This window comes from Theropithecus gelada, chromosome 9, assembly GCF_003255815.1.
Source record: "Theropithecus gelada isolate Dixy chromosome 9, Tgel_1.0, whole genome shotgun sequence".
NCBI classification, from domain to species: domain Eukaryota; kingdom Metazoa; phylum Chordata; class Mammalia; order Primates; family Cercopithecidae; genus Theropithecus; species Theropithecus gelada.
Window position 1 is genome coordinate 44,505,266 of NC_037677.1, and position 71,490 is coordinate 44,576,755.

Sequence of the window (71,490 nt, forward strand, 5' to 3'; positions counted from 1 at the left end):
GAAAATACATGCCACGAACTGGGAGAAAATATTGGCCAAACATATCTCAGGTAGAGAGATATGTTTGTATACAAAATAAAGAATTTTCAAAACTCAAAAAAAAAAAAAAAGAAAAAAAAGGTGCATGTGTATTTAAAGCGGTTACATCCTCTTGCTAAATTGATCCCTTTATCGTACTGGTGTCTCAGTATGTCTCAAGCTCCCCCAGTCCACTGTCTCTGGGTCTGATTGAGTACCAGGCCTCACCTAAAAGTTGCAGTCCTTATGGCATAGACTGCCTTTCAAGTTTACTTGGAAACACAGAGTAGTGTAGCCCTCAGTAGTGAGGTTTGCAGGGACTCATGTTTGGACTGCTGAAGTAGGCAATTCCCCTCTGGGTAGGGCTGGCTTAAATGCTCCCTCTGTGGGTGGATGTCAGCTGTGTTTGGTCTGGTTTTCCTTTCTGTTCTAACAGAATAGCCCGAAGTTCAGTGCCTCACAATTGTTATGTTCTTCCTCCCCCAGGGCCCAGAGAGGCTCTCTGTGCCAAGCCACTGCCAGGGGTGGAGGAGGAGTGGTGTTGGCAATTCAGGACTGTTTTTTCTGTCTCTTCAGTGTCTATCTCAGCGATACGAAGTTAAAACCAGGTACTATGAGTGCTCACCTGATTTTTGGTCCTTAGAAAGGTGTTTTTTCTGTGTAGATAGTTGTTAAATTGGTGTCCTTGCAGGGGTGATGATCAGTGAGCTTTCTATTCTGCTATCTTGTTCTGTCCTTCCATCTCTGCTATTGATTTCTAATTTAATTTTCTTTTGGTCAGAGAACATGCTTTGTATTGTTTGAACCCTTTAAAATTTATTGAGATTTGCTTTATGCCCCAGAATATGGCCTATCTTGGTAAATATTCTATGTGCACTTGAAAAGAATACTTTTATGATGTTGGTTGAAGTGCTATATAAATGTCAATAAGATCAAGTTGGTTAATGGTGTTTTTCAAGTCTTCTATATCATTACTGATTTTCTGTCTACTTGTATCAATTATTAAGAGACTGATGTTGAAATCTTTGTGATAGAGTTGGGATCTGTGTTCCCACCAAATCTTATGTCGAATTGTAATCTCCAGTGTCACAGGTGAGGCCTGGTGGGAGGTGATTGGATCATGGGGCAGTTTCTCATGAATAGTTTACCACTATCCTCTTGATGCTGTTCTTGGGATAGTGAGTGAATTCTCATGACAACTGATTGTTTAAAGGTGTGTAGTGCCTACCCCCAACCTTTCTATTGCTCCTTCTCCTGCCATGTGAGACATCTGTTCCCCTTTGCCTTGTACTATGACTAGAAGCTTCCTGAGGCCTCTCCAGAAGCAGAAGCTGCTATGCTTCCTGTACAGCCTACAGAACCATGAGTCAATTGAAGCTCTTTTTTCAAAAAATAAATTACCCAGTCTCAGGTATATCTTTTTTTTTTCTGTTTTTTTGAGACGGAGTCTCACTTTGTCATCCAGGTTGGAGCGCAGTGGCATGATCTTGGTGCACTGCAACCTCTGCCTCCTGGGTTCAAGCGATTCTTGTGCCTCAGCCTCCTGAGTAGCTGGGATTACAGGCACATGCCACCACACCCAGCCAATGTTTGCATTTTTTTTTTTTTAAGTAGAAATGGAGTTTGGCCATGTTGCCCAGGCTGGTCTTGAACTCCTGGCCTCAAGTTATCTGACTGCCTCGGCCTCTCAAAGTGTTGGGATTACAGGTATGAGCCACTGTGCCCAGCCTTCAGGTATTTCTTTATAGCAGTGCAAGAATGGACTAATACACTTTGACTACAATTTTTTAAATTTATCCTTGTCAGTTTATAAGTTTTTGCCTCATGTATTTTGAACCTTTGTTTTTACTTAGGACCACTATAACTATATTATCACCTTCACTCTTTGTAATATTTGTTTCTCTGAAGCCTGTTTGTTCAATTCTGATGTAGGCAAGTTAGTTTTATTTTTATTAGTGTTAGCACAATATGTCTTTTTCTATGCTTTTACTTTTAAAACTGTTTGTGACTTTACATTGAATTTGAATGAATGTCTATTGACAGGTTATAATTGGGTTTTTCTTTTTCAATCCAATCTGACCATCTCTGTCTCTCATTTATATTTAATATCGTTATCTATTTTGGATTTAAATCTACCATCTTGATATTTGTCTCATATCCTCTTTGTTTCTTTTTTCTGTCTTTCCCTATCTTCTTTTGGAAACATTATTTTCTATAATTTCATTTCACTTCACTGTTGGTTTAATCTCATGTTTTTTTTTTTTTTTTTTTTTTTTTGTAGTTGCTATAGAATTTACAATTTAATCCTTAATTTAAAATAATCTTATAAAACCTTACAACAATATTTTTGTCTACCTCCTTTTATTCCTTGTGCTATTGTTGACGTATATTTTGCTTCTGTTTACATAAATCCACATGCATTGACATTATTTTTGCTTTAAACAATTATCTTTATCTCTAGTGTATATTCAGATTCTCAGCTTGCCATCAGATATCATTTTCCTTCTGCCTAAATAACTTACTTTTATATTTCTTGAGGTACATATATTCCAGAGATAAGTTGTCCTAGAATTTTTTGTCTGATTTTATTTAATCTTTATTTTTGGATGACATTTTTGCTGGCCAAACAATTATTCATTGACAGAGTATTTCTTTTAATACTTTAAAGATGTTGCCACACTGTCTTCTTACTTGCATAGATTCTGGTGATAGGTCTGCTGTGATTCTTATCTTTGATCTTTTGAATGTACTATGTCTTCTTTTCCTAGAGCCGCTTTAAAATTTTTCTCTTAATCACTGGTTAGCATGATTGTCTTCAGATTTATTCTGCATAGCATTTGTTGAACTTCTTGGATTTCTGGGTATATATTTATTACCAAATTTGTGTTATACCATTCTTACATCACTATAAAGAAATACCTAAGACTAGGTAATTTATAAAGAAAAGAAGTTTATTTGGCTCACAGTCCTGCATGCTGTAAAGGAAGAATGGCACCAGTGTCTGCAGGGCTTCTGGGGGAGGCCTAAGGAAGCTTACAATTATGGTGGAAAGCAAAAGGTAAGCAGGCACATCACATGGCGAGAGCAGGAGCAAGAACGAGTAGGGAAGGAAAGGTGTTACAAACTTAAATGACCAGATCTCATGAGTACTCACTCACTCACTCTACTGTGAGGATGGCACGAAGCCATGAGGGATCCGGCCCATGATCCAATCACCTCCCAGCAGGCCTCACTTCCAACACTGGGGATTACAATATAACATGAGATTTGGAGGGGACATCCAAACTATATCACCAAATCTGGAAAAAATCAACCATTATTTCTTGAATTTTTTTCCTTATCTCTTTCTTCCTCACTTTGATTCCAATTAAGTGTCTATTAAACCCATTGATATTGTCCCACAAGCCATTAATACTATTAACTTTTTAAAAGTCCTTTTCTATGTGTCTCATTTTATATAGTTTCTCTTGCTACATCTTCTAGTTCACTGGCATTTTCTTCTAATTGTCTAATCTGCTGTTAACTTGATCCAGTATATTCTTCATTTCAGATATTGTAATATTTATCTCCAGAAGTTACATTTGGATTATTTTTTATATCTTACATTTGTCTCCTTATCATGCTCATGTTTTCCTCTACATTCTGGGATGTATAGAACATGTTTATTATAGCTGTTTGAATGCCCTTCTCTGGTTGCTCATTATTTCTTTCATTTAGGGTATGTTTCTATTGAGTGAATTCTTTTACCTGATTATGAGTTGTATTTTTCTGCTTTTTGCATGCCTGGTAATACTTGATTGGCTACTGAAAATTGCTGGATTTTGTTGTATTCTTCTAAATGGAGTCATATTTTGTATGGTGAACAACTAAGTTACTCGAAATTAGTTGGGTCCTTTAGAACTTATTTTGATAAATATTCTATAATCTGTCCAGAAGGATAGCCACGACTCACATGCGTCTTGTGAACACTTTCTGTTTAGCTAGTACAACTGAGTAACTAAACTTTGAATTTCATTTAATTTAAAACAGCCATATTTGGCTAGTGGCTACGCTGTAGGATGCTGTAGATTTCAGGTTTGCTTTCAAGCTTTCTAAAAGGTAGAGCCAGTGAGCCTTTATTCTAAGACTTATTTAGCTTTACTCCAAAGTGACACCCTTCTGAAGATTCTAGCCAATGATCTGTGTCTTGTGAGGTATTTCCATTCTGATGCGTGGGACGTGAACTCTTCCCAGCTTTGTATGAGCTCTGGGGATTATTTTGTGTATGCATTACTGGTAGTTCATTTCCTAGCAGTTTCTTCTCACATATATGTGTACCATTACTCAGCCCAAGACTTTAGGAGACCCCTCTGCTCATTTCCAAAGCTTTCCTTTGGTGACGCTTCCTTCTCCCCAGTATTCTGCCCTGCAGATTCTGGCTTTTTGGGTCTCTTAAAACTCTGATCTCTGTGGCTACAAAGACAAACCACTAGGCTCTTCTTGGGTTTCCCCTCCCTGCATTGCAGCCTGAAAATTTCCTTCAGGTAGTAAGGTGGTAAAATCCTAGAGCTCACCCTGTGCTTGTGCCCTGTCTTCAGGATTCCAGTCCTATGCTGCCTATTGCCCAAAATCTAAAAATTGTTTAGTTTTTTCATGCAGAAGAAAGGGAAGACAGAAGATACATGCCTTCATGATATATACTTCAGTTAGTTATGGTGGTTAATTTTAGTGACTGGTAAATTCAGCTAAGAGCTTATTCATAGAGTATGATAAAATTATTCATATTCCTTTTGATATAAAATTTCCATTAAAAGTTGAAAAGGCTTTTGGTGTAAATCAGAGTGACCCATTTTGATGGGTCTACTGATGATGATACCTTGAAAGGACACATCTCACCTGGGTTGCTGGAGTCCCTGTCTAAGTGGCAGAGAGGAACGACTCACACCTAGTAAATCCTCTCTACAGCCATCAACATAGGGCTTAGCTTTGCTTAGAGAAACCCTTACCCTTAGCTTCTTAGTCCATTTTGTGCTGCTGTAACAAAATACCACAGACTAGATAATTTGTAAACAATAGAGTTTATTTGGCTCATAATTCTGGAGGCTAGGAAGTTCAAGATCAAGGGGCTGCATCTGGTGAGGGCCTTCTTGCAGCATCATAGCATGGCAGAAAGCATCACCTGGCTCAGGGGGCATGTGTGTGAGAAAGGAAAGGGGGTCACACTCATCCTTTCATCAGGAACCCACTCCTGAGGTAACAATATTAATCCATTCATGAGGGTGGAGCCCTCATGACCTAATCACTTCCTGAAGGTTCCACCTTTCAACATAGTCACATTGGGTATTAAGTTGCCAACACGTGGACTTTGGGGACCATAATCAAACCATAGCCTTTAGCATCTTCTGCCAACAGCCTGAGAAAACTGAGACTAGATTCTAATATGATGTGGGCATTTTTGGGAGGGAATTTCTTCCTACCTTCTTTGCTTCTGGTGGCTTCTGCCCCACCCCTGACCCTTGCAGAGTGTGAGAGGCAAAGTTCTTTCCTAGGGCTGGGTGGGCCATCCCCGTCAGCAAAGATAATATGCTGTAGGAACACAGAGTGGTCTGAGTTCCTTCAACAAATTCATTTAGCTGGGTCAGCTGGTTTAAAGTTTTTGGAGCCTCAAGAATGCTCAAAGGAAGCTGTTGGAATTTTCTCGGACATTAAAAACTCTTAGCGGCTAATTTGACTTCCTAAAAGCCACCCGATTTGACCTTTAAAGCCACCTGTTTCAAAAACTCATAGAAAAATTGATGGAGATATGAACATGTAAAGCATCCTTTGGATGATCTAGAAGTTTTGAAAGCTCCTCTGTGCTTCATAATGTTTAAATTCTACCCACAGATTTAAACATGGATGTGTGTATGTTTTGGGTAGTGATGCTATTTGCCTTTTGGAGCCATTTTTTCCTGTGATAATATTTATTTCTCCATCTATGAAACTAAAATTAGACAGATTCATTGGATTGAGGGGAAATGAGGAGAGAAATAAAATAACTATCTTAATTTACCCTCCTAGTCCTGAAGAATAGCACCCCTGTTCTTTCTTAGGTGACTTAAAAGTTAAAAGCACATCTGTACTAACTTGGCCTTCCCACTTGGTAAACAAACACAATGAAGACTGTAGTCTGCAGCTGAATTATCCCTGTGGTAATAAACACAGAATTCAGGCATATCCACCACTTTCACTTAATACAATTTGCCTAATGTCCTCGTCATTACAAAACCAAATAATACTTCAGTTCTAATTTGAGCTTTGGATGTTGTTGTGAGTGCTGGGCAAGCCTTTTGGCCTCCTTTTGTTGGCAGGCATGAGATTTCTCATCAAAGAACATTAGTTAGATGTAAGTACTTACGTACGTAAGTGTTACATTGCAGGACCCCTGTTCTTGGATACCTGAGATCCCATCTGTGGGGTTCAGTCTAGCCACCACATGGGGGCTGGGGGGAAAGCACTCACCGTGACTTGGAACTGGAGCTCAACTACATGGTGTCCAACAGCTAGTTGGGAAAAGTGAAGAAACACGGTCAACATGGCATTGGTTGCTCTTCCAAAAAATTTGTTTTACTGGTTTCAACCCAACAATTTAAAATAAGAAAATAAGAACTCAACATAAGAGTTAAAAGATGTTTACTAGTTGCCTGCCTTGTACCTGGCACTGCGTTAGCCTCTGGGGATACAACATGATGTGGATAGGCAAGATTTCTCCCTCCAAAACTGACCATTGCCTGGGTTAGGAAGACAAACAGTTAAATAGGCAATGACAATATGTCCAATGATGGGAGGAGTACACAGTGCTGGTGGACTAAGAAAGTGAGGTGTGTGATTAGGAGTTAGAGCATCAGGGACAGCCTCCTAGAGGGACATAGTATCTAATTAGGGTATTTGAAGGTACATAATAGATATACAAGAGAAGGTTATCTGTTTTGGGTCTCTAGAAATTAGAAAAGACTGCAAGGTTAAACTCTGGAGGAATTAGACAAGAGAAGGTTATAAGGTTGGGATCTGTAAGAATTAGGCAGGAGAGGGCTGTAAGATTAGGATCTGTAGAAATAAGACATTAAAGACTGTAAGGTTAGGATGTGCAGAAATTTCACAAAAGGAAGCTGTAGGGTTAGGATCCACAGGAGGTAGAAAAGAGAGGGCTATAAAGTTAGGATCCTTAGGAAGTAAATAGGAGAAAGTGTAAGATTAGGATCCATAGAATTTAGGCAAAAGAACGCTGTAGATTAGAATCCACAGGGAACAGACAAGAGAAGGCTGTGCGTTAGAACCTACAAGAAGTGAACAAGAGAAGGCTGTAGGTCAGGACCCACAGGAAGTAGTCAAGAGAAGGCTGTAGGTAGGTCAGGACCCACAGGAAGAGGTCAAGAGAAGGCTGTATGTAGGTCAGGACCCAAGGGAAGTAGTCAAGAGAAGGCTGTATGTAGGTCAGGACCCATAGGAAGTAGTCAAGAGAATGCTGTAGGTGAGGACCCACAGGAAGTAGTCAAGAGAAGGTTGTAGGTCAGGACTTACAGGAAATGGACAAGAGAAGGCTGCAGGTCAGGACCCACAGGAAGTAGACAAGAGAAGGCTGTAGGTCAGGACCCACAGGGAAGAGTGTGAGGTTTCAGGGATTGTGTGAGGGTAGAGAGGGAAAGGAGACTGGGAGAAAGAGAGGGCTCTGGTTATCTGTTGCTGTGTTATAAAGCACTCCAAAACCTAGTGGCTTAAAATAACAACAATCTTCATTGCCTTTCACAGCTTTGCGAGTCAGGAACCTGGTCTCTGTCAGCCCATGGATGGAGCTGAAACAGTGTGGATGAGCATGCCAAACTGGCTGGCCACCTCTCCTTCTGATATGGTTTGAATATGTGTCCCCACCCAAATCTCATATTGAATTGTAATCCTCAGTGGTGGAGGTGGGGCCTAGTGGGAAGTGTTTGGGTCATGGGGGCAGATCCCTCATGGCTTGGTGTTGTCTTCATGATAGTGAGGTCTTGTGAGATCTTGCCACTTAAATGTGTGTGGCATCTCCCCCTCCACTCTCTCTCTTGCTTCTGCCTTTGCCATGTGATGTGCCTGCCCATGCCTTGCTTTCTGCCATGATTGGAAGCTTCCTGAGATCCCCCACCCCGCTGCCCAGAAGTAGATATACTATGCTTCCTGTACAGCCTGCAGAACTGTGAGCCAATTAAACCTCTTTTCTTTATAAATGACCCAGTCCCAGGTATTTCTTTATAGCAATGATCACACCTGTAATCCCAGCATTTTGGGAGGGTGAAGAGGGCGGATCACTTGAGATCAGGAGTTAGAGACCAGCTTGGCCAACATGGTGAAACCCTGTCTCTACTAAAGATACAAAACTTAGCTGGTCATGGTGGCTCCTGCCTGTAGTCCCAGCTACTTGGGAGGCTCAGGCAGGAGAATCACTTGAACCCAGGAGGTGGAGGTTGCAATAAGCCGAGATTGTGCCACTGCACTCCAGTCTGGGCAACAGAGTGAGACTCCTTCTCAAACAAACAAACAAACAAACAAACAAACAAACAAACAAAACAAACCCCAAAGCAAACACACACACACACAAAACCTGCCTAGTACACCCTCTCGTATATGTGGTCCCAGGGCACCTCCAGACCATCTTTCCATACGGGCTGATAAGGCTTTCCTTATGGTGGAGTGACCTAGGATATACAGACTGTCTCTGTGGCCACTGGGACTTCAGGAGTGTGTATCCCAGAAGACCAGCGGAAGTGGCATGGTGTTTTCCCACCTTTGAGGGAGGGGGTCAAAGTTTCTCACCTTCTGAGGCAGGGGGGTTTTAACACAGCCACAGAAGAAAGGGCATGCGGAAAGGGCTAGAAATAGTCTGTTTGGTCATTTTGGAGAAGCTCAGGGAAGCTGAGGTGTAAAGAAGCTCTAGGGACAGGCAGGTGATGAGGCTGAAGAAGATGGGACTCCAATGCATGATGACTTTGCACGCTGTGCCCTGGAGCCCGGCTCTATCCTGAGGTGAGCAGGAACATTTTGGTACTTCCTGGATCAGGAAGGTGCATTAATCAGGACCTCAGGCTACCCTGTGGGAGCAGTTGGGAGGGAGGTCATAATAGAAGTGGGAACAGTGAAGAGATGCCAGTCCTGTGAGGGATGATGGTGGGTGCAGATGGATGATGGACTGATAAATACCTGGAGGCATAATTGACAGGTTTGGGGCCTGACTGAATTGGGGGCAAGAGATTGGGAACAGGGGGTATGGCAACCAGGACTATGGCTTGGACCACCAGGCAGTGTACAATTTCTCTACACCCTTGCCAACACTTGCTATTTTCCATTTTCTTTTTGATAGTAGTCATACATTGGATGTGAGGTGGTATCTTATTGTGGTTTTGATTTGCATTTCCCTAATGACTAGTGATGTGGAGCATTGGTCAAAAGGTTTCAATCAAGAGGTATCCACCTTTTGGGAAACTAGCACATTGGACAGTGGAGATGTGGTAACTGTGTGTGGGTCAGAACAGATTGGAGAGCCACTGAGATCACCTTGCCCTGTGCGTAGAGACATAGTAACTCTGTGTGAGTCAGGACAGATGGGGAGACCCACTATCACCTTGCCCTGTGCATGGAGACGTAGTAATTGTGTGTGAGTCAGGACAGATGGGGGGCAGGGGCACTGAGATTACTTTGCCCTGTGCAGGGGTCACTCCTCACACAAATACATGAGGACTACAAGTGCAAGAAAGCAGTAACGAAGTCTCCACTTCTGTCAGCACTGGCTGGCAGTCTCTGCTAGCAGCCAACCATTCGATTAACTATTGACTTGGCCTGCTGACTCTTTCAGGCTACATCAGTGAGGAGGAATGGGCTGGGAAAGCACAGGAATGCTGAAGGAGACCAACCACATATATGACCTTTCTAAATGGGAAAGAGGACCACACGAGCCAAAGGTTTCCATATTCAGAGGAAAATAGAGGAATGATCATGAATGACAGGAAGGCATGTGCTGACAATGTTCTCATGAAGGGGCCTAAAGGAGGGCTCTAAAGCTCAGGAAGGATGGACACAAGGGATGGGAGTTGGGGCTGGGACCCAGGAGCAGGACTGATGCCAGGCAAGGACCCAGGGAAACGGCATCCATGTGACAGTGCCTGGAGCAAGCTGAGGCTCGAGAAAAATTCTGAGACAGTGAGAAGACTTAAAAACTAAACCACAGTTTGGCAAATGATGAGCACAAGAAGGTTAACTCTCTGCTTGGAGATAGTGGTCAGTGGAGCACTTTCACCCTCGGACATCTACTTGCGTTGGTCAGAGCCCCAGGCTTCACCCAGTTGAAGGTGTTACCCTCAAGTGTCGCACCTTGACATGCTGAATACTTTGAACTGAAGAAGCAGCCCCAGAACCGAGGTCCCTCTGACCTTCTCTCGACTCTGTCCCTTGCCTCTTTGCTTTTCCCGAAGGGTAAGGAGGAGCTTTCTTGACTAAGGGAAGTTCCTTCAGAAGGAATGCAATTGTCTTGGACCCCTCTCCCTAGCCTGTCAAACAGAGATGAACTTACAGGAAAGAAGGCTTGGAAAGAAGACTGGAGTGGATACTACATCCAGGACCCAGGGGAACTTTGCTCTAGGGTGTTGTCTGTTTTGGGACCATTTATCTTCTCTAAAAAATCATTTACTCTTCTTCAGAATTGCAAGTCCCAACTCCTTCTCCTCTACGAAGAGGGTATTTAAGTTTCAACCATCTGGTTCTTCTTAGAGTTTCATACTTTGTGCAACTCCCCTGTGCTTGCATGTTAATAAATTTGTAGGCCTTTTCTCTGGTTAATCTGTCTATTGTCAGTTTATATCAGCAGATTCAATTATGGAACCTACAGAGGGAAAGTTTGAGTTTTCCTTCAAAGGGAAGTCTTTATTTCTAACAATGCTCCTCCTCCCTTCTGTGGAAGAGTAGCCCCCGATAGAGCTTTGGGGCACACCTGGAGGAGGAGAGAAAGTTGTGGCAGCAGGAAGCAGACAGGCCAGGTGGCTCTGGGCAGGGCTGGAGGCTGCACTGGGTTGCCCTCGAGGGCTGTCATGCCTTTCCCCATTCACTATTTCCACATGGAGAAAGTAGTGCCTCTGAGTTCTTCTTGCCCCAGGTCCTTCCTCCACATAACCTTCCACAGGAGGGTGTCCCCTGGGCAGAACTCTGGGCCTGGCAGTGCCTGGCCAGTATGTGGGGTCCAGGTGTGGAACTGTGCTCTGGAGTGCCATTTGTGAGACTGGGTGAACCAGAACCTCTCAGGAACTTGCACCTCTACAGTGACTCTTTCCCACACTTGGAGAATCTGATGAGGTGAACTGGAAATAGGGCTGGGATAATAACAAGTGTTAATAAGTGCACAGATGATTCTGAGGCCCAGGTAGGCTGGAGCATTCTGCTGGGAGCCAGCAGCTGAGGGAGGAGCCCACTCTTCCACCTGGTGGAAGGGGAAGAGCCCACTGCTCAGGTGGCTCTGTGAAGTGACACTGAGGAAACCTAAACAAGACTCTGGTGGTGACAGCTCGGGGATGTGGCTCCGAGTTTGCTCACTCACTTTGGACTTCACATCTGAATGATTTGGAAGACCTGTACAGACAGGCGTATCCAACTTCATGGTGTATCTGGGCCAAAATGTTTCCTACACACACAGAGTTCAGGTTTTGCCACAGAGCTCCCCTTTTGTATGCAAATGTTTTACATCGTGTGCCTATGGCCACTTCCCGTTGAGATCTTGCATCCTTGCTACTGGCATACTGGAGCCCCAAAAGTAGCCTGGGGTCCCAAAAGATAGTTAGGTCCCTTCTGATATCTGAATCCATCCTTGTCTTAGGAAAGGGGTCATCAGCTTCCATTGTACATTTCCATTGGTAGGGAGCTCAGCTATCCCTAGTGGTTGACGTAATATCAAGACGATGCTAGTGGCTGGATGTGGTGGCTCATGCTTGTAATCCCAGTACTTAGGGCAGCCAATGTGGGTGGATCGCTTGAGTCAGGAGTTCAAGACCAGCTTGGCAATATGGCAAAACCTCATCACTTCTAAAAATACAAAAATTAGCCAGGTGCGGTAGTGCGCACCTGTAATCTCAACTACTCAGGAAGCTGAGGCAGGATAATTGCTTGAATCCAGGAGGTGGAGGTTGCAGTGAGCTGAAATCATGCCACTGTACTCCAGCCTGGGCAACAGAGCGAGACTCTGTCTAAAAAAAAAAAAAAAAAGATGATGCTCGTCCTCAGAGATGCCTTCTTCACATTGAGTGTCAATCAGCTCCCTGCAACTCCCCCACCTAGATGTGCTACTCTCTTTCTTTGCACAAGACATCTGCTGTGGAGACATGAAGACATCCAATGCACCTCCCTAAAATTTATCCAGGCTAAGCAGTGGCTGACAGCATGTAGAATTCAATGCACAAATGGATCAACCACCCAGGGAAGCTTGTGAAGATGGAGATAGGGATTCTGGACTTCTCACAAGCCCCTGGTGATGCGGAGGCTGCTGCTCCAGGGACCACACTTACTGGCTGAGCATTGAAAAGTCCACTTAGAAGTAAGAGGGGCCCAAGTCCCTGGTGTGGCCCCTCACTTAGTGGCTCTGTGACCGTGGGCAGTTAAATCCCATCCTGGCACCTTTGTTTCCTTTACAGTAAAATGTGGCTAATGAGGGCATCTCTCATGGGTTTGCTGGGAGGACCGAGTCCAGGCTCAAGCTCCCCACTCATGGGCCAGTGCATGGTACATGCTTGACGATGTGAGCCCTTGGTCATGTTTAGCTGAATAGCCTGGGACCTTCAACTGTTCCCTGGAGGTGCTCCACCTCCATGTCCTCTCCCCAGGAGACATTTAGAGGGGTCATACTCATAGAAAAGGGCCAGGGCACTACACAGAAGATGCAGACAACATCGGTAATTTTCACAAACAACATGTTCTCATAAATCTCACCACTGTCCTACTAAACACAATGGCAGAAATAGTGGTTTTGCTGGGCAACCCCTGTGAGTGAAATATCAATTCAGAAGCTGAAGGACATATCAACCAAGGTCTATCCTGTGAGGCCACACTGGTTCAGCTTTTGTGCTGATTAGAAATGCTGATGAATAATTAGCTAAATTAATACACTTTGACATGGCAAGACAAATCTATTAGTATTTAATCAATGTCATCTTTGATAGATTAAAGCTGGGGATATTCTGAATTTTTTCATAAATTAATGGACAGCTTTGTGTTTCTTGGCTTGGCTCAGGTGCCAACTCCTGGAGCCAGAGCAAGTTAGGTGTTCCTCAGAGCAATCTATTAAATTACTTAACATGTGGGATTGTAATTGTCTTTCTTCTCTGTTAGATTTTAACTCCTTGAATGCAGAGACCAGATCTTATTGTCATGGTACCATCAGCACCCATCAAAGTGCCTGGCACAGCGCAAATGTTTGTAAAAAGGAGGGAGGAAAGAAGAAAGGAAGAGAGAGAAGGGGAGAGGGAGGGAAACAAAGAAGGGAGAAAGAGAAGGAGGGAGTGAGGAAGGAAGGAGGCATACATGACCTCCCTCAGAAGCAAATGGAAAGAGGAAAACATCACTGGCTAGTGAGTTGGGCTTCACTGGATGGAGACTCTCTGCTTGTGTTCTCTGGAGGCATTATCCGCTTCAGGAACACAGGCCCATTGCTGTAAGGGAGTGAGGTGTCCTTCTAGCTGACTTGCTGGGAGCAAGTCTTTATGTGTTCAGTTCTACCCACAGTCTTGCCAATATCGGTTCTAAGGAAGAAGATTGCTTCCCCAAAATGAGTTCCCCAAAGTAATATTTTCTCCTGTGGGGACATAGTTACTATAAGTGTGGTTCTTATTGAATGGAGGGACTCTTCCTTTGTTAGATAATTCTTTTCCTCGGGTCCTGAGAATTGCAAAATGAGTTATTCCTTCTCATGTTTTAGTGAGATGAAAACAAAGTGGAGAGGATGCTTGAGGTGATTTGGAGCCAGGGTCAAAATGCAACTTTGTTCTTGTCTCTTGCACCCAGTGAGTGACTCATGTGAACCAGATTTTGGGATAGTGGTCTGCCTGCACTCCTGGCTGGTTGCCTGGCTGACAACAGGTGTGGCCAAATTGAATGGCATTGGCTGGGGGGAAAGGAGGGGGCATTGTGTGGTATTTTCACAATGAAAATCAGGTGTGGCTGCACTTGTTGGGAAAACAAAAAGATATAAAATCTCGAATCCAAATCATGACCTGAACTGTGCTCAAAGCCCCTGTATTTGTGTGAGTCTGGGACTTGGTTTACTGAATGCCTCCTCATCCTTCCAGTGTGGAAACGGTGCCTTTGCCAACAGGACAAGGACGATGTATCTTGCATGGTCCCCTGCGCCCTGGGCAGCACAGTCCTGGCAGCTGCTGAGGTTTCTAAACAAAGAGGGAAGCACGTTTTGCCCCTGTGTTTCCAGTAGAACAAGCATTAAGAGGCTTCTGTAGAAGCCATGGTGTGGAAACCTATCAGGACCCTGGGTGCTGGTTTTGCTTCCTAGCCGGCTGCCTGCCAGAGGGCACCTGCTCTTAATATCGAGCAAGGACCCCTCCCCAACCATGGAAATACACGAAAATCTTGGCTTCTTTCAAGGGAAATTCCAGGCACCTAGCTAGCCCTGAGAAGCAAAAGAGCAACTTGATAAGCAGGAAGGTAATAGTAACCTAAAACAACAGCGAAGGAAGCCAGAGTCCTGGAGTGTTTGGTTCCCTCTGGAAATTAAAGAGAACATCTGAACTCGTGACTCTGAGATGTTTTTCAGAAACCTAGACCCCCACCAAACGGATCCACTAGCACAGAGACCTCAGAGAAGAGGGAGCTGAGGACTGAACTCTGAGAACGGCTCTTTGTTCTAAATTTCTTCCTGGGGGACCTGGGGGAAGTCCCACCCAGAAGCTAGAGCTAACATTCCTTTCTGCTAACCCAAATTTTAAAACAAAGCTTCTCTTCCTTAACCAATTGCAATTCAGAAAATGTTTGATTCCACCCTATGACCCATAAGTCCCTGGTTCAAGATATCCTGCCTTTTTACGCCAAACCAAGGTGTACCCTCCATGCGTTGATTTACAATTTCATCTACTTCGGCTTTCCTGAAAATTTCCCTTGCCATTAAAAAATTCATGCTTGCAAGCCACGGGGGAGGTCAGGTTTTAAGCGTGAGCTACCTGATTCTCCTTGCTTGGTGCCCTGCAAATAAACACCTGCCTTTCTCCCACTGCAAACCTCAGTGTGGATTTTGGCTTTACTGTGCTGGGCCAGTGGACCTGTTTCGTTAGGTAAAACTCAAACTCTTGAGTGAATCCCGACACTTCCCTCCAAATCCCCAAAGGTCAGGAACCGACAGTGGGTGAGGGGGTGAACACACTTTCTTTTTAAGTGGAGGGCACAGGTACTGGTCACTAAATTGGGGCAGTCAGGACCTACTGGAGGGCCTGGCCCTGCAAAGGCATGGACAGGTGTTGGAGGGACAAGGTGGGACACCAGACTGTGGTAGACAGGGAGGTGGCTCTGTCAGTCCTGACCCCCACTGCCCACAGAAGGAAGACAGGAGTCCAGGGACACAACCGTATCTGCAAACTTGTTTCACTTTTTAAAAAGTGGGCCTTTTCTTGATCAGAAAATAGCTTTCAGAGGCAAGTTTCTCCCTGTGAAGGAAACCCATTCTATGCAAATGATCATTTCTGCAAAATTGCCCTGCGCTGGTCCTTAGCCAGTTTGCCTGAGGTGACCCGAAATGGCTGCTGAGTCTGAGCTGGGGGCCTCAGGGGTTTGCTCATCAAGGAGCCTACAAGTGAGTGTGTGGGTGCAGGTGCAGAGGGACCCTTGGGACCAGGTGGTGCCCTTGCCACACCCACCTGGTTGGTAGGGCCAGGGAAGAGCAGGGCAGGCCAGGAGAGGGAGGAAGGAAGGGATGGAGAAGGGCTGGAGTAGAGTGCACCTGGGAACTGGCATGGAGGGGACTGGGCCAAGCAAGCAGCGCCCCTCCATCAGAAGAGAGACAGGGAGCCCTTCGGGTGAGGTTGTCTTGGGATCCCTACTGCCTTCTGGATTTTACGGATCTAAAAAGGCCATGTGTTGACGATCGTGTGTGTGTGTGTGTGTGTTTGTGTGTATGTGTGTGTGTGTGCATGTGTCTGCATATGTGTGTGTGTGTGTGTTGCTTGTTTTGGGAGAGGGGGAAGTAAGCTTCTTTGGGTTCATCTGGGGGTGGGGCTCAGCCTGCTGTCACTCAAGAAATGCCTTCTGTGGCAAAGTCCTCTAGGTCGTCGGTGGAGATGATGCCCAGGCCTGGAGCTTCTGCACCCTCCTCTTCTGGGCTCTGGGGAGGCCCATGGGGGCGCTGGCCTGCAGAGTGCGGGGTGCAGTCACCATGAGGCCCTGAGGCCAGCTGTAGTCCAGACTCGTGGACACTCTGGGGCCTGGCACGGGCCGTGGAGGCACGAGGGCCTTGCCTGAGGAAGGTGGGTGCGGAGAGCTGAGAGGAGCAGCGCAGTGGCATCAAGGCCGTCACAGGCACTGGCTGGAAGCCGGGGTACAGCACATAGGGAGCGGCCAGGGCATCTGGTGGGGTCGGCTCTGGGGAGGCCCCCTCGGAGGACGGGATGGAGACCTTGACATATTTGCCCGTCTCTGGGTCATAGAAGGTCTTGATTTTCACCTGGAGTGGCAAGTCGAAGACAAAGTACTCCCCGGACTGCGGATCCTGGAGGACCTTCTGGGTGGCGGGGTAGGCAGACAGGGGTGTGAGGGACTGGGGGCCTCCGGGCTGCCTCCCGACAGGCTCCGAGAAGCCGGACACGGAGTGGCGGTGCACGGGAGGGGGCAGGGAACGGACCACAGGGAAACTGTGTCGGAGCCTCTCTCTGGGGCACAGTGGCCTTTGCTGTGTCTGCTCCAAGTCCTCTGGGCAGGGTTTTCCCTCTTGTGACTCGCCGTGCTTCTCCTGAGCCTGGTCGGTCTTCCTCCTCTTACTTGCCAGCTTCTTCGCCCGCCGCAGGGCTTTCTCTGTTTTGGGTGGGACTGCAGGTGGCTTGCTTGCTGCCCTCTCTAGCTGTGCAGGAAGCTCAAGTCTCCCAGGGGTGCCTGCTGGGCTGGTAGCCACATCCAGCAATGAACCTCTTGGAGAGAGGGTTCGGAGGTCTTCTGCCGACAGCTCAAGTAGGGGGTCGGAGCCACCCTCCCACACGAGGGCGTGGGTCAGGTCCTCCCTCCTGGTGACCCTGGCAGGACTGGAGCTGGCCCAGGGGCTGGCTTGAGGAGGCTCCTCGGGCAGCAGCTCTTGTCCTCCAGGGGCCTGGGAAGCCTCCTCCCACATGCTGCTGGCAGCAGGGGAGCAGGCACTGCTCTCCCCCGGGGAGCTGGGGTTAGGGGAATTTGCCATTTCACCAGGGACCAGTCTTCTGCCAGGGGGCCCTGCTCTGGGTGTGGACAAAAAGTGACTCTTGAAACCTAGTGTCTGCTCTTCCCAACAGGTTTCAGGCTGCCATGGGGGTGACTGGTCTTCTATGTCGCCCTCGGGTAAAGTGATGGTGGGAATGTGCCGTGGGGCCGCTGGCTTCCCTGAGTCTGCAGAGCTGCTCTTGCAATTGCTTGCCATGAGGCCATGTGCAGCATCTGGTGGTGGCTTCACCCTGTCCCCCTCTCCCACCAGAGGCATAGATGGGAAATTCCCCTTTGGGGCTGGCTGAGAGGCCTCGATCCTGGCCATGCTGGACCCTTGCCTGGGGTCCTCCATGACCTCGTTGGCCATGCACTTCCCACGTGTGCTCAGCGTGTTAGTGGGTGTCGACGTACCAAGAATGTCCTGGTTTTTGGGGGCACAGAAACCAGGATCCTCACCCCATTCTGGCCTTGGCAATTCCTCCTCTTTGTGGCCACTGCTGAGGGAGTCCTCCGAGGACATGGTCCTCAGGAGAGGCAGCATGATAGGTTTAATTACAGGGGTGGCTCTGAGGGTGTTGTCTTTAATGGTAAACAGTATGTGCCTGTTTGAAGCAGAAGATGGTGAGGGAGTAAGGTCTTTGGCCTGTGAAAAGGTCGTACTCTTATTTTCCCCAATCCGAGAGCCTCTGAAATTAGCTTCCTCTGCCGATGCCTTCCTGGTTCTTCCTCCAGGCACACTTTCCCCTTCTCTTTGCAATGCTTCCGCCTGGCTGCCGTCTTCCAGGCGTGCGTGCCCATTGCTTAAGGCGCAGTACTGCGGCTCATCCTTCTCCACCACGTTCTCCTTCTCATCCTTCTGACTGTCACCTGCACTCACATCCTTCCTCCTGTCTTCCCGCTGGTTCTCAGTAAACCACGTCTTCTGCTGATCATCAAATGAGGCAAAGGATTGATCTGAAGAGCTGGTGCTGAATTTGGCCTTACCCTTGAGGCTTGGCATAAAATCGGATTGGCTGTCACTGTAAAACACATCTTCCTCCTCAGGAGAGAGGGGCCCTGGGGATAATTTCTGGTTCAAGTGTGTGTTCTGAAGTCCTGCCTCCCTCTCAGGTTCTGTCTCTTGGGACACAGATCTGGAGAGCCCATTCTCTAGCTGGTGAGTCTTCGTTTTCTCTGTAGCCCTTCCAGGCTCAGGATCCCTACTGCAAAGCCTGAGGGAGAGGTGTTTCCTGGGGCGGTGTTCCCTGGAGTCTGGACACCAGCCGGATCTGGCAGGACCCATCTCCAACTCACCTTCCACCTCGTCATTCTCATAACTGCTCTTCTCAGCAACCTCCCCGTTAACATAGAAGGGAACTTTGGTGATAGTCGAAGCTGCGCTAAGAGTTAGATAGCTGTCTGCAGAGGGCTCACTAGGGTCAGCTGTAGGGACCTTCTGGGGATTGATGTGTGATGCAGTGGGGTCATCAGCGGGTCTCTCCTTAGAAAGCTCATTTGGAGGGCTTTCCTCAAGCCCATTGGGTAGGATGACACCGTTGCTCACAGGTTCTTGCTTTCCATCAACCTTACCTCTAGTTTTCTCATCAAGCCCTTTCAAGAGAGGTGAGGAGCTGTATGTGCTCTTAACACGCTTCCGCACGTCCTTGAGGTTAAACAGCAGGCTAGGGGCTTTGGACTTGTAGCTGTCTCGAGACTGACATTCACTGGGCTCCTTCTCTTGGTATCCGTTTAGCTGTCCCGGGGGTGATGGGGTTTGCTCTGCCGGCTGGCTCTCTGCTGAATCCAGGGTGTGCTTGCTGGGTATGATGGGGGTCAGGAGCTTACTGATGTTAAAGGGGGGATCATAATGTTCATTGGGTTCCACAGGCAGGTCAAGAGCATCATTTTCTGGAAACTGTCCCTGGGGGTTGTGTTTTGTATACAAAGGTGGGCCTCTCCTTTTGGTCTGTGTCTTTTCTTCCGAGGTATCTTGTAGACTTTCTTTCCCTTTTTTGCCAGTCTTTGGCTTCCTCCATGGGGGCTGGGCTGGCTTCTCTTGAGAATCAGGCTGTGAGCTGGGAGCTTTTCCTTCCACAGCAAATACCTGGGATCCTGGATCCCTGCACCCCCAGGGTACGGATGTGGACAGAGCCCCTGCTGTGAGTCTGTTCTCTTCCTGACTGCGGCAGGCCTGAACCTGGCAGGGAGAGACTGTGCACTCAGGAGGACGGGGTTCACTTAGCAAGGTCATGTCCCCATAGTGCTTGGGAGCTTTGCTTTCTGGGACAGTTCCAGCCACGTCCTTTCTCTCCAGCAGCTTTGGTTGGTGGGCATTCCATGACTCAAAAGCACTATTTTCACTGTGCAGAAAGGTGCCTTTGCCTCTCCCAGGCTCACCCGTGGCTGGCTTGTGGTGTGGAGAGGGGAATTTTGACTCAGATGAGGTGGCCGTGTCGTCGGCTGCCGGGAGGAAGCTGCTGGAGCTGTGACAGGCCATTTCTGGGTTCTTGGAGGACTCCTGTTCTCCGTGCTTCCTGCCTGGCTGGTGGCTGTTCTGATGGGTGTTGGAAACTTCAGCGGGCACCCTCCTGACTGTCAGAAATGCAGAATCAAAGCAGAAGTTGACACTGCTTTCTGGAAGAGGAGCGAATTTGGGGGGATTTTTCAGAGCCGGAGGCTTGCTGGTAGTGGGCCTGCTCTCACAACGTTGGCTCTCGGTCCTGTCGAAAGATTTAATTAGTGTTGATACTTTGGAGACCGGCTTGTTGCTGCTCCTTAGGCCGGAAACTGGCACCTCCAGTCTCCTCTGGACTGGCGTTGGTGGGGGGCTGGTTTTGGGGTACTTTTCCTCTCCCTGAACGTACTTGGGTAGCTGTCGGAAGGTGGCTGCCCAGCCTGAATGTTCCGTGCCCTGTGATGGTAACTGGCTCCAAATACCACTTTTCCTCTGGGTGTGGCTCACTGTTCTCTGGTGAAAAGTCCCAAACACCTGTCGGGTGATATCTGGGGACACGGCCAGATAGGAGTCATGGAAGGATGTATCCTCTGAGATGCACAAGCTCCGGAATGCCCGGTCTGTGAGGCTGCTCACTTCCCTGTCTGCATCATCCAACACGCTGCCGATGCTGGAGGAGTCACTGAACCCGTCTGTGCACTTCTTGTTTCCCTGCATCATCTGTCGGCTCCAAGAAAGCTGTCCTCGTCAGCCGGCAGGTGTCTCTGGTGATGATTCTGGCAAGTTTAGGTGTTTCCCTCTTCCCACAAAACTGGAGCTTCTCATTCACAGATGCAGTTGCAAAGTGGGGAATTTTTGTTTTTTTCTCTGCAAAAGAAAAAGATGCAGGGTGTGAACAGGGTATACAGCTCTACGCAAGAATATGTGCTGGTCCAGGTGGAAAATGGTGCCTGTGAGGGTTAATTTTATGTGTCAACTTGGCTAGCTTGCTATACATCTAGACTGTAGACCAGTCTAGCTGTTTCTGTGAAGGTATTTTTAAGATGTGATTAACACTAAAATCAGTAGACTTTAAGTAAAGCAGTTTATCTTCTATAAGGCAGGTGGTCCTCATTTAATTAGTTGAAGGCTCTAAGAGTAAAAAGGCTGAGTTCACAAGCAACACAGACAAAAATAGACAAGTGGGATTACATCAAGTCAAAAGCTTCTGCAGAGCAAGGGAAACAATTACAAAAATGAAAAGGTATTCTACGGAATGGAAGAAAATGTTTTCAAACTGCATATCTGATAAAGGCTCCAGGAGATTGGGAGTAGCATCCCGGCATAGGCTCAAAGCCACTGGGCTGTCAGTAATGTTTGTCTTTCATCCTGGAAGCCAGGCTTCATTGGGGTCTGTTGTTTCCATGTCTTGACATTCCAAGTTAGCAATGCTGATTCATCAGCTGATTGACTTGTTTCTGTGAAAGACAGAACTAAGCTGGAGAAAGGATGGGACCTGAGTTCTAGTGGACTGAATGAGCTTATGAGGAGCTAATGACCTGCTCTGGGAAGGCCTCTCTGCACATGCTCTTCAGCCCTACCTTGAAAGGCAGGCTGCTGGCTCCCTGGAAAGTACACGCTCATGACAGCATGTGCTTTTTAGAAGGCTGCATACAAGGGGAGAGCATCAGCCCGCGTGATGAGTAGGGGAGACTCTGAGGGCTGGCCAAGCTCACGCCTTCCCCAGTAGAAGACACACGCTTGGTCTTCAGACTCCCATGCAGTTAGCATGGCCAGAGGACATGGCTGTGATCACAGGGATGGAAGCAGCCAGCAGTCTGTGAAAGTTCCTGCCTCTCTAATCAAAGGAGCAATTCCTGTTGTCTCCGCTCTGTTAGTGCTCTTCTTCCTGCCTTGAATGCAGACAAGAAGCCAGAAACTGCTTGACTTCTTTGCTGGGGCTGCCATAACAAACGATGGCTTAAACATTGAAAATGTATTGCCACACAGTTCTGGAGGCTGGAAGTCCAAAATCGAGGTGTCGCAGGGTTGGTTCCTTTTGAGGGCTGTAAGGAAGAATTGATCCTAGGGTTTCTTGTTGGCTTTAGGACACACGTCTTCTCCCTGTGTCTTCACATCATCTTCCCTCTATGCTTGTCTCTCTGTCCACAGTTTTCCTTTTTCAAACTTTTAAAAATTTTCTAATTATTAAAAATTTTTTTTTCATTCTGTCACCGAGGCTGGAGTGTAGTGGTGTAATCATAACTTACTTCAGCCTCGACCTTTTGGACTCAAGTGATCTTCCTGCCTTGGCCTACCAAGCAGCTGGGACTACAGGTGCACTACACCCTACCTGGATAATTTTTCTATTTTTTGTTTAAATGGGGTTTCACCATGTTGCCCTGGCTTGTCTTGAACTCCCAGGCTCAAGTAATTGGCCCACTTTGGCCTCCCAAAGTGTTGGGATTACAGTCATAAGCCACTGCGCCCTGCCCAAATTTTCCCTTTTCATAAGGACACCAGTCATACTGGATTAGGGCCCACCTTAATAACCTTGTCTTAACTAAGTACAATACATCTGTAACAGCCTTATTTCCAAAAGGTCATACTCTGAGGTAATGAGAGTTATGATTTTTTTTAGGGGGGCCATGATTCAACCATAACATTGAATTCACTTTGCAGCCCTGAGAGACAAGCAATGGCCACTGAAGGCCAACCTGCAGAGGATGGCAGGGTGGACAGGTGAGGAGCCCAGGTCCTGGCCAGCACTGCTAAGCTGTGAGCCCATGGCAGCACCATCCCACATGAATTTATGTTATTGAGGCTGGTGTGGGGTTTGATGGAACCTGAGTGGCATTGACCACTATGAGTCAGGTTTTCTGTACCCTGAGATCCTATCAGACAGTCCGGAGTCTCCTGATGTCCTAAATGCTGGGATTCTGATCTTGGCAATGGCTGAACTCAGTAATATTGGGGGTTTCTACACTTTGAATGAAAATAAGATAGTTTACATTAAGATGAAAATAGGTTAGTTGGAGACCTAAATTTAGAAGCTTAGATAGAGTCAACCAAGCCTCTAACCAATTAAACACACCCTCGTATTAGTAGGTATTTGCTATTTGGTTTTTGAATACTCAGCTTGCATCCTCTGAGAAAAAGCACTTGACACTTTGTGGGAAATTTCCTCACCCCTTGGCTTTCAGTCTTTGTGGGGCTGAAAGTCAAGGTGCCTGCAGAGGCTCCCCAGGGCCAATAGCAGGTGTGAGACCGAGGACAAGCCCATGGATTGTAGCAGTTCTCCTGGAGCCACACAAGGATGGAAGCATGCTCAGGCTTCCTTGCTGGTGGTAGAGCTTTCACTATGCTTAAGGACATACCTGACCCCTGACGTTTCCTAGCCTGGAACTGTAGCTGTCACCTTGAGTCTACAAGACCTCCATTTTTCTTTTAATACATATGCATTTCTACCTCATTTGTTCAGTTTCTGCTTCTGTTGCTTGTGGTTGAAGAACCCTACCTGATCCTGGGTTTACATCCTCATTCCAAACAGTGGTGAAGGATGTTCATGGATTTTTCAGAGCATTCAGAAAATAACTACATTGCTTCTGCCTCAAGGAAAAGAGAGACTCCCTTCCCACCTTGCTAGCTTTATTCAGATAATTTCTTCAATTCTGATTTGATATACCTGGGGTCAGACGGGACAGTCAGAAACTTGACCTCATTCTCCCCCCACCCCCAGCCCCCATTGTACCTTTCAGCATAATGGCCAAAAACAAAAGGTGTTTCTAGATGCCTGCTCTTGGATTAGTTCCATACCTGTTACAGTACTGGAAGCTGCAGGTGCCTGCTGTGCTGAGTTTCAGGATGTGTAGTTTTAAAACATCTTTTTATGCTTATATTTGGTGTCATCACTGCCCATCTAGAAAGAAGAAAAATAATTTCAGTGGAACCCAACTGACCAAAGGGCCAAGCACAAGTTGAGTGGAAAAAGTATCTTTTATTTTATTTTTTTGAGACAAGGTCTTGCTCTATTGCCCAGGCTGGAGTGCAGTGATGTAATTTTGGCCCATTGCAACCTCTACCTCCTGGGTTCAAGCAATTCTTGTGCCTCAGCCACCCAAGTAACTGGGATTACAGGTGTGCAACACCATGCCCAGCTAAGTTTTGTATTTTTAGTAGAGACAGGGTTTCACCATATTGGCCAGGCTGGCCTCGAACTCCTGACCTCAAGTGATCTTCCTGCCTTGGCCTCCCAAAGTTCTGGGATTACAGGAGTGAACCATCACACCTGACCCAAAGTATCTTTAAATGACAGTTATACAACAATGTAATTGGCCTTCAAAAATGAAAAAGAATCCATACTTGAGCTCAACAAAATTCCAAAAATAGGCATATTTGACCATAAGGTCAATTTATATCCCTCCTAATATCCATTAATTTGTCCATGGTCCAAGACATTTTTAGAAACCTGTTTTAAGCTTTTCAGTTTTCTAATATGATTGACCCAGTTGTGAATTATCTTTTGCTAATAAAATCTGACCTAAGGCCCTTTTCCCACTGAACTGATAAGTTGGGTTTTGCAGCAAAGAGAACTGGAGCAGTGAAAGTCAAGTCCACTCAGCAAGTGGCAGCATAGTGTTGGATTCATTGTTGGCAGAAGGCTTGAGACTTCTGACAGCTAAAAGAACCAAAAAGCTGCCCAGGAGGATTTTCAGAATGCTCAGAATGAAGAGTGAACTAATTAAAATAAATCCACTCTGCACATTTTAAATGCGGACCTTTGGAGTTTCCATAAGACCTTTCCCAGCTTGTAGCTCCTGGATATTAATCTAGTTCAAGGTAGTTTATTAATAATATTAATAATCATAATAGCTTGAATTTGTGGCATCTATTTCTTTGGAGAATCACAGAGGTGCTCTGTGTCTACCACCATACGGCGAGGCCCTATCCCTGACTTCCCAGGCTGGCTTAGATGGGCCTCCTTCATGTTCCCAAAGCATACTGGGTTTACCTTTTCCAAAGCTCAGCCGTGTTGTCACTTCATACATCATGACCCATATGTTTCAGGAACTGATGATCGCTGCTTTCTCTCCTCAACTAGAAAGGAAGTTCCTTGAACCAAGGAAGGGAGTCTTGTATACCTTTGTATACTGAGCTCAATAAATAGAAGTTAAATCACTGTTTGTGGTAATGCTCTGAATTGGGTTATCTTTATTCTGATTTTTTTTTTTCCTGGAGGGCAAACTGAGGCACAGAAAAGAAGGGAAAAGATAATATGAATTTTGTGGAGAAAGACTCCTGGTCTTGGGTCTTATGGTCTTCCAAAAAATTCAGATCGATCCATTTGCATCTCTAAATAATAAGGCCACTCCCCTGCCTGAAGCTCCACTGAGATCTGACTTAGGGATGAGGATGAAACCCATCTGGTGTCACACACTGGTGAGATGGAGGTGCAGAATGACATAGTGGCATTTATTTTGTGAATGGTTAGGACACCCCTCACCCTGTGCTTAGGCTTTCCCCCTAGGCAGTTGCCTCATGGACTCACTGACATTGCTGCAGGAATGAATTTTCCAGATGCCAGTGGAAAAACTCTCTTGCTCACCACTTTGAACCATTTGAAGGAAGCCACTCTGAACTGGCGAAAATTCTTGCTGGTAGAGCACTTTGCCAGTGAAAGGGTGTGTTCCCTTCAGGCAGCATGATGGAGGATACAGTGCACATGGCAGGGCCATGTTCTAAACAAGGTCTTGGAACCTCGTCATGAATGCATAGAAATAAACATCAATATTTAATCATGACCTGGTCAATTCCTATTTATGTCTGTGGCCTTCAAAGACTGTTCTCTTAAATGCTTCTTATCTCCCCCCTCCATTATTTCCTTACCTGTCTCACTCGGCCTTTAGTGTCTGGCCCCCACTCCTCCCTGATGGATCTTCTGATGGCACTTTTGCTCCTCATCTGACTGAACTTCTAGACTGTAATCTAGCCTAATGGCCACCGTCTACTTGAGATACTCTCTCACTTTGACTCTTTCCTTCTCCCCTCCCTGTCTGGATGTTTAGTCTCTTCCTCTCCTTGACTGCTGGATTTCCTCTGCTCTCAGTCCTGGAGCCTCTTCTCTCCTCACTGTACAGTCTACATGCAGGTGATTGTCCCCACACCACGGTCCCTGCAAGCATCCACACACTGAGGCTGCGTCCAGGCCAGGCCATTTGCCCGGCTGCAGTCCACGCCTCTGCCCACCCACCAGGCAGCTGGGTGCCCCTGTATCACAGCCCTTCCAACCCACACTTTTAAAGCAGAGTCCATGAGCCTTCTGCAAGCCCACTTTCTCCCTGGGGACCTCAGAAACCTGATGTCACTTTCGATTTCCTCCTCCTGTGCCTTCACCTATGACATCCATTTCCTAGTCCCATGAGTTTCATTTCCGAAGGTCTCTTCCTTACACACCAGTCTCCATCTCCACAGTCACTGTGTGGACCAAGCTGCTGTCTCAAATCCCTCGGCCACTGCAGCAGCCCATTCCTGCCCTGCACCAAGAGGCAGCTTTCAACACTCAAACTTGTTCATATCAACCTCTTGCTTAGAATCCCTTGATGGCTTTCCAGTTTTAAGGAATGAAGATCAATCTCCTTAACTCAGATCCTCTCTTTCCATCCACACCTTGTGCCATCTTTCCCCTCATGCTTGGCTTTCCAGCCACCCTGGTCTTTTTCCAGTTTTATGCCATCCTACTTCCTGCCTCAGGGCTTCTACACATGGTGTTCCCTCTGCCTGGACTTTTTTACTTCCATCCTTTCATCATTACCGGGTTAACTCCAACATGTGCTTCAGAGCCCAGTTCACATGTCCCTTTGATGATGCAGCTTCCTCAGGCTATTCCAAGTCTGCTCATTACACCCCTTTATCGTAAGCTATACCCATTATTTTGCAGCACTTATCATAATTATAATTAAGCATTTAACTGGGTGATTTGTTGTTTAATGTTTGTCCCTCCTGCTAGCCTGAGTGCTTATTGGTGGCGGGGTCCACGTTTGTGTTTCTTTTTCATGTAGCACAGTGTACAGTGCAAGCAATATCTGTTAAATAAATGAGAAAACCCTTCCACTTGTCATGATATTACTCACACTGTTGACAGGCTTAGGAGGACTTACTTTATTGACAGTCAATTATAATCCAATAATCGCAGAATTATCACAAATTTCAAATTAGTGAATTTGAATCCAAGTGGATTTTATTTACTTTTTGATTCCACATCCCTCAAATATGTAAAATTCCCCCATGGTAAGAAATGGAAACAGGTGGACAGGATTGTTCTTGGAGACTATTGACAGGCTGGCTCTGGGGAAGGCATCCCTCAGCAGCGTGGCATGTACTGTTTATGTCCGGATTGCATTTCTATCAGGGGGAGATGAAAAGAGACTTCATCGTGACTTTGCCATTTCCCAGTTGGTCTCTCACACTGCTCTCAGTGCTCTAAGTTGGGGAGTGGCTTTGATGCCTTCTGGAGGGCCAGCGTCCAGCAAACTTCCACGTAATGTTGAGTATATTACCTGGGGCTCTGTTTACAGCCACAGCGTGAATGGTCATTAAGTGATGCGTTATCTAAATTACAGGGTCAGCGGATGAAATGCTGGCTTTGCCCTCTACCTCCAGGCAACTGTGCAGGACTCAACAGCACTTCCTCCACCGACCCAGGCCAAACTTGCATCAGGTGGAGAAGGTTCTGCAAAACACCAGAGCACACTAGGGGAAACAGGATCCCCCGGCAGGAATTCAAAAATGGACTCTCCAGTTGATCCCCTGGAGAAGAGCAAAGGGTCTGCCATGCCCACTGTGAATATGCGCACGGGTGAACTGGTGGTGCCCTGCAGCCTTGGAGCCCCAAGAATTACACTTAAGGATGTGTATTTTCTTCTCCTTATTGTAGGGTCATCTTTTTGAATCAGAATACTTCAAACAAACTCAATTTGAGCATGTATCCTCATGAATCAGCTTTTCCGTGAGATGAGCACTGAAATACCCTTTGCACAGTCATTGCTAAATTCTAACTCTTCCAAAATGTTTTCTCACATGATGCTTTTTTTCCATGCCATGCCTCATGATGCTTTTATGATTGACTGGGATGTGCTGCTTTTTGCGGATACAATTCTCTCTCCCTCCTAATCCTTTACAAATGCCTATGCATGACCTTCAAGTCCCTGTTGGCAGGGGAGCTCTGCCTGCTCCCACACTCTCCTTCCTCCAGGCCTGTGGTGCTCTGTGCCAGGGAGGGGCAGGGCCCATGTGTCCTGGACCGGATTCCTCAAGTAGTAGTCCCTGTGCCTGGAACATCTCTCCCTGTCCTCGGCTGCAACTGCTGACAACTTCCTCCTCTGTTCTGTTCCTTGTAGAATCTTTTCTTCCCTTTTTATCACTTACATTGCTTTATTCTTCCTGCACTGAGGTGAATCTATCTCTGCCACTAGACTTTGAGATCATTGGTGTGAGGTCCCTGACTTGGTTCATCTTTTACCTACAGCGTGCCTGGTGCACCCTGGTCACTGGGAAATGTTTTCAGCTCTGGTTGCTGAGTGCACATCTTGGACCCTGGGATCTGATGACAGAGGTTTACTGTGGTGTGCAGAGGGACAGAGGTCCATGTTCCCCTTGTCTTCCTCAGGGCTTCTGGCTGGCAGCCAACCCAGGCCTGAGAAGGTCATGCAGTCCACCTTCTGCTGATCTACCCTGGACCCTCATGTGTCCCAGGTTGTAAGGACAGGAAGTGTAAGGAGAGAAGACTCACAACTCCTACATGCCAAGCCCTATTGCAGGTGTCCCCCACATAACTGAGGAGCGTGTCAGGTCCACAGGACCAGAGCCCCATTTGGTGATGCTGGAGGGCCCAGCTTAGGACCACAATCACCCATGAGGTGAGACAAACAGCCCTCAGAGGGAGGACCCGGATATTCCGTGTCTCACAGCTGGTGACGGAGTGGGCTTGGGGCCAGGTCTTGGTGGTCCTGGGGACTCTGCACAGAGGGAACAGTTGGTGGTCTGGCATGGCCAGGCTGCTAGATTGAGCAAATTAAAAATACAGGACACCCAGTGAAATGTGAATTTCAAATAAACAATAAATACTTTTTTAGTGTAAGTGTATCCCATGCAATATGTGGGATACATTCATACTAACAAAATTATTCATTATCTGAAATTCAAATTCCACTGGATGACTTCATCATCATCATCATCATCATCATCATCTGGCTACATGAGGGTCTCACCAACTTTTAGCACTCAAAGTGGATCACAAATCAGAGGAAGCCAATGCGGTGAGTCAATACTGGGATGACACAGTGACGGTCATGGCTCAAGTGTATGCATCACCCTGTAGTTCATGACACACTTCAGCATCGTGATCTTGTTTGATTCCCATGACTCCTCTGAGGCAGGTTGAGTGGGCCTTGTTGTCACCATCTTCTAGGTTGAGAAACAAAGGCACAGAGAGGTGCAGGATGTTGCTAAGTGCCACACAGCATGTAAAGACAGGGAAGAACTGGAGATGAGAGTCAGCCTGGGCTCACCACCTTACCACCTTCTGCTTTCTCCAGGATGAAACCCTGAACCTCTGGCCTGTGGACTCAGGCTCCCATAGGCATGTCCTGGGAGGTGGTGCCAGCCCCACTCTTGGCTCATGGGAGAATTGGTGGCTCTGGGGGAGAAAACGAGGGTTTCATTTCACTTTTATGATATGTCCTAAGGATCTTCTTGGCTGAGTTCTCCCAGACATCCACAGAAGTGAAACTTTTGATTCAGCCCGTAAACATGAGTCCTTCCTGTTTGGGGAGGGCTCTGGTGCTGCGGGAGGCTCAGGCAGCTGGACTCTGCAGAGCTGGGGGCTCCCCTGCAGGCCCAAGGTGCACCCTTGAGCTACTGAAGATATGTTCCATTTTCCTCCTCATCCCTGCCCATCTTTCCACAGGAAGCCATTGGGGTTTGCTTCGTTGCTAGGTTTGACCACTTGCTGGTAGTGTGGTTTCTGAGCCCAAGATCTTCGGGTGAATTTAATTACCTTAATTGAACGGTGCTTTCACTTCTCAGAGAAGGGGAAACAGGAAGACAGTGGAGATGGCAGGGGTTGGCTTTATCACACCCAGAAGGCTCTAACAAATTGGAATTGATTCCTCTTGCTCTTTTTTCTGGGTTGGTTTTCTGAGCCATCGACTCAGGCATGTCTGAGGAGCAGTTCAGTGGAGTGAAGTGTGACAGCTCCTCCCTGTCTATGCACAGCCTGGAGCCATGCTCACAGATGGTCCTCCACCCACAGATGCACAGCACACACAGCCTCCGCCACCCCATGCCACAGGGTGCCTTGCTCTGAACCTTCAACTTGCTGGTCAGTTTTGGGCCAAGCTCTTGACCTTTCTGTGCAATTCTAACAGCCCTCTTGCTTTAGAGGGGAATGTCCTTGTCTATGGTCTATGCTTTATGAGGAGAATGTCTTAGCTTGAACTAAAATATCATAGGCTGGGAGGCTTAAAATAGACATTTGCTCCTCACAGTTCTGGAGGCTGGAAAGTCCAAGATTGAGGCACTGGCAGACCTGGTTTCTGGTGAGGGCCCTCTTCTTGGATTGTAAATGGACATTTTCTTGTTGTATTCTCATACGTCAGGGAGAGAGAGTGAGCATGCACATGTATAAGCAAGCCCTCTTGTGTCTCTTCTTATAAGGGCACTGATCCCATCACAAGGGACCCCACCCTCATGACCTAATTACTTCCCATAGGCCCTACCTCCTAACACCATTCCACTGGGGTAATCTCAGTGAATTTTGAAGCACACACATTCAGCCCATAGCAGGCAACAATGAAATGGCAAAATTTACTTCCTCAGTCGAGGTCCTTCAGGTGAGGGCAGCAGACACGTGTTGAGTGTCTGTGAAGCAGCAGGTTGACCCCTGCACCTGCCTGTGCTCACTTATTCCTTGATAACACTCCGCATGATAGGCTCCCCTCATCATCTTACAGCTGGTGAAACTGAGCTGTAACTGGCTGGTCAATCATTGGTCCCCTGTTTAAAGCCTGGGAGTGCTGGGTGGGGCCTCACCCAGTCCTCAGCCTCAGTGCCCTGCTCTCTGGTTCCAGGATGATGCCTCCTCAGCTCCTCCCATGTGGCACTTGCTGTGTCTTTGTAACCCCTTGTGACTTTTGGAAATCAGAAATTATAAGTTCATTTAGACTCCTAGAAGAAAGCGTAGGATCTCATAAGCATGACTTGAAGCTCATTTTTGTATTGATCCATTCAACAACTACTCATTGAACACCTGCTTCATGTCACCTGTTTTGGTGCTGGAGATATAGCCATGTGCAGGGCTGACCTGGGCCCTCTCCTTGTGGAATTGGATGGATCCTGGGAGGTTATTGCTTTGTAAAAGCGCAATTACCTCTGATTGCCTTAGATTGACTTCCACTGGGCAGTGCCTCTTATGAGTGTAAAGCAGAGATTTGATTTGCATAATGGTCATTGTACATCTGGCCTGGCTATTTTGGCTCCACTAGCCTGATATTTGGCACATGGGAGAGGGGTGTCAGCCTGCAGCCTGGCCTGGCTTGAGTGGACCCAAACTCAGGTTGTAGACTGGGAAAGCCAAAGGCTCTTAAACTGACTCTGATGCCACTGTGCCCTGGGAGATAACAAGTTTGGCTTTGTCCAGCCCCAGGAACATGATGTGGTTGGGTGCCATGATGGCAGTGTTGTCCTGCCGGGAATCTGAATCTTCTACAACCACATTACACGTGCAGGGGCCTCTAAATCCTGTAGCAGGTAGAAGTCAAGTATGCCCCAGGGGTTGTGGTTGAAGAAACCAGCTTGCCTGGGCTTGCCAGACCCACAGAACTGGATGTGATCATGGGTAGCAGGGGCTGCTGCCCTCTGGGGACAGACTGGAGGAGAGATGCTTTCTCTGTGAGCTCAGCCCAGCCTGAAGTTGACTTCTGGCTTGGGTAGCCAGTCTTCTGTGCCTGGATGGGTCATTCGCCGGAAGCTTCCACATGCTGCTCAGACCCAGGGCTGTGCCTGCAGTTAGAGGCCAGGGAACCAGGCACAGGGAAGGCTGGGCTTGATCTAACCCAGGACGTGAGGGTGCCCAACACCTGGTATCACAGACCCAGGGAAGAACCCTATGGCAGGAGAAACAAGAAGTCACAGGAGAAAAGAAGACAGGAGGAGAATCGGGCTGGATTCAAGCAGTCTCCCACAACCTGTCTCCTCCTGGTTCCTGTTCCCTGATGACCAGGGCAGGCCAAGCAATGCTTAATAACCAGCTCTCTGGGGCAAAAAGCACTGGATTTGTAGCACTGACTGATTTCTTGCTGCTCTCCTGACATCCCAAGCAGAGTTGGGACGAGGTGTGCTCAGTGGGCCTTGCGGGGTGCAGGGGGCTCTGGTGTGCCTCTGAATCCCAGCAGGCTCTGGAACTTGTGCTGCTTAGACTTAGGTAGAGTCTCACTCCACAAAGGCTAACCTGCGAGCTGTCAGCAGCACCTCTTCGCGAAGTTTCTGACCACTTCTGGAGGTGGAGCATTATGGAGGATCACTCCTTAGAGCTCCTGGTGGCCAGATGGGCTAGACTCAGCCAGACACAGTCACTGGACAGTCCCTTCCACCAGGAAGGAGCTCAGGCCTGGCACTGCCAGCTGCTCCATGACACACTCTCATGTGTTCTCTGCAGGCCTCAAGGGGCCCAGCCTCAGCAGCCAGATGTTCCCTGAGCAAAAGACCCTTGGCTTCTCCTGGTGAGCTCAGAGGTGCTTTATAGGAGCAGCCATGCCAGCATCACAGGTAAAAGTAGGAGCAGGAAAGATCTGGAAGGGAGAATGTGTGATCACAAACAACTCTGTTCACCCCGTCTTCCTCTCCCAGGGCTAGGTGAGTGCCAGTCCTGCTCTACTGCCCAGGAGCAGTTGCCTGAGGGGCAGAGATTTTGGGGGAAAGCAGGGTCAGTCTGGCAGCCATGGTTCTGCTGCTCATCCTTCTGACCCTTGCACCTCTTTGTTGTAACCAATCCAAACTGCAGGGCCACCCTGACTGCCAGGCCAGCCAGGACAGCTGCTGGAGGATGGACACACGGCTCCTTCAGGAGCACAGGGGCCATGCAAATGGTGGGTCCCCCTGGGATCTGGGCACAGGTCCTAGTGCTGCTCTGTGCCCTTTAGCCATGGTTGCTGAGTACAACCATGCTCAAGGGACATGGCATGTGAGAGCCTTTCTCATCTGCAAGTGGACCCCATGCCATGCACCTGGCACAGGGGCTCCCAATAGACTTTCTAAGGCCCCATATCACTGGCGCTGCCTAGGTCTCTGGGCAAAATCACCCCTGGTTGAGAATCACTGTTAGAGAATCAGGGAGGGAGCACTAGCCCAGCACCAGGCTCTTTCAGCCTTCACTTATTCATGTATTCACTTGCTCTTCCCCTTCACATTTCCTAGGAACATCTTGCCCTGGATTCTGGAAATGGCAGGACCTGACATGAGAGTCATCAAATAGGCAGTACCGGCAGTGGGAAGAGCAGAGATCCAGCTCTAAAGTGCTGTTGTCATGGGTGTCACTTAACTGCTACACCTGGAAAAAAGGGATAATAAAAACCAGCCCAACAGTGCCTGCCCCTGGGACTGACCACTCCCAAGGTTGCTCCCCATGCTGGACACAGGAATTTTCATGAAATCGATCCCTGTGGCAGGTATTGCTTGAGAGTCTCCCCATGTTGGAGTCAGCCAACCCACCAGGTCCTGGGTCCCCACCACAGCAGGGAGGATGCCTGGACTAGAAGGAGGTTCAGAAATCCCTGACCATTGCAGCCCCGCACCTCACCTGCCAGGTCACCGGGGAGCAAGTGAATGGCAGGCACATCCTCCTCTCCGTGTCTCCACAGAGCAGAGGTTTCTCCTCTACATGTAGTAAGAAACACACTTACATCATGGCACAGAACATGCCTGGAGACATATGTATCAAGGAAAACTGGACGAAGCAAAGCTTACCCTTCGTGTATGTACTGCTCCATCCTAATCTAATCTGTTCTATTCTTTCATCAAAAAAACCTCTTCACAACTTAGTAAGTAATTTCAGGACTCAGTAATGACTTATGATTTACAGTGATTAAAAAAACTCTCTGAGACCAGAAATTTTAGGCATCCCTAATTAGGCCCAACTTATGGGTGCCCTGTTTCTGGTAATGCTAGATTTTCATCTGGATGGAGAATTGGAGACCTAAGGCCCAAACTCAGCGACTGATCAGATTCACCTGGGGAGAGGAGGATACCCCCCCCCCCCCCACTCCCTGGTGGCAAGTCCATGGGCTGGGCCTTGCCTTTCTGCTCTAGGTTGTGTTTCCAGTCTCCACACAGTGCCTATGCCTAGTATGGGGCCATTTATTTGCTAAACAAGTGAGTGAATGAGTAGATGAGAGAAATTTCTTTTATCCACTGAGTGGGGACTGAGTACCTGGTATAAAGGTACTTTATAACCTAGTATTATTAATTAATATTTATTATTTAATTAGTATTCACAACAGCCTCATTACACAGGAGTTACTCTTGTTCTTTACAGAGGAGAAACGTGTGTAGTGCAGAATTTAATACTGGTGGTGTGGGGCTGGAACCTGGGGCTGCCAGAGAAGTGGTCCCTTTCACCTGTCTTTAGAGAGCGTCCTGTAGCAGCTTCTTGAATGCCAGCTACAGGTTAAGAGTCTCTGGTCAGCACCACACTGTGCCTTTGGGGACCCACCTGCCCCTGGCTACCTTGTAGCCTCCATACTCCTGGTTCTTACCCACAGGTCTCCTTAGAGCTCATCTTGAGACCTGTGACCATAGGATGTCCTTCTATACCCCATCACACCTGGGATTCCATAGCATGGGGTGGAATTATTCCATATGGAAATATTCCATAGCAAAGAACTGGAAACCCTGCCCTGGCCCTTACTTACTGGGGCATACAGCTCTCCAGTTAAAAGCTTCAGAATCAGACAGCTTTTGGACTTGCCACTTAACTTGTGTGACCCTCAGTCTCGCTTTGGTGACCTTGGGGCAAATGGAAAGGCAGATCCAGCAGCCTGATGCTTGTGGAAACCCATTATGGATCAGGAAGTGGGTGGTGAAGGGACAACTGTAACCTACGACAAGATTCCACCTTGGAGAGCCTTGTCTAGACAGAAGCCCACTTGAGGGCTCCTGGAGGAAGAGGCATTTGTTTTTGTTGGGATTGGGGTATCCCCTCAGGAACCATCCTCTCTCCAGCCCCTGGGAAGGGAGCCAGGCACTATGGGGAAGGGAACCCCCTGAAAGCAGTCCTGGAGAGTGCCAGGCTTGGCAGAGAGATGAGGTTCAGGCAGAACTCCTGAGAACCATGGGAGGGCAGGGTTTCTACAGAGTCCATCGCATCGTCTATAGACCAGGTCTTCCATATGTAAACTGGTGCCATGAGACTGCATGACACAGCCTGAGAAGCAGAGCTGGAAGAGCTGTCACCAAGCATTAGCACCCTGGCAATCCCAGGCACCCATCCTGTTCATGGAACTCCTGCCACCTGTCCCTCACTCTATATCCATGGCCTCACTCAATGGGTGCAACAACTGGCAAATTGAGTAGGACTGATGCCAAAGGAATTTTAGGTGGAGAAATTGAAGGTCAGAGAAGTTGAGGAAGGAGCTTAAGGTCACACAGCCAGAGAGCAGCAGAGCCAGGATTCAGGGCCAGGTCTCTGCAGAATGCATCGAGGCAGAGTGTCAAGAGATGAGATGGTCTTCCATCTGCCACAGGTTTGTGCAGGGTGAGGAGTGGGTAGCAACCTCTCTCCTAGCAAATTCTCACCTATCTCTCTCTGAGTCTGGTCCCACCAGGGAGCATTTGCTTTAGTAAAGCTAGAGAAGGCATGTGTAGGACTTGGCTCTCCTGCAGAGGTCATCTTCCCTGCCCTGGAAACCACGAAGCTGTGTGCATCTGGGATAAGGAGAAGGGGGCCTCACACAGAGCACCCCTGGGAATTCCTAAACCTCTCACATAGGTCTGAAGCTGTGCCTGACCTTCTCCTCATGTCTCTGCTGGAGGCTGGGAAGTAGCTGGTAGATGACCGCTGTTCTTTCTCCAACCACACAGCAGGGTTGAGGCGGCTCGGCCAGGAGAAGGAAAGGGGAGAACAGGCTCCCGCAGTGCAGTGTAAGCAGCTGACCAACACCCAACTGCTTCATGGAATTCCTCGCGGCAAGGAAAGCCATTCAGATGTGGCCAGCCTGGTTCTCCTTTTCAAATTTAAAGCTGAAAGATGCTCCTCTAACAATCATGTTTATTTCAACCTATGGCTGTGTTTATGTGAAAAACTTGGCTCCTTGGAGCATCTCCTGTTGTGTCTGAGAACAGTGCCAGCCCCTTGCCCCACTTTCCCTTCGTAAGGAAGCATCCTCACACTTTTCAAAATGCCCTGGGGGCTGGCTTAACAGACAGCTCTTAGTCCTGCTCAGGACTCAGGAGATCTGCTGGTCCTGAGACCACACCTGGAGAAAGCTGATCTGGGTCTTGAGCGATGGGTTTCCCCTGCTTCAGGGAGGTTGTACTAACAAGTCATAGTCTCTTGGGCCACTCGGGTCTGATGCTTGTCAATGGCTGTGGTTTGTGCTGTGTCTGCCCTTGTACTGAGCCTGGCTCAGAGGTGGGAATATTACTGTCCCACTCAGGCTTGATCTTCCACCCACCCCACATGCTGAAGATGCTCAGATCCATGACCTCTTCTGCACAAGAGGGGAGGTGATCACCATGCATGGTCACCGTGGGGCTAGGGTCGGTCCTGTGTGGTGCCAGCTGCTCTCCCACTGAGTTGTGAGCATGAACTAGCAGAACTCTGAGGCATAGGACTTTGTCCTTGGTGACCTCTGGAAAGTATAGGCCCAAGTTAGAGTTTAAGTGGGAGGAAAAAAATCTCCAAATAGGACAGTGGAGTGAGGAGAGCAGTTCTTGTATTTCTACCACATGCTGAGAACTTTTCATTCATTTGCTCAGTTAATGCTCGCAGGACTGTTTGATGTGGGAGGTGTTATTATTCTTATTTTACACAGGAGAAAGCTGAGGTCTAGGGGCCTTGCTGAGAAGTGTCAGGGCTGACCTGTGAACCCAGATTTGCCTGTCCTGTGGCCCCTTCAGAGCCACAGGCTTCCCAGCACAGTGTGGAATCCCTGCGGCACCCTGGGCAACTTCCTGAAGTCCTGAGGAGCTGGGGTGAAGCCTGTGTGCCTCTCTAGGCATGCTCGACTTTCCTAAGGGAGGTTTTGACTCTTTGGTGATGGGACAGCCCCCTTTCTAGAGAATCTGTTGGGTGGTGATGGGAGCTCTAGGTATCAGGAAGCAATGAGGACAAGACATGGGCATTGCATTCAGATCTCAAGCCCCTCATTCACTGTGCATCCTTAGGCAAGTCACTTAACCTCTCCAAGCCTCGGCGCCTGCCTCCACGAGGGGGCTCGCAAGACCTACTGTGCTGGATGGTTGAGAATGAGACCAGACACTCCAAAGTTGTGCACACAGGAGGTCCACAGCCAATGATTTCCACAGGGGAAATGGTGGGCAAACTGAGGGCAAGAAATGGCTCGCATCTAGTGGGTGCAGCCCAGGGGGCCTGAGCTGTCACCCCTTGACCTCTTCAGTCTTTGGGCTTATCTGCCTCTGAGGGTGGCAGACACGGCCAGGTGAGAGGATGAGCTGGTGGTGCTACTGTGGCCTGGCAGCCCGGGACAGGGCAAGCCGAGGGCAGTTCCAATGTGACCTGGCATGACCTGGCCCTCGCAGGCAGGCTCAGTGCTGCCAGGTCTGGAACCAGCCTTCCAACACAGTGGGGAGTAGGGAGAGAGCCTCAGAAACTGCTTCAGAGGCTTCTCAAGCAAATTGGAGAGGCTCCCCTTCCCCCTGCCCTCCACAAGCTTCAGGTGAAGGCTTTGAGATGGGAGATATCCTAGATTAAATCCTTCCCTCCAGCCAGCCTTGCAGCCGCTCAGCAGCTCAAGCCCACCTGGGAAGGGCGTTTGTAGTGAAAGAAGGGACCAACTGAGGCAAGGGAAGACAGACCAGAGTGGGGGGGAAGCAAAGGAGCCCCTGGGATTGATCAAGCAGAGAATGGAGGATGTAAGGAAGGCCTGCCTATCTGCCACGTGTCATGGCCCAGAAGAACGTCCCTTTCCCCTTCATCTAAGACAGGGAGGTGTCTAAGTCTGGGGAGGAAGCTATTCATGGTTGACTGGTTGTTGGGATTTTCTTTCTGTCAGACTCCCTGCAGGCCGTCTGACTTGGGCTTGGAAGGGAATGCACTTTGCACTGAGCTGACTTCAGTCTTTCCCCTGAGAACCCAGGTCTGCTGAGAATCTGCTCTGCCTCCCCTCGACATCGGGAGGCTGTGGATTGATCACACTGTGTTCTTCCCACAGGCAGCCCATTCCAGGTTCCAGAGTGATACCGATGAGTTACACTGGGGGTGACACATTTGAGCATCAGCATGTGCTCTACATGCTCCATGTATAGGTCCTGATAGGCCTCCACTGATCCCTTGTCCTTCCCGCTCTGTCCCATCCACCAGCTCATGCCATGCAATCCTTGGAAACCAAGTTGAAATGAGGGGGGTGTCAGATTTTTCCAATTAACTAAATGAAGCATATGATTGAATTAAGGACTATGGTCTATGGACTGGCTGGATTTTGTGAAATGACGTTTAAACTCTCAAATGGAAATAAAACCAAAATCCACTCCAGCCTCGGTGGGCCCTGTTGGGAGCAGGGAGCCCTGTGTGCCCCTGTAGCATGGCCTTCTCTCGAAGCCCTTTGCTTCCCTCCAGTAACCCAGGGCATATGGAGTAAAATCCTGAGAGCCAATGAGGAAGTACTGGTGCCACCAGTAGGCTTGGGTTCCTGAGATTTCTGGCAGAGACTGGATGAATAGGGCTATTTCAAGACATGAGGCTTCCCCTCTTCAGTAAGGGTCTCCAGGGCTTCCTTAGGGTCAGGAAAAGACAAAGACACTTACTTCTGCCCTGGCAAAAAGGAATCAAGGTGGGAGGATACAAGGCCATCTTTGGCCTTCCTGTCTATTCTCAACAGCTCTCTCTCCCCAGGTTCCAGGAGACCTGAGCCCCTCTGCTCCAGGGCACAGCATTCTACCAGCCCCCTTCCTACCCATTGCACACAGCTGTTCCCTTCCCAATGAGCTTCTTCTCCCAAAGAGCAGACAAACTTGTTTCCATCCCAGAGACCCAGGGGCAGATGTGTGTTGGACTTGGGTCACCCGGGGAAGGCTATTTATAAATCACCCCGATAAGCACAATCTGCCCTGCTCGGCCCAGGCCACATGGACACGCTGTGTGTCTGGTGATTGTACTACTAAGCTAACCCTCCCAGCACCAGGACAGCAAACTGGACATTTCCTGTACCAGTCAGGCCTGAAAAGTGGGCCCTGGAAGGTGCAGGAGGCTCAGAAGCCAGCCAGCCACTGGTCCTGAAGGGTCTGGCTTGCAAGCTATTCTAACAGCAAGAACTTTCACTGCTTTTTTTTTTTTTTTTTTTTGGTATTAAATTGACCCATCTCCAGAAGTGTTCTTGTAACACAGTGGTCAGCAAACTTTTTCTGTAAAGGGCCACATTGTAAGCATTTTCAGTTTTGCAGGCCATATGGTCTCTGCTGATATAGTGTAGAAGCAGCCTTAGACAATATGCAAATCAATGAGTGTGGCTGTGTGTCAATAAAACTTTATTTACAAAACCAGGTGCTCAGGCCACAGACCAGAGTTACCAGCCACTACTGTAAAGGGAACTCAAATGCTAGAAAATGGGACCTCATTTACTACACACATAGGTTCCTATCTTATTGAGCTACCCAAAAGACCTACACAATGATTCTTCTTAAGGCTATCTAGCTTTCCACACACACTGACCACTGCCGTTCTCAATGATCAATTCTTCTCCACCAGAAAAAAAAAGAGGTAATTTTAGACTCAGTCAAGCCTACCCTGTGGGAATCTGGTGGGGGCCCTCCCAGGGTGTGTAAGAACTGGCGGCCTGTGGCATGCTTTGTTTTGGGGACACACATGCTCACAGAGCCCACAGGCCAGAACGTCTCAGTCACCAGTTTTCCTCTTTGTTACAGCTGGTGTGTCCCTGCCTGGCCCAGCGCTGGAGGAGCCAAGAGAGCCAGCCTCCCTCAGCCCTGACTGCCGAAAACCTGGGACCATGGGGAGCCCCCCATTTGACAACGCAGTGGCCTGGGCACATCTGTGCTCTCACTCAGCCATGTGGGAGCAGAGATCCCTGACAGATGACACCTAAGGACAAAGTCACGCATGTACACGGTTCCCGGTACGTGGTCCCCAAGGCCCATCCAGCACACCAAGAACCTCAGCCCCAACACCAATGGGCTCTCGGCACACACATACCACCCTGCACAGCACCGTGGCACCAAACTACTTCCCCAGCACAGCACCCTGGCACCAAACTACTTCCCCAGCACAGCACTTTGGCACCAAACTACTTCCCCAGCACAGCATCGGCTCAGCGGGAACGTCCCTTCCGCCATGAGCTTGAGCCTCCCTGCCCACGCTAAGGAGCCAGACAAGTGTCTGGGCTGTACCTTCCGCTCTCTGCGTGTTCAGCTGCTCAGGCCTCCTCGGGAATGGGAGAGAACCCCGGCTCTGCCCAGCAGCCAAGACTTCTTTCCTCTTTAGCCAGGCTGCCCAAAGGTGATAGGAGAGTAGACTCAGGACCCAAGCCTCCTCTAGCTCACAAACCTACCCACCTGAGGAAGATCAGTGACCAGAAGCTGGCCAGACACGGGAAGTCCCCGAAGCTTACCTAAATAGAGACCCAGCCGGGGGAAACCAAATGGTGTTCTTGGTGGGGAAGAAGCAAACAGTCCGCACTGCAACACCCGCGTGGTGTCAAGTAACAGTCAGATTAAACAAACAGCCTCAGCTGCTATTTTTACATCCAGATCAGCCACGAGTAACAGATCACTTGGGGAGTGAGAAACTGCTTGCCGCTTAGCCGGACCCTAACCACGATTCCAACTTCAACCCAGAACGATTGCTAAAGCTATTCCAGCACCTAGAGTCAAATAAAAATATCCCAAGGTTGGAAGGAAAACATTTGTTTAGGGAAACATTAAAAACAGGAGAGTGTGTGCCTTGGAGCCAGCACCCGGAGCCCTGCTGATGTCCCGGGGCAGAAATAGCCCGTTTCATCATCGGCTCTGGACGACCGCCGCCCGCATTCCTCGAGTAAGGAGCCGTCCTCTGCTGTGCTTTTGGAGCAGAATAATATGCAGCTGGGGGAAGGCCAGGCTGGGTCTCAGGGTGAGAGTTACAGAAGGATATGAAATAATCGGGGAAGAGGCAAGGTAAGTGTCTACTTGGTGAGCTTGGCTACAGCAAGCCCAGTTGTTTGCAAAGTCCAAGCACCAGTGGACAAGTCCCGTTCTGCCAGGCAAGGGATCCCCTCTCCATCTCTGGGAAGGGCTGGCCTCCCGGCAACCTTGAGGTGGGCTCATGCCTGCCTTCCCGATGGCTGCTTTCTGTCTCGGCCTGGGGTCACCTGCTCCCCAAACTTCCCACAGACCCCCCAACTTTTTCCACTGGCTTTTCTTTGGCTTGTGCCATGCCAGCTCCCAGAGTGCCTTTCTTACTCTCCCAAGCTGGCTCCAGGATAGTCTGTTTGCTACTAGGATTTAATGCAAGAGTGTTTTTTTTCCCCCCGTTTCTTTCCAAGATTCTTTTTTATGCTTCCCTGCCTGTGGCCTGAGAAAGCGGAGATGACTGGCGCCCGCTGGGTGTCCAGCTCTGTGTAGCACTCAAAGCCTCTGCAAGTCTGCAGTGCGCTGTGTCTTTGGGTCTATTTGCAGACTGTCCCTTCTGCCCCTGTGGGCTCTTCAAGGGCAGCAACCTGTGTCCCAGCCCCAAGTTGGGGCCTGGCACCACCTCCAGCCTTGAACCGGCTGACAGCCAGGGTCATGGGGACCCAGGTTATGTACTTTTGTCTAAACCAAGTCAGAAAGAACAGCTCCTCCTTGCCCTGCAGACTAAGTTGTGAGATCCCAACCAGCAGGAGCATTCAGACCCGCCTCCTCCTGGGAGCCTCAAGACTTGCCTTTTGCCCTGAGCACTTCAGAACCTCGCTGTGGGGATGACTGCTCGCTGCTCCGCACTCAGAGATGCTTTGAGGGAGGCCCAAAGTGAACCCCTCAATTTTACCCACTCACCTCCCTACCTCCCCTGTTTGCCAAAACAAACACATGCCAACAGGGCAGATAAAAACCATCAACTTGAGATGGGAGCCAACATTTAAAAAGTACACAGGATTTTGAGTGCTGGCTCCATTATTTCCTAGTCAGTTGACATGTCACATACTTACCCTTCCTGAAGCTCAGTTTCCCCATCTCTAAAGTGGAGAGAATGCCTGTGCTCTGTGGGCTTCAGGGTCAGAGGAGTTCCTGTACATGAATATGCTCGTCTATTGCAAAGCTTCCCAAAATGTTAGTCATTTATTTGTTATTTTTTCCCATGATTTTTGCTACACTTCAACCATCTGTATCAACATTTACTTACTATTTTCCTTTAAAGAAAATTTAAATTGACTTGCTTTTTGTCTTTAACAGAAGAAGTTTATGGAAAATGACAATACTTAATAGATCATGGATTTGATATATTTGTTAATTTCCCTTCCCCCATTACACATTGAAACAAATTTACAGTCAGTTCATATGTCATCTGATGTTAGAAAATGTTGCATTACTAAATCTCATTGTATGGAGGAGTTCGCTTCGGGGTGTGAGTAACATGAGCTGAAAGCTTCGGCAGGGCCCCTGGTCTTCCTAATTTGCTTTCCTCCCCTCCTCAGCACCTTCCTTCCCCAGCTTACGTTTCATTCTTCACAGGTGGAGAGCATGACCTCATGTCTTGTTTAGGATCCTAGGAACGGCAAGCTTTGCTCTGCAGCAGGAGCGAATGGTGTTTGCTTGAAGTGGCTGATTGAGGAAAGAGCACCGTGGGATGGCTGGGGAATGTTCCAGGGGCTGGGCAGTGGCGGGTAGCTTTGTTAATGACGTCAGCAGGAGGGGTCGGGAGAGAATAATAAAACACAGTTGACCCAGCAAGAGCCTGTCCTGGGAGCAGGCAGCCCTCAGAGCTTGGCTGGAGGCTCCATCCAGCAAGCCTGAGCATAGCTGACACCTGCAGAATCTGATTTCTCCTGGAAGTGCCCCCATCTGCCCCATGTAGTAGACCCCCATGTCTGTGTCGGTTACAGTGATCATCCTGATGCAGACCATCCCCAGCCGGAAACACAGCTGCAGAACTGAGCCCAAGCTCCAGACCAAGAACGCTCAGGGTCTGCATGGCCGAGAGCTGGCATCTGTCCAGGGGACTGGCCCAGGCAAAGTGACCACTCTTGTCCAGTCCAGGAGCTGTGAGCTGCATGGAAAGAATGTGAATGAAGACACAACTCTAAATGTGGAACCATGGATGCTATGTGAGCCAGTGTGCTCCCTAGCCATCCAGAAAAACAAGGCCACTTGTACATTCTGCAAGAGCATAAATAAAGCTGTCCTCAGGCGGCGTGCTCTGGTGGCCCATCCTTGCAGTGGCTTCACTGGCTGCACCCCTCAGCAAGGCCTCTGGAACACTGTGAGGGTAGCACACCCACGCAACAGAGTGGGTAAAAAACGATCTAGCTATGGCCTTGCCACATGTGGGGATCGCTAACTTAATTTTGCAGCAAATTTAATCTGCTCTGTATTGGTATTAATTAGAAATGTTCAAAAGCTGGTAATAAGGGCAGTGCCGAATGGGTCCTTCAGGCCAATTTCTGGTTCTGGGTATTTGAAGCTCATATCCCTGCAAATGATAGGAAGCCACTCAACTGATTCTTTTAACTTTGCATCCTGGTTATATGTGACTTCCTGTCAGGGAACGTTTCTTTGTTATCACCCAGCTTTCCTTAGTAGTCATTTCTGTAAAGTTCTTCAGGAAGGTGGTGCATTTCCATGGCTTAATAATAATAATAGCAGTCTCAAAAAAAAATAATAATAATAGCAAAATGAAAATGCTAGCCAGCACATGTAGAATGCTTACTTTGTGCACCACATGGTTCTAAGTCCTCACATCAATTAACCCACACCGTATACACTCCTGATCACAGGTCCCTGCATGATTTTGTCCCATCCCTATGAATTGCCATCCATCAGGGAGCTAGGGAAGGATGAGATATGGAGAACTGGTATTTCCTGAGCACTCATTATGTGCCAGGAAAACACTTTCTGCGCTTTGTTCCACAAAATCCTCAGTCTCCCTGTACGATGGCAGTTAATGTTTCCTTTTTAAGGATGATGAAACTGAGGCTTGCAGAGGTCCCAGGATGCCATAGCTAATAGCAGCACAGAGGATGCAGATGAGGGCTCACCTGCCCACCTATCCAGTTAGTACTCTCCCAGCCCAAGTGCAGGACACAGCCTTCTCTGACCCACCTGTTCTCCTTGCCTCTCCCTGCAGAGAGGGCAATGCCTGCAGGGCACCTCCTTAGCTACTGATTTGTTATGGGGATTCTGTGCCCACTGTGAGCACAGCACGAGTGTGTTTCCAAGGCTGACAGCAAGACGGTGCCTCACTGGAGGAGCCCTCGCTTCGGGGGCTCAGGCCCAGCTGCGCTGGCTGCCTGCCGAGGGGCCTGAGCAGGAGGACCTCTCTTGCAGGAGTGCTGGGTTGGTGGGGTGTTGCCTGCTAATGTGTAGCTCAGAGGGGCTAGAATTATGGGGGCAGGGCCCTGTTTGTAGCTCACAGCCTGAAAGAGCCCAGGTTGCTGAGGCCCCTTCTACAGGGCTGCCCTTCTCCCCATCTGACCAGCCTGGTGCTGGGATGGTGACTGTCACAGTCAACTGAAGGTCACCCTGGCTGAGGCCTCTCCTCAAGGCTGTTCCTTTAGGATTCTTTGCTTAGGACTTTACAGTGGAAGGCTTAGACATAAGAAACAGAATCTGAAGGAAATCCAGTTTATTAAAGTGTTACCACGTCTCACAACAAAGCTGGGAGGTCGGCTTCCTGGTGGATCTGGGTGCAGTTGCTCATTTCTACACACTCAGAGAGATCTGGAAGCCCAGTGTTAAGAGGAGCTACTCCCTAGAGCACGAGTTGGCAAACTTTTTCTGCAAAAGGCCAGATGGTAAATATTTTCAGCTTTGCAGGCCATCGGGTCTTTGTCGAAAGAGCTCAGTTAGGCCATGGTAGCATGAAATCAATTAGAGACACTCTAAACAAATAGGAATGACTAACACAGTAAATAAAACTCAGTTTCAGGGTTTAAAAGAAGAAAGTTGATTTTCATATAATTCCATGTATTACAAATATTCTTATTTTGACATTTTTCCCTCCAATTATTGAAGTGTGTACAACCATTCTTAGCTCACAGGGCTGTTCGGAACAGACAGCACAGGGATTTGGCTCATGGGCAATTTGCCAACCTCTGCCCTAGAGCCACTTTGTCCACTTGAGTGGCCACCAACCCTATGTGGCTAATGAGCACTTGAAACATGGCTGGTCTGAATCCAGATGTTCTGTGAATGTAAAACGCACACTTAGTGCAAAGTGTGCGTTTTCCTTAGTGCAAAGAAAACCTTGTAAAATATCTCAACAATATTCTGTATTGATTACATGTTGACGTGACAATACCTTGGCAATTCTGGATTTAATAAAATATATTGTTAAAATTTACTTTCACACATTTCTACTTTTGGAATGTGGCTCTAGAAGATTTGAAATGACATATGTGGTGTGGGCTGTATTTCTACTGGACAGTGCTGGGCTTTGCTCCTGGTCAAGGACCCTCACCCTCATTGCCTGGTATGTCCATTAGGCCAGACTCGACTTGGGATCAGGGCTGAGCTGCTCATGGTGAAAGAGTTTCAATTTCTCCATTGTGATTGCTCTGAGTTCAGTTGTTAAGCAGAAACTTTTGCAAATGTATTCCTGGATCTCAGGTATTGTTGTTCCTATTTGCTTCCACCATTGTCTCTAAAATATTGGGCCTTAAAATGAGACTTTATGCACATGAAGAAAAATATGGTGAGCATTGCCATTTTCCAAGCACCTCCAGAAGCTGCATGCTGGGTTAGCGGTCTCATACACAGTGCAGATTGGATCTTCACAACCATTCTGGGAGGGAGGCATTCTTACCTCCATTTCCAGATGCAGAATGAGGTCAAAGAGGTGAAGTCCCTCACCCCAAATTATGTACTTGGCAGCAGAGCTGGTGTCAAAGTCAGGGTTCCCTTTCTCCTCAGTCCATCTTTTCCTTGGTGCCATGTCACTAACATGCTGGTGGAAGCAGGGCCTTCCTGAAAGAGGTGCTTCCCCCTCCAGTGCAGAGGCAGAGGAGGGATTCCCTAGATCAGCCTGGCTGAGGGGAAAGAGACTCTCAAGGCAGGGCTGGAATGCAAAGCCCAAGCGTGCTGTTGCTACTCTGCACCCCAGGTGCCACCTGTTCTCTTTCCTGTAAAGAGAATAGGGAGCAGGGAGAGGCAGACCACTGTCTACCTGTCCCACACCCACTGTGGCTGCAGGATTTGGTGCAGGATTGTTTTAGTCTCAGAGGTGGACCAAGGTAAGAGTCACCAGCTCCAGCCTCACGGGCTCCTTGCCCCTCTCTGCATGCAGCTCCACCCTGCCCCAGGGCCTTTGCACCTGCCTATCGGATCCTCTGCTTCGAGCGCTCTGCCTCGACCCTGACATGGCTGTTTGCTTCTCACCGTTCAAGCCTCAGCTCAAGTGTCACCTCCTCAGAGAGAGTTTTCCTGGCTATCCCATCTAGAGACCCTCACCCCTACCCCAGCTGACCTCTGTCACACTCCTCACTCTATTCTTCATGGTCATGATCACTAACAGAAACCATCCCACTTCTTTGTTCCTGGGCTGTGCTCTGTCTATGCACTCCCTTCTTCCAGAAAGCAATTCCAAGACAACATCTACTTTGCCTGCCTCATGTTCTTCTGTGCACCTCATGTGCAATAAATGAGTGTGAGCGTTGGTTCTCAAGTCCCCCAAAGGAGGAAGCACCGATTGCTGGGACCCTCCCTCAGAGTTCCTGCTTCAGTGGGTCCTCTGTGGGGCCTGGGTGTGTGCGTTTCTAATAAGTCCTCAGGTGATGCTGATGCTGCTGGTCCAGGGGCCACCCTTGGAGAAGAAAATGCATCTGTTCCTGGACAGGCTGTACCGACTCTTCCACACTTGCTGTGGATGATTTCCTGGGAGCTGCTGTTTAAGAGTGGCTTTCTACTTAACTTGACTCAACAAATATTTACTGAGCACTTTCTGTGGATCAGGCGTTTCTGGTTGCTTTCTCATTTGTAACCTCCTTTTCTCCTCACTACATCTCTGAAGTGGTTTACAGGCAAGAGAGCTGAGGCTTAAGCGGTTGAATAAATGGTTCAAGGTCAGAGAACTAGTCATAAATGGGGTTTGGGCTGGGTGCAGGGGGTTCTGGCACCCAGCTCAGGTGGGTTCCCATCCTGCCCTGTTGCTCTCTGAGGTCTGGCCTCCCAGGAGCCTTTGGGTATGGCTCACAGGTGCCAGGTATGTCCAGCCATCTATTTTCACTTCTCTGTGTGCTGCTGGGCAGAGCCACACAGAACTCCAGGTGGTACGGCCAGGAGAGTCTGTAGCTGGGCTGCTAAGTTTGTGAATTTTGGCAGCAGGGTCTTAAGCATTGCACTCTCAGATCTACCTCACACCAGCTGTGTGACCTTGGACATATGACTTGATTTCTGTAAACCTGCATTTGGTACCTACGTCATATGACTGTTGCAAATATTAAATGGGATGATGCAAGTGCTTAGTATGGGTAGGTACAATAAGCTAATGAAGTCATTTTGTCATAATTGTGATTGCCTTGGCTCTCTCGTGGTTGGGTTGGAGAGCAATAGCAGGTCTGAAATGATTGAGAACTTGGGAGCTTGGGACTAAGGAGGTGGTGAGTGGAGGACCAAGAAGCTGGATACCTCCCTGTCATGCAGCACTACGCAGCTCTAGAAAGGAATGAAGACCATCTCTCCATCCTTGCAGGAAGTAATTCCCAGGACAAGGGGGAGAAACATGGGTACATTGTGTTTACCATTCACTGAAGGAGAGATTATATATGTATGCCTATTTATATGGATTTTCTGATATTAAAAGAAAACCATAGAATAATTAAAAAATGATTATAGGGAAGAAAGAAAACAGGCTGGTGGGATGTAGAAAAGGAGCTAGGTCTCCCTGAATCTAACATTTTTTTGGGTAGATTTGACTTGGACCCATGACATACCTTCCAGAATTTTAAAACTAAATTAAATAAACAATTTTAGAAAAGAAGCACCTAAAAACTGAGAGTAAAATGAAACAAATGAACTTAATACATAGGTGGCATGATTTCACAAAAGGAAATTATATCAAATGCTTTTCAAATAAGTAATTTGATTTAACCCATAATGGGAATATACCCGAACATAAAATTATTAACTTTTAAATAAAATCTTAAACTGTTCTTAGAAATATTGATAGATAACAGATAGAGCAAATAGGTAAGTATGGTTTTTTTTTTCTTAGAAATATTTAATATGGACTTACAAACAGAAGGCATGTCTGTGTCTTGGGTGGTGACAAGACAAGATGATGGATTCCTGTGCCACTACCCCCAGACTCAGGGCTCATATACCACAGGGGAGGGGTGGCTCAGGAGGGATGTGTAAGACAATTGAAGTGTGATAACAACAACGTTATTTGACCTAAGGGCAGGATTTACAGTCAACTCAAGGAATAACAGTTAAATGGGAAATCTTAGAGAACTTCCTGTAACAGGGGTTTGTCAGAAGTCATTGTGGTGGATTAGCTTAAATTGGTAAGTATGTTCATGTCATTCAAAGCAAGATTTTTTAGTGTTAGAGAAAGAAGATGCAAATATAAAACCAAAATATTAAGTAAAACTCTATGCATATATTTGAGTATCAATATGAAGTCTTGATTACTTTCTCTTAAAAAAATATTTCTTAACTGATAAGATCTGGAAGCCATAACCAACACAACAGCAGTGAACATCGTTTATACCTAGATTTTTGTCTCTAAATACCATTTCTCATTAAAAAGAACAGAAAATGTGTAAGAAGAGTCTGGAACTTTGGCCTCCCCAGAAAGGCAAGCAGGCTGTGAAAATCTCCTGGGATCATGTGATGAGAGCCAAAGAGCTGACTTTGGGAGGCTCCCACTAGGAAAGACGATGGAACACTGTGTACAGCACTAGGGATGAAAACCGGAATGAATAGAAAACACATTCAATGTGTTCAACCCATGAGTTTATAACACTACTAAGAAAAATAACAGCTCAGACAGCATTCCATGGTCCCTTAGCAAGACTCAGGGAGCAGCTTCATTCTCCTGAGAAGTGGGCCAGGGTTGGGAACTTAGCCTGACTGCTGTATTAACTGTATCAAACAGTCCAACCCCCCAAGTGATGGATGAACGAGGGTTTCTCTAATAAGTAAAGATAAAGATGGAAGGCAAACTAGAATATTATAATTTTTCAAGTCTCTAATGAAATCACAGTTTAATACAATAATTGCTACTGGGTTACCTATGAAAATACACAGGAAGTGTTCTTGCCAAAACACCAAATCTCAATCAGAACAAGCCTCTAAATCTTGATTTAACTCCCAGATGACAGGAAGAACAGGAACAGAGGAAACAGATAAATGACACCATAAGGGAGTAATTGGCAGGATCCAGGAAAATTGGAAAAATCTGTGGAAAATTCTGCAGGACAAGAGCCAATTTGCATAACAAACACGTTGAATATAAGGCAGGTGAGATCTATTGATTAAAAGACGCTAGAGACACATTGACCCCATGCCATATATAGACCCTCTCTGTGTCCTGATTCCAGCAAAAATTTATAAGACAACCAGGGATATGTGAAGGCTGCCTAGGTATTTGATTATATTAAGGAATTGCTGCTAATTGTTTAGAAGTGATAGTAGCATTATGTTGATAAAAGAGGCTTTACTGTACAGAGAGACCTACACTAATACTTATGAATGAAAGTCAACACCTGGGACCTCTTCAAAGTAATGCAGTGTACGGAGAAGTGGTTTGAAGTATAGTTGAAGCAATATTTTTGAAATTGGGCATTTGTAGTACTATCCTCTTTACTTTTGTGTACATTTGAAATGCTCCATAATTTAAAAAATGGAAAATTCCCTGGGGCAGCGAGGACAGAGAGGGTCAGAAGGAGATGACAAGGAGGCGGGAGCTCCCGGGAAGGAGAGAGATGCAGCCAGGGAATCAGAGAATGTGGGTGGGGCCCTGCGGAAGCCAGGGTGAGATCTGAGACTGTCCCTCAGGCCACATGGCAGAGGAGGTGGCCTGTCCCGCAGACTCCAGTCTGTCTGGTCACCTCACTTAGGGTTATTTGATATAAAGTGGCTTCAGGGAGGCCAACAGCCCTACAAACATTGACAAGTACACAAAACATCAGAAAAAATTAAACATTCAACTTTAGAGATTGGTTGCCTGGGGCTGACCTTATAAATTAAAAACTTAAAAGAGGAGAAAGTATTTATGGTAGATTGTTAAGTAACCAAGTAAAAAATGGAGGCCAAATATTAATGTAAAAACATGGGTATTCATGCAAAAATGTATTTATGCATTAAGATAGTCTCAAATACTGTATCACCAGGCATTAGAGAAAAAAATGCCTAAAACAACAAATAGTGAAGAAAAATATGTGTATGTGTTGATTTCTCCTTTAAAAAAACAATGCATTTTTCATTGAGGTGACTTGCAGCAGAGTGAACACCTGGTCTTTGGACGAAGGACACTTTCCATTTCCCCATCCCACAAGGGTCCCTAGGTTTTTCCTGCTGGACCCACGTGAAGGTGAATGGCTAATTTCACCTGTGATGTTAATGCCCCTAGAATGGATGTATGGGATGGTGGGCATAAAAATACCCCAGTGCAGGTGGAGTTTCTCTAGAAAGCCCAGAGCTACCTACTTTCTCCCAAGGGCTGGTCACTGGACTTTCCCCAGGGGCCAGTGCTGTGGCCTGGTGACCTGTGTCTGGGGCAGGGAGCTGCTTCTTGGAACCTTGCAGATCCCATAAAGTTTCCTTTATGGCACTGTCTTTGCTTCAAAGGGTCACCTCGGCCCCAGCAGGGAGGCAGAGGAGCTTGTGTCCACAGATGGGCTGCCCGGGCTGCCCAGCTCCTGCACCTTCCACTTTGTCAGAGCTGAGGGGCTTCCTGCTGGGGAAAGGAATATGGCAATACCCCTGCCCTCACACACTAGAGGAGGTTCCTTTGCATTCTTCAGGCCAGTTTTAGAGTAGGAAACAGATACTCACATAAGGATGGGCCTTGCATGCTGTGCAAGGTCAGGGCAGAGCCAGACTGTGCCCCCTCTGATGAACAGGTTTGCATGCCACAGTCTCCTCCCTGGGGTCGCTATCTGACATTCAGGTCTCAACTCCTCCAGACTTGCTCTGTTTCTTGAAGCTTCGAGAGGCTTCCATGTAAGTTTCTGGACATTCACTGGTCGTTGTTCCTCAGTGTGGTGCTGTCGGTTCTGCAGAGGGCTTCCTGTCACTGTCTCTCTTGCACTGGTTCTTGGCACAGCCCCAGCAACCTCATCACCCTCCACTTTCCAGCCTTGGGAGCACAGGCTTGGAGACTTATTGGGAGTCACATGGTGAGTCCAGTGAATAGCAGCTGGTGCCAGAGCCCAGAGCTGGGCACCCAGCCCCTTGGCCAGGGGCTTTTCCCATGGGTTCCCACTCCTGGCCTTCATGGAGGGCCCTGCACGTGCCTTTCTTGCACACCCCTGGTTCTGAGCTCCAGACATGCCTAGTATAGCCCAGGGCCAGAGGAGGCTCAAAATGCCACAGGTGTGTTTTGTCCTAAAATAATTTGGATTGATAAGCGGCATTTAAAAATCAAGAGATTTTTGTGTTGATTGCTTCATTTCTGGCTCATTTTAATGGGAGATCAGGCACCACAGGGTGGCATTCTCATATAGGGGCAGGGGCTGAGCTGAGCAGGGCTGTCCTTCAGACAGGGCCTGTGCCTTCCTGCTAACCAGCTGCTACCTTCACTCATTTACAGAACCTGCCAGGCCAGAAGGCTTCTGCATTTGTGGCTCTATTCTTGGGCTTCTGCTGTATTGGAGACAATCGCTGGATCACAACAAAGCTAACCTGTCTCCCGGTCTCATCTCGAGCCAACTGCAGTGCCAGATGCCCTGACACTTAGTCCCGTCGTCTTCTTGATGCTGCCTGTGGCTGTCCCCGAACACGGGGAGCACTGGATGCCACATCGACTTTAATTAAGTTCCAAGAGGACATAGAACAGGAAACCAGTAACTCTTCTGCTCACATTAATACTATATAAGGCTTATCTTCAGAAACGTTTACCTGCTGTGAGCAGATATGTCTTCATGAAATATGAAATCCACCCACATTTATTAAGACTGCCTGTGTAGTAGGTAGTGGGAACTCAAACTGAGCAGCCCTCCGTTAGGGTCTCATTATTATTATGGCATTATTTATTTATATCCTACCCTAAGACAGACATGATGTAATCCAGTAATTAAGATTGTTATGATTGAATATTTATTAAGCACCTACAATAAGCCAGCCACTGATTCACATAAAATGAGTCTTTACCCTCAAGAGCTCTCATCTTGCTGCCAAGGGGAGCTCAGCGCCTCGTGGAGGGGACTGGGGGGACATTTAATGGATTTGTCTTCCCCGAGCAAGCTTGAGAAATGAAGCTGATCAGAAATTGGTCTGAGTTTAGTCTCGCTGTTCAATTTGAATGAAATGAAAACGATCTATCGCTGGCTTAGGAGAGGACCGGGTGTGCGGAGGGGCTATCCCCAAAGTGCCCCAGCCAAAGATGGAGGCCTCCAAGACACAGGTGGGTGGCAACTGGGTGAAGGTCTGAGCTTTAAATTTATCCTCAGGCTAAGATTGGGCTGCTCTTTTGTACTTCTTATAAACTTAGCCATGTTCTGACATGTTGCGAGCTAACACTTGCTGGGATCATGCTGTGTGCCAGGGGCTGGGGCTACAGAGGAGAGCCAGGCACAGCCCAGAGCCTCCTGAAACCAGCTCCCCACAGGTCGCTCTGCAGCCTCCTTTCTCCCTCTGCAGGCCTCCGGTGCCCCCACAGCCTGTGGCGGCTTCCTTGGCCTCTCCTCTTTCTGGTCTTTCTCTCTATCTTCTTGCTTCTTCCTCTGCACTGGGCCACTTCTCCTAAAAGGGACCTGTCGGCTACAACCTACACCCTGCTCCCTCTGTCTTTCCTTGACCTGGCGACACTTTTTTTTTACTCTACACTAGAGTGAAGAATAAACAAATGAATGAAGCATGAAGGAGTCAGTGAATAGGCACAACCGTAAATGTGTACCCAGCATTGATACATGAACTTCTGTGACCAACGTTCTTTGCTCACAATTGTTCCCTAGATTATTTCTGTGTTTGGGAAGAGAGTGGAATGTCCCCTAGGTTCTTGGGTGCCTTTGGAAGGAGATGATTTGAAAACTGACACAGACATGCCATGCTTCCCTTAGCACCAGCCCTGACTCAAGCATTTGGTTCAGATAAAATCTACATTTTTTTTTTTAGAGACAGTATCTCACTCTGTTGCTCAGGCCAGAGTGCACTAGCATGATCATAGCTCACTGCAGCCTCAAATGCCTGGACTCAGGGGATCCTCCCACGTCAGCCTCCTGGATAGCTAGGATTCCAGGTGCACATCATTTATTGGTGCACCTGTATCATTAAATGCCTGGCTCATTTATTTTTATTATTTTTATTTTTTGTAGAGGGAGGGTCTCACTTTGTTGCCCAGGAGGGGCTCAAACTGCTGGCATCAAGCGATCCTCTCGCTTGGACCTCCCTAAATGTTGGAATTACAAGCATGAGCCATCGCACCAGGCCTGATAAAAGTCTACTTTATCCTGAAAGGTGCCTTAGTCATTTCTACAAAATATCAGTTTTGTAAAAATGTTATGATTTTCTTTTTTAATTGTAGTAAAATACATGTAACATAAAATCTACCATCTTAACCATTTTTATTTATATTTGTTGAGATGGAGTCTTGCTCTGTTGCTCAGGCGTGTCGCTCAGGGGCATGATCTTGGCTCACTGAAACCTCTGCCTCCCAGGTTCAAGTGATTCTCCTGCCTCAGCCTCCTGAGTAGCTGGGATTACAGGCATCTTCCACCATGCCCAGCTAATTTTTGTATTTTTAGCAGAGATGGGATTTCACCATGTTGGCCAGACTGGTCTCAAATTCCTGACCTCAGGTGATCCACCCTCCTCGGCCTCCCAAAGCGCTCTCCTGTGGAAAGGCAGGTGAATACCCTGCCTGTGGGCAGGTTTCTCCTGGTGCTGGTAATGAGGCCACTCTGGGCAGTCCACTTAGGATCCTGCTTCCTGATGCCATCCGAAGCCCTCCACAGAGACCCCAGTTCCAGGCCTCATGAGGTTTCTATTGCCAGGCTGCAGGGTGCCTCTTCCTCACGGAAACTGAGCTATCACCGTTATCCATGTCCCCACTTGAGGGGGGCTGGACATTTGCTTTCCTATACTATTTTTTCGATTGGAGCTAGTTATGAAGCTGCAGCATCTCCCAAATGCCTCTGAAGAAATGACTCGCCTGGAGGCTTGGTACAAAACAGAAGACCAGGTCTTTCCCAGGAATGTCGAATTTGGTAAGTCTGTGTTGGGGCCCAACAGTCTGTTGTTTTGTTTTTAAGCAAGCACCCGGCTTATCTGGAGTCAGGAAAGACTGCACTGAAGTGTGTAGAATGGCAGTGTGGTCTCGGCTTCCCTTGGGTGGTGACCCACTGCCCTGTGACCCCACAACAAGTGCCTCTCACCACATGGTACTTCACTCTTCACCAGAAGTTCTCTAAGTTCTACATTCTAAGAAGTTCCAAGAGGTTCTCTCAGTGTGGGCCCCAGGCTGACAGCATCAGCACCTTGCATCTTGTTAGAAATGCAGATTCTCAGGCTCCACTGCATCAGAGATTCTAGGGGTGGGTCCAGAAAGCTCTGTTTTTACCAGTCAGAGGGTTCTCTACAACCTTTGGTCTTCACAGAACATTTTCACACATTGCCTCCTGCCACCCTCACACTCCATAGGTGGGGAGACTGGGTTGGGGGGCCACATGGCTTGTCCGGAGTCAAACAGCCAATGGGAGACAGAGCTGGAACCCAGGCTCAAGTCCAGACTCCAGATCAGATGTCCCGTGAGCCCCTTCCCCGGAGATCACAGGGGTCTATAAAGACAAGGGCCTGGAGCCGATGGGATCCAGAATGGTCTGATCCCTGGTTCTGACTTCACTGCAAGGGACATGAGGAGCCAAGAATGAAAGCAATGACATATATACCATACAGGTATGCCTTCCACATAAACTAGATTTGTCCAAAAAACATATAAACAACCTGCCACCTAGGACACCCCTTTCCCTCAAACAAAACCTCCATTAACTAGGGTGTAAGAGTCTCGATTACACCAAAGAGGAAGAGCTCTTAAAGGATAGCCTCACTAGGCAGGCCAGACATGGATGTGATGTCACCACCACCAAGGGCATCAGGGAGAATGACATCTGCCAGAAAATGAGACTGCCATTGACCATTGTTTTAATTCAGAGCAAGATAAAGTCACTAAACCCAGGCCACGCCCTTGGGGAACTATTTTAATAGCCATTGCTGTCAAAATGCCGGGCCTGCCCAGAGCGGAGAGGAAACCTCCAGAGCGGCTGGGTTTGAAAGAGAGCAAGACTTAAAGCAGAGCTGTGACCTCAGGGAATGTTTTCCACCTCCTCTAAGGAATGCTGGCCACCCCTGCACTCCCTCCCCACCCTCCCGGATGGCGGGACGGAGAGGCAGTCAGAGAAGAGCTGGCATCTGGCTTCAAATTCCAGTTTGGCCTCTTACTAGCTGTGCGGGTGTGGGCAAGTTATTTATCCACCCTGTACCTCAGTTGTCTTGTCTAGGAAGCAGGCATAATATGGCCCTGGCATTTTCGTGTTATATTAAGCATAGACAACGTGTAGGGAACCTTTAGCTCCATACTTGATCTGAGGTTGACAGCTCAGTTAGGAGAGTGATTTGTTGTTTGTGCTCCTTGAAAGAGGCTTTTTTGCACAGACCCTGCCTCTCTGGGTCCAGGCAGATGGTTTAGCAACAGACAGCAGTGCCAGGAGGCTTCTTTGCCTCCAGTGAGTCCACTGGACCCAAAGTCATCACTACTGCCTCTTGATGCGTCTCTCCACAGAAAGGTGAAGATGACCCCATCTTTGATCTAGTTTAAGTCACAATACAAAGCTTGTTGTCTCCATTTTCCTAGTGTCGTTTCCTCCTAATTCAGACCCGACCATCATCTTTTCCTTTTAAAATTCTGTCGGGTCATCCCATTCTAGAAGTTTTCCATGTGCCCTTACAATTCAGTCATTTAAGCAGTGGTGGTGATAAGGGAAATGCTTACAGGTGTGTGTGAATGTGTGCATGTATGAAAGTGTGAGTGTGCGAGAGTGAGTGCGCATGTGCGTCTGAGAGTGTGTGTGTGTGTGTGTGCACTTGTGTGACATGGGCAGTTTTGTGGGTTAGACTTTTCATTGTCATCTTACCAAAAAGATATGAAGCTGATTTCTGCTTTTGGGGCGTACTTTTCTGAGGCCTTTACCCTGAATTCTCTGTGGATGTCATTATGCATGCCATAAAAAATAAATGTGTCCTCTAAAATGTCCCGTATTTTGGAAATGCTTCAACACTGAGAGTTCGTCGTACACACAAGGGTCTCAGATGGAGCCATAGGCAGCTTCATGGAAGCCTCTAGGAGGTCATTGCGTCTGGTCACTCCATACGCGGGGAGACCGAGGCCCTGAGGCGAAGGAGTCCCATCCAATGTAACCTGGAGGTGGAGGGCAAGCCAGGCGTCTTTTCTCTGTAGCACAATTGAGTGGGACTGGCCCTTAGAATGACCTACAAAGAGACCAAAGCAGGTGGATATCGGCCACTCTTCCTCTGGGGTGATCTAATGCACGTGAACTCCATCATCACTGCCCAGAAAAACCCACTCCCCAGTTTAAAGCTCCTGAGTGCTGAACATAGCCTGCGGACCCAGCCACTCATCCAGCCTGTGTTCCTGCACCCCCCGGATTCTGGGTACCGGGGACCCTGAGATGCACAGGCACAGGCGGCCCCAATCAGGCTCAGCACTCTGCCCCCTGCTGGCCGCTGGCCGACCTTGCAGGTTGTGTTGTCCCCTGCAGACCTGGACACTGGGGCGAGGCAGTCTTCTCTGGTTGTGGCTGCAGGTGGGAGGGGTTCGGCATCCAAGGGAGAGATTGCCTAAGGTTCAGGGAGCCGGAGAGGGAGCCAGGAGGTTTCCCTAGGATGCAGGCTGGAATTTGGCGGGTTCAGGAGGTCTGGGGAGTTGGGAAAGCATTGTCATGACCTGCCCTCACTGGGGGAATATACTTGGGTCACACACTTAAAATGGTGAGGAATTCCAACAGCTGGTGAAATAAAAATGTGTACTGGCAAGTTAAAAGTCTGTGTCTTTCTCTGAGTTGAAGGAGTCCTCTTCTTCCATTTCCTTTCTCCCTTCTGATAAAATGTATTTTTCTCATGATAGGCAATTTTGGGGGGAAAAACGGGAAAGTGGGGAAAAATCTGCACCCAGGGATGTTGCTAATGGGGAAGGCTATGTGTGTGGGGCAGGGGTATAGATGGGGACATCTCTGAACCTTCTGCTCAACTTTGCTGTGTATCTAAAACTGCTCTAAAAATAAAGTTTATTGATAAAAAACAAGCAAAAACTCCACCCATAGTCCTGTATGCCATTTCAATGCAATTCATTTATAGTTTTTACTTCCTTTTTTCTTATAGTTATGATCTGGATAATTTCATAATGTTTTTTGTCATGAAACTTTATAATAAAAGCATGATCATGTTACTACGAATTCTTCTGAAACACATTTTTTTTTTTCTTTTTTGAGATGGAGTCTCACTCTGTTGCCCAGGCTAGAGTACAGTGGTGCGATCTTGGCTCACTGCAACCTCTGCCTCCCTGATTCAAGCGATTCTCCTGCCTCAGCCTCCCAAGTAGCTGGGACTAGAAGGGCACACCAACATACCCAGCTAGTTTTTGTATTTTTAATAGAGATGGGGTTTCACCATATTGATCAGGCTGGTCTTGAACTCCTGACCTCGTGATCCGCCTGTCTCAACCTCCCAAAGTGCTGGGATTACAGGAGTGAGCCACCGCGTCCAGCCAACACTATTTTTTAATGGCTTAGTATTCATGTGATGGGGTTTTGATGTTATGTGGCTCTTTACAAAATGCCACGATGAAGATGTTTATAGGTAAACTTATTTAGACTTATTACCTTCAGATATGTTTGCAGACATGTAATTACTGGGTCAAAGAGACACGCATTATTAAGCTCTCTATGCATACATATTGCAAAATCGCTTTCCACTACCACCACCAGCAATAAGTAAGCATTCCTGTTTGAGCACATCTTTGGCAGCATTAGGTGTTTTCCTTTTACCAGTCCTTGCTAGTACGGAGCCTCAGGTCCACAGAGACACCCCTGGTGATGTCAGAGGCCAGATGCAGTGTGCTGAGTAGGGTTTCCGGTGAGCACATGGCACATAGATTGGGGGAAGTGGTCTTTTAGTCACCACCAGGGCACGGCACCCTTCCTGGGTTCCTGATTACTGACAGGGAGACCAAATGGAACAAGCCTGGGTGGACACAGACCCTGAGCTTCTCTTAGAAGGCAGCACAGGGTGCCCTGTGGCATTGATGTGTAATGCAGCGTGCTGCTTAGGGCGTAGTCCTAGGTTTGAATCCCTTCTCTGCTACGCTCCTGGCCATATGATTGTGGGAAGAGATCATCTCCTGAGTCTCTGTTTTTTTAATATACTGTGAGGCTAAAAAGCTCCCAAGCAGAGCTATTTGGGGAAATGAATGGGTGACATTCCCACAGGAGCACTGCAAGTCAGGCTAGCTCTTTTCTTGGCTTTGTTTCCAAATCCCCCAGAAGCCAGGTCACAGCCTACACCCAGATGCTGGACCTAAGAAGTACTGGGTGGCCTGGCCTCGCCTGCTTGTGCCAGGTTCTGAAGTCTCTATGTGCTGGGAGCTCTGTAGCAAGTAGGAGTTGCCATGGTGGGGGGTGGGGGACAGCTGTGTCTTCCTTTCCAACTCTGACAGTGCCTCAAATCTGGGAGAGTGTCAGGTAGTAAACCTGCCGTCATTCTTCCTCTTCATCTTTGGGATGAGATCGTGAGATGCAGGCTGGTAATTGCTCAGGAAAATAAAGCCTCCTTTTTAATCAGGTGCCAAAAGTGCTTTCAGCAGCCTCGTGCAGGGCTGCTGACAGGAGTAGTCTCGGGCCAATTTTGTAACACTTCAAACAGCAGAGGTAAGATCGCTTCTGGAAAATTAGTGCCCCCTGCCTTGATTTGCTTGAACCACTTAGCACAAGTCAACCCCAGAGATGGGAAACACTGATGCATCTGTAACTCAAATATTGCTAGAGTCCCCACTGAGAACTTAGGCAAACTACCTTCTTGGAGTGTTGCTTTCAGTTTCTTCATCTGTAGAATGGGGATAAATTGACAAAAAAAGGATGGAGGGAAGAGGAGAAAAAGTCATGGCGTTTATTGTGCTGCATGTTTCTCCTGTTCTATTTCATTTGATTTTTCCAAAAATTCTAAGAGGCAGGAGGCATCATTATCTAGGATTTGAGTCCATCCTGCTGAATGGCCCAAGTTCGCTTCCCAAAAAACAACTCTGTGAATGCCAATGCACACAAACTACCTGGTAATGCTGTAATTACTCAGGGATGCTGAAGGAAAACTGGCTTTGCCACCCACAGCCGATGTGTTTATTAATCCCCTTGTGCTCAAATTCCTCTGGCTGCAAGCAAAGCTGATTGATTTTAGCTTCTGCCTCTTAACAAGGTTGCTGTGCTGCCTATTTCTCTCAGGTCAAAAGCACTAAGCAAATTACAAAACTTCCCTAACATTGGAAGCAAAAATGTGTTCAGAAAATGGAAACTTGCCCGGAGCAGCCAACTGAGGCTGCACAGCTGGGGCGGCATGGAGGTGAGGGCGGTGACTCTCTACCACCTCCCTCCTGCTCCCTAGTGCTATGGTTCTGCTGCTCATAGATAGCATCTTAGGTCAAGCAAATGGCTAAATATAGCCAGGCTCCCAGCTAGGCTGTCGTCAAGGCTGTCAGCAGCACTGTCCCAGGTTTTCAGACTTAGTTTCAGGCTCCAGCTTGACAGCCAAGCTCAGTTACGGGGTGGGGCTTTTGATTTCAAGAGGAATCCCACCTCCCCTCCACTCCAATTTTAGGCTAAGTGACAGATCCACAAAGCGCCTGGAAGGCAGATGGGGAGTGGAGAGAGGATGGAGAGAGTGTTGGTCCCCAAGATCCACGTGTGACTGAGTCTTGAAGATCAAAGTCTCTGACTCCCATGCCCCATGGGCCTCAGGGCAACACTGCTGCCCACTGGGAGCTGTTGGGCACATCAGCAGAGCCCCCATTGTCATTGTCTTACCACCAGCAGCTTGGGATCTTGGGCAGCCGCTGAAACTCTTTGGGCCACCAGTGACCTCATCTGCAGGAAGGAGTAGCGGTAGCTTCACACTGGCTGTTATAGTGCATAAAGGGAAGTGAGGCCAAGTCCACTGTGGCTGAACCGAAGAGCCTCACACTGGTGGAATTCATGCATACTGAGTCTGCCACAAGGTATGTGCTTTATGATCAGCCCTGCCACACAGAGATCCATTTCAGTGTAGCCAAAATGTTCTGAGATCTCTACGTGCTCAGAGCTCAAAGCTCAGAAAAATGGTGAGCTCGCGGTGCACAGCCCATGTAAATGGGACTGAAAGCAGGTTTGATAGTACCACAGTCTCCCCTCTCCCCATCTGCCTCCTCTCCAAAGCGATGATCAGTTGTGGTGTTCCCTGGTTTATTGGTTGAGAATTCTCAAGGAAGAAACCAGTTGAGGCAGAGACGCACAGCTGGGTCTGGGCAGGGCTGAGGGGGTGGGTCTTAGTGGGGGCATTCCCTGGTAGAGAGGTTGGGAGATCCAGGGCTACTGTACTTTACTGCTCCATCTGAAACTCCAGGAATATTCTTCTGGGCCAACGGCACATCCCGGATTTGTGCAGCCCACAGTCTGTGCAGCTGATGCAGTGGACCCTCTCGGGCCACCTTGTTCCTTGGAGATACAACCTGGCTGTATGCAAACTTCTTCATCTGGGCCCACTGGCTCCTGGGTTAGTGGGAGGGACTGAAAGGAGCTGAGTTGAAGTGATTTATTTTTATTAGCATTCATTCCCTCTATCCAGTGGTGCAGTGCAGTACAGTTTGTTCACATGGATTTGAATCATCCATTTATTCTAGAAGAATTTGTTTTGTAATCACCATGAACCAGACAATAGGGGATACAGGAGTGCACAAGACAGACCGAGTCCTTGCTTTCTGGCATTTGCATTTGGGGGCTGGAGCAGGGGATTCCAGAGGAGAGCAGAGAGCAGACAGGGCCAGGCCACATAAAACCTCAAAGGCGAGGGCATGGGATGTGCATTTCATTCGATTACAGGATGCTAATGGTGGCTCCAATCAGGGGCCGATATGACCTACTACACATTTTTAAAAGACTGCCCTGAATAGAAAGCAGGCTGTTGTAGGATGAGACTGAGCAGGACAGTCAGTCAGAAAGCCACTGCAGGGGTCTGGTGGGAGGAAAGGTGGCCCTGAGGCTCATGGAGGGCAGGGAAGGGGTCATTTGGGACAGAATTTTTTATTTTTTCCTTTATTTATTTCTATTATATTTTAAGTTCTAGGGTACATGTTCACAATGTGCAGGTTTGTTACATATTTTCCAGTTCTTCTCAATGAGTATGTATTACTGGCTGAAGGCTTGCCTGGGAGAGATGAGGAAGATGAGCTTGAGTGAGACTCCTAGTGCTGAACCCTTACTTTCTCTGTGAATGTGGGGATGTCACTTATGGTCTGGTGAAATTTTGGGAAGCTGGCACATTCCACAGCTAGCACATGGTGACTGGGCCCATGTGCCAGGTACAGCCCTGAGCGATTGTCACATATGGACCCTTTTTAATCATCATAGTAATCCTAAGAGTGAGGTACTATTACTGTCTAATAATTTGCTTAAGGTCGCCTGGCCAGGAGCCCGGGCATCCTGGCTCCTTTGGAAAATTAGTCTTATCAGTGGCCATTGTCTTCGCCTCAGGTCACCAGCTTGAGGGTCTTCGCTCACTTCCATTGCTGCAGGATCAGGTCTGTAATTGAGAATTCGATATGTGCTTTCCCCCCTCAAACATAGGTTTGTAATTCCCCCATGAGTTGCTAAAAGCTAAATTAACTACCCCAAATCCTGTCCCTTAAACAGGAGGTGAGCTTTGCCCTGGAGAACGCATGGGGTGGCTGGACTGCTTTGCACGGGCCCCTCTGCTGAGGAGAGGGTCTGACCCTGGAGACCCTAGTGGTATCTTTGAGCCCATTTGGAAGTTTCTGCAGGACAGAGGGCTGCCACTCACAGTGTCCCCATCCAGATGTCTCCAAGCAGTGGCTCTTTCAACTGCTAAGGAGCAGGGAGGGCTTGTGGGATCTGCTGACCATCGGCTGTGGTGACTACTCTGGTCAGCATCACCTGAGGGCAGAAGAAGAGAGAGTACTCAGGGGCTAGAATCTACCAAGCCCCTGTCCTTTACCGTACACTGAAACTTTGTCCCTGTATGTTTTTCCATGGACCATTGGGCCAACTCTCTGTTGACAAAGGCCTATTCTTCAAAAAACAGTGAAAGTGCCAGCTCAGAGCCTTGGGATGGGCAGTTCCACATATATGTGTGCATTTGCAGTCCTCCCGTGGGCTTTCAAACAGTCTGAAGAAGGAAGATAGCATTTGAATCAGTGTTGGAGGAGAATGAGAATGAGCTAGCTGGTGCAACCCGGTGTGCAGGTAAGGGAGGAAAAGGGTGAGAGCCAGGCACCGCACGCTTGTGAGTTAAGAACCATAGTCTTTGCCTTACAGAAGAAGAAATGGAGGCTCCAGCTCACCCCAGCACTCGGTGGCAGAGTGAGCCATGCACCCAGCTCCCAGGATGGTGCCTCCTGCCATTTGCCCCCCTTGGCTCCCACACAGCCGTCCATTGCATTAATTGAGTGCTTCAACAGTCTTTGAAGGCTGGGTTTTGTGCTTGAATATATTGCCACATTAATAACTTCAGAACATTTCAGGCTGTGTCGAAATAGTAAATTAGGACAGGACGGGCCATATATTCAGCGCAGAGAGCTGAAATACCATTTTATTACATGTGCCATGGAATTAAAGGCTTAATTTTCTTTTAAAAGATGGCGATGCATCATTTCCCACAGCCAGGTAAAAACAGTTAGCAGAAATGATTTATCCTTCATTCTATTTAAACATCAGAAACCAGAATCCCTGTATCTTGCTCTCCATTATTTATCTCTGCCTGGAGGGCACTTGAGACTTTTACTTGCTGTCCGACTTGATGGACACAGCCAGGTCCTGGGCGTGGTTGGGAAAGAGGGAGGCCGATGGTGGCAGCCAGTGCCTGGCTGGGGCAGAAGCCCTTGTCTTTGGGATGAGGGATGTGGCTTCCCTCACATGGGCTCCAGGAGCTGACAAGGCTGCGTTTGACCCTCAGGCTGGGCCACAGGCTGTCTCCGTGTTTGGACAAGTTCCTCACAGAGCCTGGCCTTCTCACCTACAGAATGGAATAATGGCAGAATAGAATAATGGAATAATGACCTTCTTTTGGGGCTGCTACAAGGCTCTCATGAGATTGCAGGTGGAAAGAAAGTGGGCTTGCAGTGACTCTTGCACAATTATGTGATATTTGCAGGAAGAAATCATTTTAGAACAGTTCCATTTTTTTTTCAAAATAAAAGTAACACATTCATTGAGAAGCATTTGAGAAAAAATAACAACAAAGAAAGTAAAGAACATGGTATCATATTGCCCAGCGGTGGTCAGTGTTATTTTTTTCCTTTTTCAGCATACTTTTTCTTTTTTTTTTGAGACAGTGTCTCACTCTGCCACCCAGGCTGGCATGCAATGGCATGATCTCATGATCTCTTTCAGGTCATACATCCCAGTCCCAGTAACCTCTGCCTCCCAGGTTGAACCAATTCTCCTGCCTCAGTCTCCCAAGCAACTGGGATTACAGGTGCCCACCACCACGCCCAGCTAATTTTTTGTATTTTTAGTAGAGACGGGATTTTGCCACATTGGGCAGGCAGGTCTCGAACTCCTGACCTCAGGTGATCCACCCACCTCAGGCTGCCAAAGTGTCAGCATATTTTTAAAAAACAAAATTAGATTCAGAGACATTTGCAATGTTATATTCTGATGTTCTGTTTTCCCATGTGATACCAGAATGTGAACATTTGCCTGGTTACTAACTACAAACTTCTTCCTTGTATGACTGCATGCTATTCCTTTGTGTCAATGTGCAGATAATCTATACCTATCTCTGATGATTGGATCTTTAGGTTTTTTCTTTTATGAACACTTAAAACATCCTCCCACAAAAGTAAGAGGTACGTATTACTAGCCCATTTTGCAGGTTGTTGTATTAGTTTCCTGTGGCTTCCATAACAAATTACTACAAATTAGGTGGCTCAGAACAACAGAAGTTTATTCCTCATGGTTCTGGAGGCCAGAAGTCTGAACTCAAGGTTTTGGCATGACCGTGCTCCCTCTGAAGGTCCCAGGGGAGGATCCTTTCCTGACTCTTGCAGCTTCTGGTGGCTTCCTTGGCTGTGGCTGCATTGCCCCAATCTCCGTCCCCATCTTCACCTGGCTTCTCCTGTCCCGGCATTTCTCTCCTTTTTGCGTGTCTCTTCTTATAACGGCACATTGCCACTCAATTTAGGGCCCTCCTGGATAATTATAATCTCCTCATTTCAAGATTCTTAGTGTAATTACATCTGCATTAGATTAGAACTTTGGTCACATTTACTGTCTCATTTAACCTCCCTAGCAGCTCAACGAAGTAGGCCTGTTATCTGCATTTCACAGATGAGAAACGAGACTGAGTAAGGTTGAGTGACTTGTCCAATGTCACACAGCTAAGGAGGGCATGGAGCTGGGATTCGAGGCTTACTAAAGCTGTCCCTTTTAGGCCTGAGCAGGTAAAAGGCTGCAACCATTCTTCTTCCTGCTAAAGCTCCTCAGTCAGAGATGGACTCCTTCAGGTAGAGGTGCTTGAAGGCCTGTAAGACTCAGGCATACACATGATATGGTCATTGATGTGAAGGAATCCAGGGCTCCTCACTGGTAGCTGGGCCAGAGGCCACTCCTGCCCTGGAGAAAGCCTTCTGCAGCTCCCAGGCCCCTGGTGCACAGGCGCCTCCCAGCACAGAGCTGTGGGAGGGGATGAGTAAACCAGCCAGTGTGCCCGGATTTCCTCTCACCCAGCTGTGCCCAGCACCAGACGGGCTGAGGGTGGACCCTGGTCCAACTCAGTCACTCATCAGTAGGGTCCCTGTCCCCCTGCATCCCTGGCACTGTGCTTCCTGCCTGTCCTCTGTGTGATGGCCCGAGGTTGAGACATCGCCCACTAAGTCCCTCCAACCTGGCCTTGCCAAGAGAGCAGGAAACTTAGAGATGCACAGAGGCCCACTCACCATGACAGCATCCCCCCGAGACGGCAGGCTCAACTGCCCACAGACAGGCTGCGGGTTTTGTGCAGGGCGCCCGCCCTGGGCACTCACACTTCCTTTCTCAGAGTTGCAATGAGGCAGCAGGAAAGAATCTGCTCCCACCCACTGGGGCCTGCCCTTTGCCCAAGACACCAGATATGACTTGGAAGCCAGCTGAACATTCCTATGTTAGGCCTTTCAGAAAGAGACCACAGCCCCGCTACTCAGAGAGGCCCCGAGTGCCCTGGCACCACCCCCGCCTTCCTCTCAGGGCATGGCTCTTCTCTGTAATGCTCCTGTCCCCCTGGGACTGGGCCTCTGACCTTGGTGAAGCCCTCGGCCGACCCCACGCCTGCCCTCTGGCTCTGTTCGTTTATAAATAGGCCCATTTCTCATCTTGCTCCGGCCCAGAGCTCCACACCCAAGCAGCAGATGCAACCTTGGGATTCCCTTTCCAGCCAAGGGAAGAACAGGACCCGACCAGCTCGTGGGCCTGAGGGATGAGATCACAAATTCTCCTGCAAATAGCAACTCACGCTCCAGTCAGAAACCCAAGTCAGCTTGTGTGAGAGTTACTTCCCTGTGGCTGCTGTCACCAGTTACCCACATGCTGCACAGCTGAAAACAACAGAACTTCATTCTCTCATGGTTCTGGAGATGAGAAGTCCGAGCGAGGTGGAAGCAGGCACCCTCTGAAGGCACTAGATGCACATCCTTTCTGGCCTCTTCCAGCTTCTAGTGGCTGTATTTGTTCCTTAGTTTGTGGCTGTATCACTCCAATCTTTGCCTCTGTGGTCACATTGCCTCCGCCTCTTCTATCTGTCTCAAATACCCTCTTTCTCTTAGGCAAGGACACCTGTCATTGCATGTAGAACTCACTGGATGACCTCCTCATCTCAAGATCCTTAATCGCACCTACTAGGACCCTTTTTCCCAGTAAAGTCACTTCCACATATTTTTGGGGATCTGGACCTGAACATATCTTTTGGGGGCCACTGTTCAGGCCACTGAAGCTTGTTGTCAGGAATAAAGTTTACTGAGACGGCCATGGACAGATAGGTTAAACCAGGATGCTCGAGGGAAGAGATATGCCACAGAGGAAAGCAGACATTCGGGGTGCCTGCTGCTGCGCAGTCCAGGGCACCCTGGGCAAGGTAAATCATGCTGAAGGCGACTCTTTAATGATGAACTAACACCCACTAATCTGAGGGCTTGGGAGTAGGCTTGGTGGCGCCTTGGACCAGGAAGCGTAAGTCTGTGGGTCAGCTGCCCAGCTATCGGCTGGATTAGTGAATCGTCAATAGATCCGGTTGAGCTGAGACAGCTGGAGCAAGCAGACCACACATAGATTCGTGGCAACGTGGCATGATTTGTAGCTTGGCTCTTGGCCACCACGCCACTCACAAAGCCTGGTCAACTGTCCCCGTGTCATGCTCTTTGCTGAGTGAAGATGATCTGAGTGTAGCCTCCTGGGGCATGGTGCCCTGGAGTCACACAGACCCCCCGCCCCATCCTCCACATCGTGAGTTGCCCATGGGACCTTCCAGAAGCTCAGGCAGTTTTCTCCTCCATAAAATGAGAAGGAAAAAACCCACTTGTAGCACTGTTGCCATTGCAAAACTAGATGCTATGTCAGGGCCTGCCCCAGGGCCTGGCACATAGGAGGCACTCAGGAAATGGTAGTTTTGATTTTGGGGGTTGGGGGCACCATCACACACTCATTCACACAAGCTTGGACATTTCCACTGCCTCCCTTCCCCTCCCCTCTCCCCAGGTGCCACCCAACTCTGGCCTGCTCCCGCAGCCTCACCCAGGTCCCTGCAACCGCATCCTGACCACTCTGCCTGCCCCGGGATCCCTGCTGCTGGCTTATGTCACACAGCCCTGCCACTGACGCTCTGATTTTGTCACATTCCCTGCCCAAGTGTGTGAATGATTTCTCACCCCTGCTGGATAGGAGCCCCTCAGAATCAACCCTGCTCACGTGGCATCTCATATCACTGTCACTGATCCTCTTTCAAGTCATACATCCCAGTCCCAGGAGCCCTGCTCAAGGCTGCTACCTTCCCTCCCATCTCCCCTCTCTCTCCCCCCTCCTCTCTCCCTTCCCTCTTCTCCCTTCTGGTACCCAGCAGGCAGCCACACCCCTTCCCTGTGCTGCTGTGCACCTTGTACTTACTGCTCTGCTGAGCCTTTCGAGGGGCCAAGCACTGTACAAGGTTCTGGGATTTTGCAGTGAACACAGCATCCCAGCCAGCTTTCCTACCAGACATTGAAGGTCATGCACCAGGGCACAGGCTCTGGAGCCAGAGTGTCTGGATTGAACTACCTCTGTGACTTTGGGCCAATCACTCCACCCCTCTGGGCTTCATTTTCCTCAGCTGTGAAGTTCTTGCTTCTTTGGGTTACTAAGAATTATCTATGCAGAGCACTGAGGATGGTGCTATGGGTGTTCGTCTGTGTGAGTGTGAGCTTCTTCTATCATGCAGCTCACAGCCCAGGGGGAAGTCATACAAACAATTGTGACATTCTTTGATGAGGGAAGCGTGGGGTGCAATGAGAGGAAAAGGAGGGGTACCTCGTTAGCCAAGGGCACTGGATGTGGCATCCACCTCCCTGGAGAGGCCATGAACTGCTCAAGGGCAAGGACTGTGTCATAGTCATTGATATCTTCCAGGGCCTGGCATCCTGTGGGCTCCCAGAATGTAGCAAAGGTCTGCTGAATGAAGGAATGGATGGAAAGGTGGATGGATACATGAATGGATGAATGGATGGATGGATGAATAGATGAATGAAATAAAGAATAGGTAGATGGACAGATGAGTGGTTGGATGAACAGATGGATGAATGAGTGCGTGAGGGGATGGAGGGACAGATGAATGAATGAATGGATGGACAGATGGACAAATGGATGAATGAATGGATAGATGAATGAAAGGATGGACAGGTAGATTGACAGACAGATGGATAAATGAATGAATAGATGAATGAATGGACAGATGGATGGATGGATGGATGTACAGATGGGTGGGTGAGTGAATGGATAGATATATGGATGGATAAATGGGTTGATGGACAGGTGGATAGGTGGATGAATGAATGAATAGATAGATGGATAAATGGGTGGATGGACAGATGGATGGGTGGATGGATGAATGAATAGATAGATGGATAAATGGGTGCATGGACAGATGGGTGGGTTGATGGATGGATAGGTGGATGGACATACGGATGAATGGATGGATAAGTGGGTAGGTGGATAGATGGATGAATGAGTGCATGAACAGGTAGGTGAATGAATGAATGGATGGACAAATGGATGGGCTGATGGACGGATGAATGGTAGGATGGATGAATGGACAGGTGGATAGTATTGTGATCTTGGACTTTACTCACACTCTCACTGTTGCAAGCAGGCGTACAAGGCTGTGTGATGTGGGTTCCTGACCCCATTCTTTCCTTGGGTCATTGTTTTTAAAAATCGGCTAGCACATTGTCAAGTCTCTTTCTTCACTTGATATGACAGGTTGTTCTTCAAGATATCTGGGGTTTCTGGACAAGTTTCTCCTTCATCCAATATCAGTTTTCAGCCTTTTGGATCAGGAGGACCACACCCTACCAAACTCCCTGCCCTTGTGAGGAGCCCCATTGGTTCTGGAGTGACCATCTGGTAACTCAGAATCTTCAGGCCAGTTCACAACCTCACCTATAGGCCAGCTGGTCACCTCCCAGAGGGTATTCATTCTTTCAAAGCCAGGTCTTTCAGCAAGACAAAAATGCCACCGGCACTCTCAAGGCTGCGTCTTTTTACCTGTGCCATGGGAGCCCCTGGATGCCAGATGCTGGATTCTGTCTGATACTCGTCCTTTAAAACCAGTGGAAGCTCTTGGGTGGAGTCAGGTGGGTCAGAAGACCTTTGAGAGGGGACTGACTACACCTAGATTATTTCTTGTGCAATGTTCTCTGTGAGTCCCCTGATTCTGTTGCCTTGCCTGTCACTCATCTGCTGGCTCTGACCTTGAACTTGCCCCTTGGAGGTGGTGTCCACCCTCCTCCATCTAGGCTTGATGTCTCTTGTCACCGACCTGGTTTCTGGCCTCAACTAGCTCCACCTGGGCTGGACTCAGTACCCAGTCTCTCTCTCCCTGTCTGACCTGCTCCATTGTTACTTCTTAACCTTGGCACCAGTGGCTTTAAGGGGACCGACACTACTCAGAGGCAGTGAGGGACAGGGTAGGCTTCTTTGGCTGTGGTACTCAGCAGCCATTGTTAAATCTTTGCTAGGCATCTTATTTTGGGTCATCCCAGCAGACAAAAACAGGCAGTGCATTTCGGAAGCGTTCCAGGGCTGCCAAGTCTAGGACTTGGGGACTGGGCAGATAAAAAGTCAGAGATATTTCCAGGATTCATAACAGGGTTGCTCACAGCTAAGGGAGAGAACTGGTACTCCACTGGCTGGAATCTTCTGAAGAGCCTTTTGAAATGCCTTTCAGAACTGTCTTCTTGGGGCTCAGGTAGGGAGTCTTTCATCTTTTGGTTCCTCTCCTCCCATAGGCCAAGGGTGGTCCTGGGTATTAACACCCCTGCACTTTGGGACTGTACCTGTGTGAATGCACAGTGGATCCCCACAGGAGTCCCCACATGCTCTGGCATTAGGAAGGGTCTGAGGCAGAAAGCGAGAGAGGCCTGAGGTGTGGGGTCCAGGAGAGGAAGGTGCTGTTCCCGAAGTAGGTTGAAAACTGCTAGTTTGTCACAGGCTGAGGCAGCAGTGACTAAACCAAGAGGTCTGGACATACAGATAGGCAGTGGGGCACAGAAAGTGTTGAACAGCATGAAATGAGGGGTGTTCCTGAAAACAAATGCCATGAATGTCATGCCCACACATTCCTTCTAAACAGGGTTCTCCATCGGTCATCCATCGTCACTTTCCTTTGGAACTGGTCAGTTTCCACGTTACCCAACCACTTCCCAAGCCTTGGACTTGGGCTGTCACAGGCACAGGATTTTGTGTGAAGATAAATTTCCATTCCTTTGGGCTAAATGGCCAAGAGTGCAATGACAGATCATATGATAATTGCATATTTACTTGGTTAAGAAACTGCCAAACTGTTTTTCAGAGTGGCTGTACTATTTTATATTTCTGTCAGCAATATGTGAGTGATCCATTTTTCTGCATCACTTTTTAAAGATTGTAAAAGGCCAATCTGAGAGGTATGTAGTGATGGCTCTCCTTAGTTTTAATTTGCACTTTCCTAGTGATTACTGTTACTGAACATCTTTTTGTGTGTTTTCTTTTTTATCTGTGTATCCTCTTTGGTAAAATTTATGTCTTTTGTCCATTTTAAAATTTGATTATTTGCTTTGTTCCCCTTGAGTTTTAAAGCTCTTTGTACTTAGCTATAAGTCCTTTGTGAGATCCGTGATTTGCAAATATCTTCTCCAGGTCTTTTTATCCTCCCAAGGTCTTTTGTAGAGTAAGTTTTAAATTTTGACATGGCTCATTGTATAATTGTATCATTTTTCTTTTTATAGCTGGTGCTTTTGGGGTCAAATCTAAGAATTCTTTGTCCAGCTCTAGATCCCAGTGATTCGCTCCTGTCTTTCTCTAAGAGGTTTAGGGTTTTTTGTTTAACATTGAAGTCTGCAGTCCACTGTTTTGTGTTAATCTTTGTATAAGATGTGAGACTTAGGTAGACATTTATTTGGATGTCTCATTGCTCCAGTCGTAAAGACTCTGTTTCTTCCATTGAGTGGCTTTTGTACCTTTGTCAAAAATCAGCTGGACTTGTTATGGGCTAAATTCTGTCCCCTCTGAAATTCAGGTATCGAAGTCCCAACCTCTAGTATCTCAGAA

The 71,490-nt window shown here is 48.0% G+C and overlaps 1 protein-coding gene across 1 annotated transcript; it reads right to left on the bottom strand.

Moving 5' to 3' along the window:
• Window positions 1-15,606: 15,606 nt before the first annotated feature.
• C9H10orf71 (chromosome 9 C10orf71 homolog) lies at window positions 15,607-40,784 on the bottom strand. Its single transcript, XM_025397394.1, has 4 exons — window positions 40,693-40,784; window positions 23,657-23,759; window positions 16,187-20,728; window positions 15,607-16,154 (listed from the first exon to the last, which is right to left on the bottom strand). Exon 3 carries the CDS (start codon window positions 20,579-20,581, stop codon window positions 16,274-16,276), a length of 4,308 nt encoding a protein of 1,435 aa, XP_025253179.1. The 5' UTR covers window positions 20,582-20,728; window positions 23,657-23,759; window positions 40,693-40,784; the 3' UTR covers window positions 15,607-16,154; window positions 16,187-16,273.
• Between the last annotated feature and the right edge of the window lie 30,706 nt (window positions 40,785-71,490).

Bases quoted from the DNA above. Each gene is read 5' to 3' on its own strand.
- C9H10orf71 (XM_025397394.1), bottom strand. From the start codon at position 20,581: ATGATGCAGGGAAACAAGAAGTGCACAGACGGGTTCAGTGACTCCTCC.